Here is a 72,089-nt window from a genome sequence, read left to right on the forward strand (position 1 = left end):
CAGATTCGTCTGTTTCACCAGATACGCTCTCTGCCTCCACCTCCACTCGGTCAACGCCCACTCCACTGCCGCTCCACGCGCAGCAGCAGGCAACGCGCAACCGCACAAGCTCCTGGCCGCTCCATTCCCTTGCTTCATTCGCGCACAACCACAGCAAAATCGCTCAGCCAAAATCGTTTCAGCGCCGAAATTATCCCAGACCGGAACTTCCGGCAGTTGAGACCGGTACTTCCGGCCGAGCGGAAGTTCCGCTCTTGTTCCGGCCTTGTTTCGGAATTGCACGTTTTGGCTCGCAGTAACCCTGGTTGTATGCTGTGTATTTCCGGAAGTTGACCGGAACTTGACCGGAAGTTTCGCCCGGCGCAGTTTTTGACCCAAATTTTCACCAACTTTTGACCCCACCTTTGACCCAACTTTTGACAACTTTTCGGAGCCCGTTTGACCTCAAATTTTGACCATAGTACCACCATCTTGACTCCAAATTTTGACAATTTTCCCGAGCCCATTTGACTCCAAAATTTTGACCAATTTGATCGCTCGTTTTGACCCAACTTTTCAGGCATTGACTTAATTTGCTCGGTTACGATTTGGAGTGCATTGGTTGTCTATTTCGCTTCCGCGTCTACACCAACACCGCGACGGCACCTTTGGCACCCCGGATTCCGGCGCAACTTTGACACCATCATCGACACCACCTCGATCATCGCAAGTTTGTGTGCTTGACACCGCCTAACATCAATAGGTATAACTTGCCCCACCCCTTGTAGCCCCGTTTCTTTCTTTGTGTACCTATCCCATTGAGAGTGACTTTCCGAGTGTTGCGAAGCATTGCACAAGTGTCACGACCGTGAGAGGGTGTGTGTGTGCATTGTGAAAAAGAGTGTGTGTCCACCGATACAAAGGAGTGCAAAGCTTGTAAGCACAAGAGAGATAAGAGAAGAGTGGCATTTGTGCAAATCTAGTTGCTTCTCTCATATGCAACCAAGCTACGGTCTCTCTTGTGTTGGCGCGACACCGAGCTAATAGTCTTCGTTAGGACCATCCTTGTTACTTGCTCACTTCCTTGGTCGCGCTAACCACATTGTTCTCCCTTGTCTGTGTTTCCGTGTTTCCTTGACATAGATCATCACTTTTGACATTTGACTTTGGATCTTACCCACATTTGACAATAGACATTTTCTTTGGTTCTTTTCGTTTGCTATCCACTTCCGCACCTACCACCATATAGAGTTCTTAGCCTTTTGCGTGTGCTTTGAGTGTGTGTGTGAGTACATATCGGTTATTCTCTATCTTGAACCATTTTCTCGATTTTGTTGCTAGCTTTGACGTTTTGGTAGTTTTTCTTCCACCACATACATACACACCATTCCTAGTGAGAGCTATCCAATATAACCCCACAAGAAAAGGCCGAGATGAGAGCCTACTTTGCCGACCTAGATGCTCGTGAAGCCAACATGACCCTCCAAGATAAAGCCGAGTGCAAATCCTACTTCAAACACCTTGAGAGCAAGAGTGACACACCACATGAGTTGAGTGAGGACGCTTTGATTTCTAACACATTAACCTCTACTCCTCTTGTGTTGTCTTCCTCTTTGCTAGGTTGCTCGAACATCGACGACGTCATTGCCATGGAGATGAGGGACTCCACTATATGTGAGATGAGCGACTCCACCATATGTGAGATGAGTGACTCCACTATATGTGAGATGAGCGACTCCACTATATGTGAGATGAGTGCATCCACTATATGTGAGCTTGAGTGCATACACTTCGAGAGCATGAGTGATACACCATGTGAGATGAGAGTGGTAGTTGATAGGTCATGTGAGGCCATTTCAAATTCTAACAACTTACCCTCTACCTCTAGTGTGTTTCCTTGTGTCTCATTAGGTCCCATGGATGACGAGTTCCCGATCATGGAGAAGATATACATGGTGCATGAAGATGATGCTATCACACCATGCTTGATTGAAGATGAACATGGAGGCCACATGGAGCCTACCTCTTCCACAACACCCACTTCAAATGAGTCGGACTACAAAGGTACCTATATGGGTGTTGATGATGCCATGATCCCACTAGTGGACATGATGACTTATGAGTGCATGCATGATCTTGATGATACAATTGCTATGTCATATGCTTCGTTCATTCCTCCATGTGATGCTTTGCTTGATAACATTGTTGATCATGTGGAATTACTGGCTTGTGACAATATGATCATGCCATGCTATGAGTGTTTCAATATATCTCCCATTGCATGCAACTTGTCAAACAATTTCTCTTTCCCATGTGTTGCTTGCAATGACGAGAATGAGGATGCTAATGCTTGTGTTGTGACAACCTTGAGGAACAATTGCTATTGCCCTATGTTTATCGACAACCATGATACAATGTTGAACATGTTTTGTGCTAGATACTTGCAATACTCTCCCATTAATGCAACCAAAATGTTGAACAATTGTTCTTTCCAATGCTTGGTTTGCCATAATGTTAATATGCTTGTAAATGAGATTGCCCCCATAGCTCTCTCCAATTTTGGAGACTTTGCATATATCCATGTTGAGCATGTACCCATTGATACGTCTCCGACGTATCGATAATTTCTTATGTTCCATGCCACATTATTGATGATATCTACATGTTTTATGCATACTTTATGTCGTTTTTATGCGTTTTCCGGAACTAACCTATTGACGAGATGCCGAAGTGCCAGTTCCTGTTTTCTGCTGTTTTTGGTTTCAGAAATCCTAGTAAGGAAATATTCTCGGAATTGGACGAAATCAACGCCCAGCATCTTAGAATCCCCGGAAGCTTCCAGAACACCCGAGAGTCGCCAGAGGGGGGCCACAGGCCCACCAGATGATAGGCCGGCGCGGCCCACCCCCTGGCCGCGCGGCCCTAGCGTGTCGTCGCCTCGTTGACCTTCTGACGCCGCCTCTTCGCCTATAAGAAGCCCCTCGACCTAAAACCTCGAGAAAAAAAGCCACGGTACGAGAAACCTTCCAGAGCCGTCGCCATCGCGAAGCCAAGATCTGGGGGACAGGAGTCTCTGTTCCGGCACGCCGCCGGGACGGGGAAGTGCCCCCGGAAGGCTTCTCCATCGACACCACCGCCATCTTCATCGACGCTGCTGTCTCCCATGAGGAGGGAGTAGTTCTCCATCGAGGCTCAGGGCTATACCGGTAGCTATGTGGTTAATCTCTCTCCTATGTACTTCAATACAATGATCTCATGAGCTGCCTTACATGATTTAGATTCATATGAGTTTTGTATCACAATTCATCTATGTGCTACTCTAGTGATGTTATTAAAGTACTCTATTCCTCCTGCATGATGTAATGTGGACAGTGTGTGCATCATGTAGTACTTGGCGTAGTTTATGATTGTGATCTCTTGCAGATTATGAAGTTAACTATTACTATGATGGTATTGATGTGATCTATTTGGTTATGTTGATCTGTCATGCACTCTAAGGTTATTTAAATATGAATATCGAATATTGTGGAGCTTGTTAACTCCGACATTGAGGGTTCGTGTAATCCTACACAATTAGTGGTGTTCATCATCCAACAAGAGGGTGTAGAGTCTAGCATTTATCTATTCTGTTATGTGATCAATGTTGAGAGTGTCCACTAGTGAAAGTATAATCCCTAGGCCTTGTTTCCAATACTGCTATCGCTGCTTGTTTACTGTTCTACTGCATCTGTACTGTCCGCAATATTACCACCATCAACCACACGCCAGTCCTGGGCAGCCAAGCACTTTTCTGGTGTCGTTGCTACTGCTCATATATATTCATACCACCTGTATTTCACTATCTCTTCGCCGAACTAGTGCACCTATTAGGTGTGTTGGGGACACAAGAGACTTCTTGCTTTGTGGTTGCAGGGTTGCATGAGAGGGATATCTTTGACCTCTTCCTCCCTGAGATCGATAAACCTTGGGTGATCCACTTAAGGGAAACTTGCTGCTGTTCTACAACCCTCTGCTCTTGGAGGCCCAACACTGTCTACAAGAATAGAAGCTCCCGTAGACATCAAGCACTTTTCTGGCGCCGTTGCCGGGGAGGAAAGGTAAAAGGCATCATACTCCGGTTCCAGGTAACAGTACTTTTCTGGCGCCATTGTGTGTGTGCTCGGAGCTATTTCCTTTAGATCCTGCAATTGCATCTTTTTGTTTCTTGTTTACAGTAGTAAGGCATAATGGACAACAATGAGCTTCTTATTCTATTTCCCGATTTAAGACATGGATGGTTTGATCCGAAAATTAAAAAACCCATGGAACATATTAGTATGAACACTTCGAACACTATTGTTGCTAATGATATGGAAAATTCTAAGCTTGGGGAAGCTGGTTTTGATGAGCATGATCTTTTTAGTCCCCCAAGCATTGAGGAGAAAATTTACTTTGATGATACTTTGCCTCCTATTTATGATGATTATAATGATAGTAGTCTTTTGGTGCCACCTGTTATGGAGGATAAATTTGATTATGATTACAATATGCCTCCTCTATTGATGATGAGAATAATAATGATAGCTACTTTGTTGAATTTGCTCCCACTATTACTAATAAAATTGATTATGCTTATGTGGAGAGTAATTATTTTATGCATGAGACTTATGATAATAATGCTTTATGTGATAGTTATATTGTTGAGTTTGCTCATGATGCTACTGAAAGTTATTATGAGAGAGGAAAATATGGTGGTAGAAATTTTCATGTTACTAAAACACCTCTCTATATGCTTAAAATCTTGAAGTTGAGCTTGTCTAGTTTTCCTATGCTTATTGCATTATGCCTACATAACTTGTTTATTTACAAGATTCCTATGCATAGGAAGCATGTTAGACTTAAATGTGTTTTGAATTTGCCTCTTGATGCTCTCTTTTGCTTCAAATACTATTTCTTGGGAGTGCATCATTGAAATTATTGAGCTCATCTTAATGGCTATAAATAAAGAACTTCTTGGGAGATAACCCATGTGTTTTTTTTACTACAGTACTTTTGTTTTATATTTGAGAGCTGTTACTACTGTAGCAACCTCTCCTTATCTTAGTTTTGTTATATTGTTGTGCCAAGTAAAGTCTTTGATAGTAAGGTTCATACTAGATTTGGATTACTGCGCAGAAATAGATTTCTTGCTGTCACGAATCTGGGCCAAAATTCTCTGTAGGTAACTCAGAAAATTGTGCCAATTTACGTGAGTGATCCTCAGATATGTACGCAACTTTCATTAAATTTGAGCATTTTCATTTGAGCAAGTCTGGTGCCTCTTTAAAATTCGTCTTTACGGACTGTTCTGTTTTGACAGATTCTGCCTTTTATTTCGCATTGCCTCTTTTGCTATGTTGGATGGATTTCTTTGTTCCATTAACTTCCAGTAGCTTTAAGCAATGTCCAGAAGTGTTAAGAATGATTGTGTCACCTCTGAACATGTGAATTTTGATTATGCACTAACCCACTAATGAGTTTGTTTTGAGTTTGGTGTGGAGGAAGTTTTCAAGGGTCAAGAGAGGAGGATGATATACTACGATCAAGAAGAGTGAAAGCTCTAAGCTTGGGGATGCCCCGGTGGTTCACCCCTGCATATATCAAGAAGACTCAAGCGTCTAAGCTTGGGGATGCCCAAGGCATCCCCTTCTTCATCGACAACATTATCAGGTTCCTCCCCTGAAAATATATTTTTATTCCATCACATCTTATGTGCTTTGCTTGGAGCGTCGGTTTGTTTTTGTTTTTGTTTTGTTTGAATAAAATGGATCCTAGCATTCATTGTGTGGGAGAGAGACACGCTCCGCTGTTGCATATGGACAAATATGTCCTTAGGCTTTACTCATAATATTCATGGCGAAGTTTCTTCTTCGTTAAATTGTTATATGGTTGGAATCGGAAAATGATGCATGTAGTAATTGCTATAATGTCTTGGATAATGTGATACTTGGCAATTGTTGTGCTCATGTTTAAGCTCTTGCATCATATACTTTGCACCTATTAATGAAGAAATACATAGAGCTTGCTAAAATTTGGTTTGCATAATTGGTCTCTCTAAGGTCTAGATAATTTCTAGTATTGAGTTTGAACAACAAGAAAGATGGTGTAGAGTCTTATAATGTTTACAATATGTCTTTTATAATTTTTGCTGCACCGCTTCATCCTTGTGTTTGTTTCAAATAAACCTTGCTAGCCTAAGCCTTGTATCGAGAGGGAATACTTCTCATGCATCCAAAATACTTGAGCCAACCACTATGCCATTTGTGTCCACCATACCTACCTACTACATGGTATTTCTCCGCCATTCCAAAGTAAATTGCTTGAGTGCTACCTTTAAATTTCTATCCTTCACCTTTGCAATATATAGCTCATGGGACAAATAGCCTAAAAACTATTGTGGTATTGAATATGTACTTATGCATTTTATTTCTTATTAAGTTGCTTGTTGTGCGATAACCATGTTCCTGGGGACGCCATCAACTACTCTTTGTTGAATATCATGTGAGTTGCTATGCATGTTCGTCTTGTCTGAAGTAAGGGAGATCTACCACTAAAATGGTTAGAGCATTGCATAATGTTAGAGAAGCATATGAGAAAATTAATTGTTGCTACATGCTTATGCATATAAGAGGAGTCCATTATCTGTTGTCTATGTTGTCCTGGTATGGATGTCTAAGTTGAGAATAATCAATAGCGAGAAATCCGATGCAAGCTTTCTCCTTAGACCTTTGTACAGGTGGCATAGAGGTACCCCTTTGTGACACTTGGTTAAAACATGTGCATTGCGATGATAATCCAGGTAATCCGAGCTAATTAGGACAAGGTGCGGGCACTATTAGTATACTATGCATGAGGCTTGCAACTTGTAGGATATAATTTACATGATGCATATGCTTTATTACTACCGTTGACAAATATGTTTCTTGTTTTCAAAACCAAAGCTCTAGCACAAATATAGCAATCGATGCTTCCCTCGTTGAAGGGCCTTTCTTCTACTTTTATGTTGAGTCAGTTCACCTATTTCTCTCCATCTCAAGAAGCAAACACTTGTGTGAACTGTGCATTGATTCCTACATACTTGCATATTGCACTTGTTATATTACTTTACATTGACAATTATCCATGAGATATACATGTTACAAGTTGAAAGCAACCGCTGAAACTTAATATTCCTTTGTGTTGCTTCGATACCTTTACTTTGAATTATTGCTTTATGAGTTAACTCTTATGCAAGACTTATTGATGCTTGTCTTGAAAGTACTATTCATGAAAAGTCTTTGCTATATGATTCATTTGTTTACTCATGTCATTTACCATTGTTTTGATCGCTGCATTCATTACATGTGTTTACAATAGTATGATCAAGGTTATGATGGCATGTCACTCCAGAAATTATCTTTGTTATCGTTTACCTGCTCGGGACGAGCAGAAACTAAGCTTGGGGATGCTGATACGTCTCCGACGTATCGATAATTTCTTATGTTCCATGCCACATTATTGATGATATCTACATGTTTTATGCATACTTTATGTCGTTTTTATGCGTTTTCCGGAACTAACCTATTGACGAGATGCCAAAGTGCCAGTTCCTGTTTTCTGCTGTTTTTGGTTTCAGAAATCCTAGTAAGGAAATATTCTCGGAATTGGACAAAATCAACGCCCAGCATCTTAGAATCCCCGGAAGCTTCCAGAACACCCGAGAGTCACCAGAGGGGGGCCACAGGCCCACCAGATGATAGGCCGACGCGGCCCACCCCCTGGCCGCGCGGCCCTAGCGTGTCGTCGCCTCGTTGACCTTCTGACGCCGCCTCTTCGCCTATAAGAAGCCCCTCGACCTAAAACCTCGAGAAAAAAAGCCACGGTACGAGAAACCTTCCAGAGCCGCCGCCATCGCGAAGCCAAGATCTGGGGGACAGGAGTCTCTGTTCCGGCATGCCGCCGGGACGGGGAAGTGCCCCCGGAAGGCTTCTCCATCGACACCACCGCCATCTTCATCGACGCTGCTGTCTCCCATGAGGAGGGAGTAGTTCTCCATCGAGGCTCAGGGCTGTACCGGTAGCTATGTGGTTAATCTCTCTCCTATGTACTTCAATACAATGATCTCATGAGCTGCCTTACATGATTGAGATTCATATGAGTTTTGTATCACAATTCATCTATGTGCTACTCTAGTGATGTTATTAAAGTACTCTATTCCTCCTGCATGATGTAATGTGGACAGTGTGTGCATCATGTAGTACTTGGCGTAGTTTATGATTGTGATCTCTTGCAGATTATGAAGTTAACTATTACTATGATGGTATTGATGTGATCTATTTGGTTATGTTGATCTGTCATGCACTCTAAGGTTATTTAAATATGAATATCGAATATTGTGGAGCTTGTTAACTCCGGCATTGAGGGTTCGTGTAATCCTACACAATTAGTGGTGTTCATCATCCAACAAGAGGGTGTAGAGTCTAGCATTTATCTATTCTGTTATGTGATCAATGTTGAGAGTGTCCACTAGTGAAAGTATAATCCCTAGGCCTTGTTTCCAATACTGCTATCGCTGCTTGTTTGCTGTTCTACTGCATCTGTACTGTCCGCAATATTACCACCATCAACCACACGCCAGTCCTGGGCAGCCAAACACTTTTCTGGTGCCGTTGCTACTGCTCATATATATTCATACCACTTGTATTTCACTATCTCTTCGCCGAACTAGTGCACCTATTAGGTGTGTTGGGGACACAAGAGACTTCTTGCTTTGTGGTTGCAGGGTTGCATGAGAGGGATATCTTTGACCTCTTCCTCCCTGAGATCGATAAACCTTGGGTGATCCACTTAAGGGAAACTTGCTGCTGTTCTACAACCCTCTGCTCTTGGAGGCCCAACACTGTCTACAAGAATAGAAGCTCCCGTAGACATCACTCATATTTACTATGCATATTCACCATATCTATTATGATGCTTTGCTTAACGCTAATGGTGATGTGCAAAAGAAATGGACCATCATGATGGATGATGTGTTCATATACCATGCGCACACGTTCTTTGCTTTGCCTATTGTGTGTGTAGGTACAAGAATACCAATGTCAACCTCGATTGAGCACGAGTTGACAAAGAGAGCTCTAGAGAGCATAATACAAGTGAGTTCAAGATCGAACCCGGCTCTAATACCTTTCCCATGCTTTGCATTGAACATGTCGAACAATTTCTCTTTCTCTTGGTTCTTTTGCAAGCATGATGATGTGATTTGTACCGTTGGTGTTGCCTCAAACAAGTTGAGCAATTTCTCTTTCCTTTGGTTTGTTGGCACGCACGGTTGTGCAAATGTTTCCTTGATGAACTTTTTGGATGATATGTTGTGTGTTGCACCAAATATGAGGACCAATTTCTCTTTCCAATGGTTTGTGTGCACACATGTTGATGATATTTCAGACACTTTTCCGTATGTGTTTTTGCCAAATTCTCCCCTTATTGCTTCAAGGATGTTGAACAATTTCTCTTTCCGATGCCTTGAGTGCAATAATGCACATGAGTTTATACATGAGATGGACACCATGGTCGTCTCACAATTTGGAGTTTTTGTGTTCCCACATTTAGAAGATGTTCATATGGAGTTCGTACACATTGACCTTGCACATGCATTATTCTTAATAAATTTGTGTTGTGCTAACGGTGTTGTGAACATGAATGGACATGTCATTGATGATATGCTCCTCTATCACGCACACATATACATTGCTTGGTCTTTGTTGTGTGAAGGTGATGTCTACTCACGCTTCTTTTCCTTTAGACAGTGTTGGGCCTCCAAGAGCAGAGGTTTGTAGAACAGCAGCAAGTTTTCCCTTAAGTGGATCACCCAAGGTTTATCGAACTCAGGGAGGAAGAGGTCAAAGATATCCCTCTCAAGCAACCCTGCAATCACGATACAAGAAGTCTCTTGTGTCCCTGATACGTCTCCGACGTATCGATAATTTCTTATGTTCCATGCCACATTATTGATGATATCTACATGTTTTATGCATACTTTATGTCATATTTATGCATTTTCCGGCACTAACCTATTAACGAGATGCCGAAGAGCCGATTCTTTGTTTTCTGCTGTTTTTGGTTTCAGAAATCCTAGTAAGGAAATATTCTCGGAATTGGACGAAATCAACGCCCAGGGGCCTATTTTGCCACGAAGCTTCCAGAAGACCGAAGGGAAGACGAAGTGGGGCCACGGGGCGCCGCCACACTAGGGCGGCGCGGCCCAGGGGGGGCCGCGCTGCCCTAGCGTGTGGGGCCCCCGTGTGGCCCCCTGACCTGCCCTTCCGCCTACATATAGTCTTCGTCGCGAAACCCGCAGTACCGAGAGCCACGATACGGAAAACCTTCCAGAGATGCCGCCGCCGCCAATCCCATCTCGGGGGATTCAGGAGATCGCCTCCGGCACCCTGCCGGAGAGGGGAATCATCTCCTGGAGGACTCTTCACCGCCATGGTCGCCTCCGGAGTGATGAGTGAGTAGTTCACCCCTGGACTATGGGTCCATAGTAGTAGCTAGATGGTCGTCTTCTCCTAATTGTGCTTCATTGTCGGGTCTTGTGAGCTGCCTAACATGATCAAGATCATTTATCTGTAATGCTATATGTTGTGTTTGTTGGGATCTGATGGATAGAGAATACTATGTTATGTTGATTATCAATCTATTACCTATGTGTTGTTTATGATCTTGCATGCTCTCCGTTATTAGTAGAGGCTCTGGCCAAGTTTTTACTCTTAACTCCAAGAGGGAGTATTTATGCTCGATAGTGGGTTCATGCCTCCATTAAATCTGGGACAGTGACAGAAAGTTCTAAGGTTGTGGATGTGCTGTTGCCACTAGGGATAAAACATTGATGCTATGTCTGAGGATGTAGTTATTGATTACATTACGCACCATACTTAATGCAATTGTCTGTTGTTTTCAACTTAATACTGGAAGGGGTTCGGATGATAACCTGAAGGTGGACTTTTTAGGCATAGATGCATGCTGGATAGCGGTCTATGTACTTTGTCGTAATGCCCAATTAAATCTCACAATACTCATCATATCATGTATGTGCATTGTCATGCCCTCTCTATTTGTCAATTGCCCAACTGTAATTTGTTCACCCAACATGCTATTTATCTTATGGGAGAGACACCACTAGTGAACTGTGGACCCCGGTCCTATTCTTTTACATCGAATACAATCTACTGCAATACTTGTTCTACTGTTCTCTGCAAACAATCATCATCCACACTATACATCTAATCCTTTGTTACAGCAAGCCGGTGAGATTGACAACCTCGCTGTTTCGTTGGGGCAAAGTACTTTGGTTGTGTTGTGCAGGTTCCACGTTGGCGCCGGAATCCCTGGTGTTGCGCCGCACTACATCTCGCCGCCTTCAACCTTCAACGTGCTTCTTGGCTCCTACTGGTTCGATAAACCTTGGTTTCTTACTGAGGGAAAACTTACTGCTGTACGCATCACGCCTTCCTCTTGGGGTTCCCAACAGACGCGTGTTGAACGGAAAAGACATACGTCAACCACGCGCAGCAAGAAGATTTTCTGGCGCCGTTGCCGGGGAGATCAAGACACGCTGCAAGGGGAGTCTCCACTTCCAATCTCTTTACTTTGTTTTTGTCTTGCTTTACTTTATTTTATTTACTGCTTTGTTTGCTTTATTTATATCAAAAACAAAAAAATTAGTTACTTGTTTTACTTTACTCAATTCCATGCATGTTTTTATTTCACTAGTTAGGCTTAATGGAAAACAACAAAAATATTAGAGATCTTTATAGTATTTATCTTGAGTTAGGACATGAGGTGTTTGAAGAGAAAATTAAAAAACCTATGGAACTTTATACGTGTGCTAATGGCAATGTTATTAGTATGAATGCTTTGAACACTATTATTGCTAATGCTATGGAAGAATTTAAGCTTGGGGAAGCTGGTTTTGATGAGCATGATATTTTTAGTCCCCCAAGCATGGAGGAGAAAATTTACTTTGATGACACTTTGCCTCCCATTTATGATGATAGTGGTATTTTGGTGCCACCTACTATGGAGGATAAAGTTAATTATGATTATACAATGCCTCCTATATTTGATGATTATGGTGATAATGATAGCTACCCTGTTGAATTTGCTCCCACTACAATTAATAAGAATGACTATGCTTATGTTGGGAGTAGAAATTATTTTATGCATGAAACTCATGATAAGAATGCTTTATGTGATAGTTATATCGTTGACTTTGTTCATGATGTTACTGAAAGTTATTATGAGAGAGGGAAACATGGTTATATGCATCTTAATAATATTAAGTTTCCCCTCTTTATGTTGAGAATCTTGAAGTTGAGCTTGTGTTGCCTTCCTATGCTTGTCACTTTGTTCTTCATGAATTTGTTTATTTACAAGATTCCTTTTCATTGGAAATGGGTTAGGCTTAAACTTGTTTTGAATTTGCTTTTTGATGCTCTCTTTTGCTTCAACTCTTATTTCTTGTGAGTGCATCATTGAAATTACTGAGCCCATCTTAATGGCTATAAAGAAAGCACTTCTTGGGAGATAACCCATGTGTTTATTTTACTACAGCACCTTTATTTTATATTTGAGTCTTGGAAGTTGTTACTACTGTAGCAACCTCTCCTTATCTTAGTTTTTTGCATTGTTGTGCCAAGTAAAGTCGTTGATAGTAAGGTTCATACTAGATTTGGATTACTGCACAGAAACAGATTTCTTTGCTGTCACGAATCTGGGCCTAATTCTCTGTAGGTAACTCAGAAAATTATGCCAATTTACGTGAGTGATCCTCAGATATGTACGCAACTTTCATTCAATTTGAGCATTTTCATTTGAGCAAGTCTGGTGCCTCTTAGAAATTCGTCTTTACGAGCTGTTCTGTTTTGACAGATTCTGCCTTTTTATTTCGCATTGCCTGTTTTGCTATGCTTGATGGATTTTTCGATTCCATTGACTTTTAGTAGCTTTGTGCAATGTCCAGAAGTGTTAAGAATGATTGTGTAACCTCTGAACATGTAAATTTTGATTGTGCACTAACCCTCTAATGAGTTGTTTTGAGTTTGGTGTGGAGGAAGTTTTCAAGGATCAAGAGAGGGAGATGATACAACATGATCAAGGAGAGTGAAAGCTCTAAGCTTGGGGATGCCCCGGTGGTTCACCCCTGCATATATCAAGAAGACTCAAGCGTCTAAGCTTGGGGATGCCCAAGGCATCCCCTTCTTCATCGACAACATTATCAGGTTCCTCTAGTGAAATTATATTTTTATTCCATCACATCTTATGTACTTTGCTTGGAGCGTTGGTTTGTTTTTTGTTTTTGTTTTGTTTGAATAAAATGGATCCTAGCATTCTTTGTGTGAGAGAGAGACACGCTCCGCTGTTGCATATGGACAAATATGTCCTTAGGCTTTACTCATAGTATTCATGGCGAAGGTTGAATCTTCTTCGTTAAATTGTTATATGGTTGGAATCGGGAAATGCTACATGTAGTAATTGCTAAAATGTCTTGGATAATGTGATACTTGGCAATTGTTGTGCTCATGTTTAAGCTCTTGCATCATATACTTTGCACTTATTAATGAAGAAATACATAGAGCTTGCTAAAATTTGGTTTGCATAATTGGTCTCTCTAAGGTCTAGATAATTTCTAGTATTGAGTTTAAACAACAAGGAAGACGGTGTAGAGTCTTATAATGTTTACAATATGTCTTTTATGTGAGTTTTGCTGCACCGGTTCATCCTTGTGTTTGTTTCAAATAAACCTTGCTAGCCTAAACCTTGTATCGAGAGGGAATACTTCTCATGCATCCAAATCCTTGAGCCAACCACTATGCCATTTGTGTCCACCATACCTACCTACTATATGGTATTTCTCCGCCATTCCAAAGTAAATTGCTTGAGTGCTACCTTTAAATTTCTATCCTCTACCTTTGCAATATATAGCTCATGGGACAAATAGCCTAAAAACTATTGTGGTATTGAATATGTACTTATGCACTTTATCTCTTATTAAGTTGCTTGTTGAGCGATAACCATGTTCCTGGGGACGCCATCAACTACTCTTTGTTGAATATCATGTGGGTTGTTATGCATGTCCGTCTTGTCTGAAGTAAGGGAGATTTACCACTCATTTAATGGTTAGAGCATGCATAATGTTAGAGAAGAACATTGGGCCGCTAACTAAAGCCATGATCCATGGTGGAAGTTTCAGTTTTGGACAAATATCCTCAATCTCATATGAGAAAATTAATTGTTGCTACATGCTTATGCATAAAAGAGGAGTCCATTATCTGTTGTCTATGTTGTCCCGGTATGGATGTCTAAGTTGAGAATAATCAATAGCGAGAAATCCAATGCGAGCTTTCTCCTTAGACCTTTGTACAGGCGGCATAGAGGTACCCCTTTGTGACACTTGGTTAAAACATATGCATTGCAATGATAATCCCGGTAATCCGAGCTAATTAGGACAAGGTGCGGGCACTATTAGTATACTATGCATGAGGCTTGCAACTTGTAGGATATAATTTACATAACACATATGCTTTATTACTACCGTTGACAAAATTGTTTCTTGTTTTCAAAAACAAAGCTCTAGCACAAATATAGCAATCAATGCTTCCCTCTGCGAAGGGCCTTTCTTTTACTTTTATTGTTGAGTCAGTTCACCTATTTCTCTCCACCTCAAGAAGCAAACACTTGTGTGAACTGTGCATTGATTCCTACATACTTGCATATTGCACTTGTTATATTACTTTACATTGACAATATCCATGAGATATACATGTTACAAGTTGAAAGCAACCGCTGAAACTTCATCTTCCTTTGTGTTGCTTCAATACCTTTACTTTGAATTGTTGCTTTATGAGTTAACTCTTATGCAAGACTTATTTATGCTTGTCTTGAAGTACTATTCATGAAAAGTCTTTGCTATATGATTCATTTGTTTACTCATGTCATTTACCATTGTTTTGATCGCTGCATTCATTACATATGCTTACAATAGTATGATCAAGGTTATGATGGCATGTCACTCCAGAAATTATCTTTGTTATCGTTTACACCTCGGGACGAGCAGAAACTAAGCTTGGGGATGCTGATACGTCTCCGACGTATCGATAATTTCTTATGTTCCATGCCACATTATTGATGATATCTACATGTTTTATGCATACTTTATGTCATATTTATGCATTTTCTGGCACTAACCTATTAACGAGATGCCGAAGAGCCAGTTGCTGTTTTCTGCTGTTTTTGGTTTCAGAAATCCTAGTAAGGAAATATTCTCGGAATTGGACGAAATCAACGCCCAGGGGCCTATTTTGCCATGAAGCTTCCTGAAGACTGAAGGGAAGACGAAGTGGGGCCACGGGGCGCCGCCACACTAGGGCGGCACGCCCCAGGGGGGGCCGCGCGGCCCTAGCGTGTGGGGCCCTCGTGTGGCCCCCTGACCTGCCCTTCCGCCTACATATAGTCTTCGTCGCGAAACCTCCAGTACCGAGAGCCACGATACGGAAAACCTTCCAGAGACGCCGCCGCCGCCAATCCCATCTCGGGGGATTCAGGAGATCGCCTCCGGCACCCTGCCGGAGAGGGGAATCATCTCCCGGAGGACTCTTCACCGCCATGGTCGCCTCCGGAGTGATGAGTGAGTAGTTCACCCCTGGACTATGGGTCCATAGCAGTAGCTAGATGGTCGACTTCTCCTAATTGTGCTTCATTGTCGGGTCTTGTGAGCTGCCTAACATGATCAAGATCATCTATCTGTAATGCTATATGTTGTGTTTGTTGGGATCCGATGGATAGAGAATACTATGTTATGTTGATTATCAATCTATTACCTATGTGTTGTTTATGATCTTGCATGCTCTCCGTTATTAGTAGAGGTTCTGGCCAAGTTTTTACTCTTAACTCCAAGAGCGAGTATTTATGCTCGATAGTGGGTTCATGCCTCCATTAAATCTGGGACAGTGACAGAAAGTTCTAAGGTTGTGGATGTGCTGTTGCCACTAGGGATAAAACATTGATGCTATGTCCGAGGATGTAGTTATTGATTACATTACACACCATACTTAATGCAATTGTCTGTTGTTTTCAACTTAATACTGGAAGGGGTTCGGATGATAACCTGAAGGTGGACTTTTTAGGCATAGATGCATGCTGGATAGCGGTCTATGTACTTTGTCGTAATGCCCAATTAAATCTCACAATACTCATCATATCATGTATGTGCATTGTCATGCCCTCTCTATTTGTCAATTGCCCAACTGTAATTTGTTCACCCAACATGCTATTTATCTTATGGGAGAGACACCACTAGTGAACTGTGGACCCCTGTCCTATTCTTTTACATCGAATACAATCTACTGCAATACTTGTTCCACTGTTCTCTGCAAACAATCATCATCCACACTATACATCTAATCCTTTGTTACAGCAAGCCGGTGAGATTGACAACCTCACTGTTTCGTTGGGGCAAAGTACTTTGGTTGTGTTGTGCAGGTTCCACGTTGGTGCCGGAATCCCTGGTGTTGCGCCGCACTACATCTCGCCGCCTTCAACCTTCAACGTGCTTCTTGGCTCCTACTGGTTCGATAAACCTTGGTTTCTTACTGAGGGAAAACTTACTGCTGTACGCATCACGCCTTCCTCTTGGGGTTCCCAACAGACGCGTGTTGAACGGAAAAGACATACGTCAACCACGCGCAGCAGTCCCCAACACACCCAATACACTTGTCAGATGTATGGGTGCACTAGTTCGGCGAAGAGATAGTAAAATGCAAGTAATATGGATGTATATGAGTGGTAATAGAAATCTGAATAAAATATGGCAGCGAGTAAACATGCAGTGGAACAGTAAACAAACAGTGACAACGGCGCCAGAAAATGCTTGCTGGCGTGCAGTTGACGTGGGAGATAGGAATCTTTGTGGTGTAGCTTTTCTATTCGGGAACAAGGCCTAGGGATCATACTTTCACTAGTGGACACTCTCAACATTGATCACATAATAAAACCACTCTACACTCTCTTGTTGGATGATGAACACCATTAATTGTGTAGGGCTACTAGAGCACCTCAATGCCGGAGTTAACAAGCTCCACAACATTCGATATTCATATTTAAGTAACCTTTAGGGTGCATAATAGACCATTGCAATTTAGACCGAGTAATAACATAGCATGCACACCGTCACCGACAGACTATGAAAGGGGGAATAGATCACATCAATACTATCATAGTAATAGTTAACTTCATAATCTACAAGAGATCACAATCATAGCTTATACCAAGTACTACATGATGCACACACTGTCAACATTACATCATGGAGGAGAAATAGACTACTTTAATAACATCACTAGAGTAGCACATAGATGATATTCAACTAGATCGCAAAGAGAGAGAGATGAACCACATAGCTACAGCGGAGCCCTCAGCCCCGGGGGTGAATTACTCCCTCCTCATCATGGAGGCAGCGATGACGGTGAAGATGGCGGTGAAGATGGCGGTGGGGATGGCTTCCGGGGGCAATTCCCCGTCCCGGCAGGGTGCCGAAACAGAGACTTCTGTCCCCCGAATTGGAGTTTCGCGATGGCGGCGGCTCTGGAAGGTTTTCTCGGGTTTCGTCAATCGGTTAGTTCCGGAAAATGCATAATAATGACATAAAGTGTTTATAAAAGATGTGTGTATCATCATAAAAGTAGCATGGAACATAAGAAATTATAGATACGTTGGAGACGTATCAGCATCCCCAAGCTTAGTTCCTACTCGTCCTCGAGTAGGTAAATGATAAAAGAATAATTTCTGAAGTGACATGCTACCAACATAATCTCGATCATACTATTGTAAAGCATATGAGATGAATGCAGCGATTCAAAGCAATGGTAAAGACAATGATTAAACAACTGAATGATATAGCAAAGACTTTTCATGAATAGTACTTTCAAGACAAGCATCAATAAGTCTTGCATAAGAGTTAACTCATAAAGCAATAGATTCTAAATAAAGGCATTGAAGCAACACAAAGGAAGATTAAGTTTCAGCGGTTGGTTTCAACTTGTAACATACATATCTCATGGATAATTGTCAATACAGAGTAATATGATGAATGAAAATATGCAAGTATGTAAGAATCAATGCACAGTTAACACAAGTGTTTGCTTCTAAGGTGGAAGGAAATAGGTAAACTGACTCAACATAAAAAGTAGAAGAATGGCCCTTCGCAGAGGGAAGCATTGATTGCTATATTTGTGCTAGAGCTTTTATTCTGAAAACATAGAGAGAGCATAAAAGTAAAGTTTTGAGAGGTGTTTGTTGTTGTCAACGAATGGTAATGGGCACTCTAACCCCCTTGCCAGACAAACCTTCAAAGAGCGGCTCCCATGAAACATTTTTATTTTTGGGTGGCACTCCTTCCAACCTTTTCTTTCACAAACCATGGCTAACCGAATCCTCGGGTGCCTGCCAACAATCTCATACCATGAAGGAGTGCCTTTTTATTTTAGTTTTATTTAGATGACACTCCTCCCCACCTTTGCTTTCTCAAGCCATGGCTAACCGAATCCTCGGGTGCCGTCCAACAATCACATACCATGGAGGAGTGTCTATTTTTTTGTAAAATTATGAAGGTTAATTAATTTGGGACTGGGAATCCCATTGCCAGCTCTTTTTGCAAAATTATTGGATAAGCAGATGAAGCCACTAGTCCATTGGTGAAAGTTGCCCAACAAGATTGAAAGATAAACACCACATACTTCATCATGAGCTATAAAACATTGACACAAATAAGAGGTAATAACTTTTGAATTGTTTAAAGGTAGCACTCAAGCACTTTACTTTGGAATGGCAGAAAATACCATGTAGTAGGTAGGTATGGTGTACACAAATGGCATAGTTTTTGGCTCAAGGATTTGGATGCACGAGAAGTAATCCCTCTCAATACAAGGCTTAGGCTAGCAAGGTTGTTTGAAGAAAACACAAGTATGAACCGGTACAGAAAAACTCACATAAGAACATATTGCAAGCATTATAAGACTCTACACTGTCTTCCTTGTTGTTCAAACACCTTTACCAGAAAATATCTTGACCTTAGAGAGACCAATCATGCAAACCAAATTTTAACAAGCTCTATGTATTTCTTCACTAATAGGTGCAAAGTATATGATGCAAGAGCTTAAACATAGTCTATATGAGCACAACAATTGCCAAGTATCAAGTTATTCAAGACATCATACCAATTACCACATGTAGCATTTTCTGTTTCCAACCATATAACAATGAACGAAGCAGTTTCAACCTTCGCCATGAACATTAAAAGCTAAGAACACATGTGTTCATATGAACCAGCGGAGCGTGTCTCTCTCCCACACAAGCATTTATTCAGAGAATGAAAATAACAAAAACGAAAATAAAAGCACACAGACGCTCCAAGTAAAGCACATAAGATGTGATAGAATAAAAATATAGTTTCACTAGAGGAACCTGATAATTTGTCGATGAAGAAGGGGATGCCTTGGGCATCCCCAAGCTTAGATGCTTGAGTCTTCTTGAAATATGCAAGGATGAACCACCGGGGGCATCCCCAAGCTTAGAGCTTTCACTCTCCTTGATCATATTGTATCATCCTCCTCTCTTGATCCTTGAAAACTTCCTCCACACCAAACTCAAAACAAACTCATTAGAGGGTTAGTGCATAATCAAAAATTCACATGTTCAGAGGTGACACAATCATTCTTAACACTTCTGGACATTACCCAAAGCTTCTGAAGGTTAATGGAACAAAGAAATCCATCCAACACAGCAAAAGAGGCAATGCGAAATAAAAGGCAGAATCTGTCAAAACAGAACAGTCCGTAAAGACGAATTTTTTAGAGGCACCAGACTTGCTCAGATGAAAATGCTCAAATTGAATGAAAGTTGCGTACATATCTGCGGATCACGCACGTAAACTAGCAGATTTTTCTGAGTTGCCTACAGAGAACACTGCCCAAATTCGTGACAGCAAGAAATCTGTTTCTGCGCAGTAATCCAAATCTAGTAGCAACCTTACTATCAAAGACTTTACTTGGCACAACAATGCAATAAAATAAAGATAAGGAGAGGTTGCTACAGTAGTAACAACTTCCAAGACTCAAATATAAAACAAAATTGCTGTAGTAAAATAAAAACATGGGTTATCTCCCAAGAAGTGCTTTCTTTATAGCCATTAAGATGGGCTCAGCAATTTCAATGATGCACTCGCAAGAAATAGTAGTTGAAGCAAAAGAGAGCATCAAGAAGCAAATTGAAAACAAATTTAAGCCTAACCCACTTCCTATGAAAAGGAATCTTGTAAATAAACAAATTCATGAAGCATAATGCAACAAGCATAGAAAGATAAAACAAGTGTAACTTCAAAAATTTCAGCATATAGAGAGGTGTTTAAGTAACATGAAAATTTCTACAACCATATTTTACTCTCTCATAAATATTGTCAGTAGCATCATGAACAAACTCAATAATATAACTATCACATGAAGCATTCTTATCATGAGCTACATGCATAAAAGTATCATTACTCTCCACATAAGTATAATCAATTTTATTAGTAATAGTGGGAGAAAATTCAACAAAGTAGCTATCATTATTATTCTCATCATCAAATATAGGAGGCATATTGTAATCATAATTAAACTTATCCTCCATAGTAGGCGGCACCAAAAGACCACTATCATTATAATCATCATAAATAGGAGGCAAAATATCATCAAAGAAAATTTTCTCCTCCATGCTTGGGGGACTAAAAATATCATGCTCATCAAAACTAGCTTCCCAAAGCTTAGAATTTTCCATATCATTAGCAACAATGGTGTTCAAAGCGTTCATACTAATATTATTGCTACTAGCATGCAAATAAGGTTCCATAGGTTTTTTAATTTTCGCATCAAACAATCCATGTCTTAGCTCAGGAAATAGATTAAAAATCTCACTATTGTTTTCCATTATGCCTAACTAGTGAAAAATAAAAACAAGAAACAAAAAGATGCAATTGCAGGATCTAAATGAAATTGCTTCGAGCACTTACAACGGCGCCAGAAAATAGCTTAGTTACCTGGGATCGGAGTGTGAGTGCCTTTTACCTTTCCTCCCCAGCAACGGCGCCAGAAAATAGCTTGATGTCTACTCACGCTTCTTTTCCTGTAGACAGTGTTGGGCCTCCAAGAGCAGATGTTTGTAGAACAGCAGCAAGTTTTCCCTTAAGTGGATCACCCAAGGTTTATCGAACTCAGGGAGGAAGAGGTCAAAGATATCCCTCTCAAGCAACCCTGCAATCACGATACAAGAAGTCTCTTGTGTCCCCAACACACCCAATACACTTGTCAGATGTATGGGTGCACTAGTTCGGCGAATAGATAGTAAAATGCAAGTAATATGGATGTATATGAGTGGTAATAGCAATCTGAATAAAATATGGCAGCGAGTAAACATGCAGTGGAACAGTAAACAAACAGTGACAACGGTGCCAGAAAATGCTTGCTGGCGTGCAGTTGACGTGGGAGATAGGAATCTTTGTGGTGTAGCTTTTCTATTCGAGAACAAGGACTAGGGATCATACTTTCACTTGTGGACACTCTCAACATTGATCACATAATAAAACCACTCTACACTCTCTTGTTGGATGATGAACACCATTAATTGTGTAGGGCTACTAGAGCACCTCAATGCCGGAGTTAACAAGCTCCACAACATTCGATATTCATATTTAAGTAACCTTTAGGGTGCATAATAGACCATTGCAATTTAGACCGAGTAATAACATAGCATGCACACCGTCACCGACAGACTATGAAAGGGGGAATAGATCACATCAATACTATCATAGTAATAGTTAACTTCATAATCTACAAGATATCACAATCATAGCTTATACCAAGTACAACATGATGCACACACTGTAAACATTACATCATGGAGGAGGAATAGACTACTTTAATAACATCACTAGAGTAGCACATAGATGATATTCAACTAGATCACAAAGAGAGAGATGAACCACATAGCTACAGCGGAGCCCTCAGCCCCGGGGTTGAATTACTCTCTCCTCATCATGGAGGCAGCGATGACGGTGAAGATGGCGGTGAAGATGGCGGTGGAGATGGCTTCCGGGGGCAATTCCTCGTCCCGGCAGGGTGCCGGAACAGAGACTTCTGTCCCCCGAATTGGAGTTTCGCGATGGCGGCTCTGGAAGGTTTTCTCGGGTTTCGTCAATCGGTTAGTTCCGGAAAATGCATAATAACGACATAAAGTGTTTATAAAGCATGTGTGTATCATCATAAAAGTAGCATGGAACATAAGAAATTATAGATACGTTGGAGACGTATCAGAAGGTACAAGTGACTTGTGGATGAGCATCAACGAATGGGTTCAACCCCATATATCTACTACACAAGATCTCTCAATGAGAGCACACCGACATTATGCTAAGGTGACCTCCTTCTACTTGCGCGCTCTTACTAAACCCGTGGAACATTGGCTATGCTTTGAGTGTTGTTTGGCTTTTCTTGTGCTATTCATAGGGTTCTTGACGAGTGAAGCGACATTCAAGCGTTGGTGTCATCTACCTCCTCTACACGTTCATGAAGATTTATCGTCGAGGACGACTCTTTTTCAAGTAGGGGGAGATGATACGGGGCGACCTTCGGTCTTCATCGCATCATGTGCTTCATCGCCAAGACGGCACGCTAAGATGAATCTTCTCCTTTACGCGTGCCTCGAATCGCCTATTTGGGATGATATACTACTTCATACCCTGTCATATCTTGATGATAGGAACTCGACGACAAGCACGGGGAGAAGAGAGGATGCCATGGAGACCCGAGGACGCAAGGCCGATGTCATGGAAGCATGGAAGAGAAGGAGAAAGAGGAGCTGGACGCTCCAGGCCGGAACTTCCACCCGAAATAGCCGGAACTTCCGCCCAGATTCCATCCAAGACTGAAGATGCTCATGCTGAAGAGCTGCGGCTGGAACTTCCGCCCCTGATGGCCGGAACTTCCGCCCAGGACCGGAACTTCCGCCCAGGACGGCCGGAACTTCCGCCCCATGGAACCTCAGCCAGATCTCAGCCCCCTTTGGCTTGTAACTTACCCCTTCATCCCCTTGCCTATAAATAGACACCTACCCCCACCTTCATGAGGGAGAGATGATGTTTAGATGAATTGGCTTATGCCTCTATTATCCCTTTGTGGATTTGGGAAACCCCCACCTTAGATTAATTTCTATTGTACCACCAGAGCTCCTTATCGAATCCTATTGTATCTCTTTGGTGACTTCTACCAATCTTGATCTTTTGCTTGCACTTCTACCTTTGGGTCTTTTGCTTGCACTTCTATTGATTTTGGTCTTTTCACCCTTCTAGATTCATAGGATCTTCGATTCGTCGATCTTTTTGCGGGACTTCTACCGAAAGGTCTTTTCCTTGCAACTTCTATCGAGTTGGTGGTTCGGGCCAACGAGAACAAACCGATTGTGTTGTGTGCGTGTGTTTGTATCGTGTTCTTCGCGTTCATCCACTTCCCCGCGAATCCCCCTCCGCAATCACACTCACCGGGGTCAAACCGTGAAGATTGGACACACCCTCGGGCTTAGCCCGCATCATAATATCTGTGGGCAACCACAACGCTACGTGGCTAAGAATCAGCGCGATGGCACGTGTGCCCTACCCAACAACGCCAACGCGGCGACGATCGCCATCTCGGAGGCGATCGAGGTGGAGGAAACCGTTGCATATGTCGCTGCCAAGGCCCCCGAGGAACGGTTCTGGCTGTACGTCGAGGGGACAGGAGAGGAGGTGGAGGCCATGGCTCTCGAGGCCTTGGACAAGGAACAGGTGCACGCGAAGGCAGAGCACCGGCGAGCGCTGAGGGGGGGGGGGGTCGAGGTACAGTAGCAAATGGACAAAAACCTTTTGCCTCGACTTCAAGGAGTTCACTAAAGGGACAAAGTCTGCGGCGGCAACTCAGATGATGGTCGTGGCATCCGGTCCCACACGGTGCCCTAGGAGAATCTGACCACAGAAGCGGCAAAGTTGATGGTCGCAGCTTTCATGCTGCTTTCACTTAAGCATTATGATTTTCAAAACAGTTTTACTTGAAGTTTAACCGAACTAAAACACTAGCAATACTAGGGAAAGCCTTATTGTCGGCGCACCAAAAATGGCTACTGTCGGTGGGAACATGTCGGTGGTAATGGCATACCACCGGCGCACCAGCTGGTGCGCCGACGGTAACACGAGTTATCCCTGTCGCACCTGCTTAGTGCGCCGGCAGTAAGTTATTCTAGGAAATAAAAAAAAAGCCTTGCGGGGATGCTTTTACAAGAAGCCTCCTACATTCAAAATAGGAAAGCAATTTTGCACAAATCTGGATCTTGAGGCCGAGGAGTAGCTCGAGTCGGTGTGTCGGCAGCGTGGTCGTCGGAGCTCAATGCCAAGGAGGAGGCCGAGGTGGCGTGGTCGTCGTAGCTCGAGGCCAAGGAGGAGAGGCGGCGTGGTCATCAGAGCTCGAGGCCGAGGGGGTGGAGGAGGCGGTGGCGGTGGCTCTTGGTCAGTGGAGTTCGAGGCCAAGGACGAGGTGTTGTGGTCGGCAGAGCTCGAGGCGCAACATCATGGCAGGAAGAGGAGAAGAGGAAGAGGAGAGTAGGAAGAGGAAGAGTAGGAACAGGAAGAGGAAGAGAGGAAGAGGATGAGAGGAGAAGAGGGAAAAATGAGGAAGGGGAAGAGGAGGATGTGCTTGTTTCAACTTATATACCTAAGGTTACCGTCGGTGCACCATAATGCCCGTGCGTCGGGGGTAAATTTTTTATTTTTTTAATCAAAATTTAAAACTTGAAAAAGTCTTGTTTTGATTTTAAATTTGACGAATCCAAAAATTGTCTAAACGATCATAGGTGGTTGAAATAGGATAGAAAATTTCGCGCATATACATTTTGATATAAAAAAGTTTTTCGTCGGATGTCGTATGCAACCAGAAATCTAGTTTTACCGAAACATGACATCATTCTGCATAATATATCGAAATTCATGTTTTTCAATTTTCATTAAAACTAAATGACATAACACACGGGAATCTTGAAAGATTTTATTTTTAGAATGTTCTATCATTTTTTTTTAAAACTGAAAAGGCGATCCACGGGTAGAGGGGGTGTGGAGCAAAAATGACAGCAAAACTTAGCGCCGGCACACCACCATATTGGTGCGCCAGTGGTAACCAAATTACCCCAGCGCACCGATATAATATGGTGGTGCGTTGGCGGTTAGATTTGCTTCCATTTTCATCTAGCCCGAACCTAGTCGATCATTATCCCTGACACACGTTGTGTGTTGGCGATAAATAGTACCGGCATACCACTATGCCCATGCACCAGCGGTAACTGTGTGTGCCTATAGGCATTTTCCTAGTAGTACGTGTAGATCTACTAGTGTCGAAGGCTCTCCACTTAAGGCCATCCACGCCGCTGTTCGGCCCATCGCCACCATCAAGGATGCTGTATCATGGAGGGAAGACGAGAAGCCGCTGGACGTGCTCGACGTTGTCAACCTCGATGACGGCACCGCTGTCGTTCGCCAATCGGCACTTCATGAACTCCTTGTTCCCCGCCGGCACGCCATTAGTGAAGCGATCAAGCCCGCGATCAACACCGGCGCAGGGAGGCGAGCCGTCACAGGTCGAGAACCAGCGGCGGAGCGTGACGCCTAGAAACACCCCCTGCTGGTCATTAACTAGGATGCCCGCGACACCGATCCGACGTGGTGTTGGTTGCCGGCATCTCCAGGCCGCGCGCGCATCAGGATTGGCACGGGTGTCGGACGAAATCGGTATGTTCTGAGGACGGTATAACTGACCAGGACATCGACGACGTAATCGGATGGATCGGAAACATAGTTTTGTATTCAGCTCGCCACCGCTCCTGTCTACTCTAATTTTTGGAAGCATGGTGGAAAGATGCTAGCTAGGTTCGGCGCGTAGCAAGGGAGGCGTTAGCTGTGAATCCCCGATGGAGGCTTATCTGTGACTGTGACACTACATGTGCACGGATGAAGCAGCAACAGACCACCATAGGAAACGTGCGTGACCTAACCTGAGGGACACGATGCATGTAAAATCTCTTGCTAGTGACTCTACTGTTGCGTGCACTGCAGCGACTCCATGGACCACCCATCCACGTCCATGGAGCTGGCAGCTAGCAAGCAAATGTGTGGCAAGTGCGATTATAGGTGTGTGTGGCCAGTTGGTACTATGTACTGTAGATTTGTGGAAAGGTCAGTGGTTTGGAAACATTCCGAGTGATTGTGCACTTCAGCGATTTCGCTCGTTCAGATTTTGCACTGGATAATGCATCATCTCTTTCCCTCTCCTTACTATATATAATCATGAAAAAGGAGCCCCGGTGTTATTAGTGTTCCTATGGTACATCAAATTGCTCATTGTTGTTACTGTTGTTCTCGTGGGTGGTTGTCTTTGGACTAGCCTCACTATGGAGTTCATGCTACCCGCAATTTCACCTTCTATAAAGACATGGTACGCCATTGACATACTCTCAGAAAAAAACCCACCTCTTTCTAGTACCCACATCTACGTTAAGTGATCGATTTGACTTGAGAAGGGATTCTTACTCCTCTCCACTGCTCTCATTCTAACCGTCTCTCTCTCTCTCTCTCTCTCTCTCTCTATCTCTCTCTCTCTCTCTCTCTATCTCAATCTCTCTATCCCCTCTCTCTCTGCTCTTAAAGATCTGAATCGACATGCTCGTCTCTCTCTTGTTCGGTGGTTCCCATCTTCAAGATAGGGTGAGGAATCCTCTCCCACATGTACGATAATAGCGATAGGGCTAGGTTTAGGGCTGGCCTAGGTCTAGGTTTGCACATGTGGCGTTCTGGCATGACGCAATCAGGGAGTTCACCGCCAGAGCTAGCGAGCGACTTCTACTGATGGGTGATGTTGTGGTTGCAGTTTGTGGGCTCCAGTGGATGGAGCCGAATGTGATCAGCGTTAACACCTCTACCTCCCCTCTAATAAAGCTTGGTTGCATCCCAGATATGTATAATTTTGTCACCTAGCTTTCGATGTGTGGCCACCGTGGAGATGGTGGCACCGGAGATGCTAGGTTTTGGCCCAATTTGAGACCTGTGTTGCACGTAATTAGTGATGTAGGAGTTACTAGGAGATCCTCGCTAGGAGAATTGCGACATTTGGAGCTGTCTTGGCGCCCCTACTCTTAATGGCCGAAGGACGGCCCTCCTCAAGACCTGAACCGCATGTTTTTGGATCATGTACAACCTCTAGGCGTGATGCTGATGCGAAGACCATCTAGCTGCTTTAACTTGCAGTTCCTCGGAGTTACCATCCCAAGTGGTGTGTCCCTCGTGACGGCGATTCTGGCTAGGGTGTTGAGCGGAGCTCATCTTAGCGGTGGAGAAGGACTCGATCACATTTCTTCTTTATGTTTCCAGGCTGCCTTATGTAAATTTAGGTCTTGAAAGCAATTTCTATTTTCTATTGGACCTCTTTGTATTGTCTTGCCCAAACATGAATGAATACAATTACTAGGTCCTTCGAGAATCCGGACCTTTCCCGATTAAAACAAAACTCGTAAGTTCTGTTTGAGCCCGCTTGTTTCTCATTCTTGGAGTTACCCAGTGTGTCTTCAGACACATCCATCCTTGGAGTTGAATGATTAATTTACAAGTTCAAGTATGGTAATTACATTCTACAAGTTCAGGACCTTACCTTTATTCATTCTCACATTATGCAGTGTGTCTTCAGACATATCCCTCCTTGGAGTTGAATGATTAATTTACAAGTTCAAGTATGGTAATTTCCCGTGCGACTATATATGTACCACGGACAGTCTAGGCTCTGGAGTCTGGAGACACAGGGTCCAGAAATTCACCCACCAAAACGTCGATCATGATTTTCATTAATTTACATACAACCTCAATTACAGGTAGTAATTCTATCATGCATGCATGGCGCAAGTCTATATTGCAATTCCAATCATGCGCGCATCATCAAATATAAGAAGACTAATCTAAATATGTACTACGTACCTCGCCAGTCCCAAAAGGCCAAAACATGAAAAGAAATCAACGCAAGAAAACAGGAACGACGAAGCCAGCCGTACCTCGCCGACTTTCGCGCGAGGACAGCGACACCGATGGAAAGAATCTTGTGCCCGTCTGCCGTTACGTGCTCCTCATCGCCGCTGCATTGGCGTGGATCTCATCTTCCCAGCTCAGAGCTCACACCGGGCACTCCGCGCCGCCGTCGTCCTTGGGGTCGTCGTTCTTGGGCTCGGCGGCGGTGGGTGGCGGGGCGAGGACGCTGGCCCGGCAGAGCGGGCACGTGGAGTGGAGCTGCAGCCACGCGCCGACGCACGCAGCGTGGAACCGGTGCCCGCAGCGAGGCAAGAGGCGCACCTGGTCGCCGTCCCGGAACTCCACGATGCACACCGCGCACTCCGGCGCTGCCTTCCCACCGACGGCGTCGCTGCTGGAGTCGAAGACGGTCACGGGCAGGGAGGACGCGATGTCCGGATGGTCGGGGTCGCAAAGACGCCTGGACCCTCCCGGCGAGGCTGCCGGTGACGTGTCGGCCGAGGGCGCCTCCTCGTCCGCGCCGCCGGGGGCCAAGGGACCACGCTTCCCGGAGAAGAACCGCCAGAAGTAGAAGAAGATGAGGAGGATCATGAGCAGGTTGATGCTGACGAGGCAGGCCGTCAACGCCGGGCCGTGCGGAGCCCAGTGCTTGCTCTTCTCCACAGCCACCGCCGCCGCCACCGCGGTCGCTGGGCTCTGGGCCGTTGTCATGGCGCCGCCTGAACCTGATGCGAGAAGATGGCTTTGGACGAGAGAAACAGCAGACGACAGTTGCCAATGGTGTGCATAAACCACCGAAGCTAAATCTTTTTACAGAATACTAAGACGTCCAGTTCGTTCTTCGATCTCAGGAAAGAAGAACAAGAACGAGGAAGGCTTGTTAAAAGGGAACATAAATGCACGCCAAGAACACGAAAGGCAGCAAACAAGAATAGAGAAAGAAGTAGTATGAAAGTGGTGAAGGGACATGGAGCACATGGGGGGTTATAGAAGGTTGGAGGGGGCATATAACCTCGGCCCTTGGTGTTTTGGTGGTACAAACAATATGGTGAGATCATGAGTTTTATCAGTATCCAATTGTTTGACTATGGTGGTCTGATATGGTTACAGTTGTAAGCTAATTCAGGTTTTACAGCTCCTGAGTATTTTTATAGGTTGGAGAAGTCACAGTGGATGGGTGCTAGGAAGACTTGGTACTATTCTCAGCTCTCTCAATAAAATTGATATGTAGTTTTTTGTGCTCCGAAAGGAAGAACACTAACGAGGCCGGACCTATTTCTTCCTGGTTCGATGTGGCGGTAAGTTGATCTAAAATGTTGTCCTCTGGTCGTGTTTTTCATATAAAAATGGCATTTACTCAAGGCGATCGGTGGTCCGTAAGGCAGCTTTGTCTATTTTCGCCAACCCTATGACAAAAATAATGTTCAACATTACAACATACCATGATAGTCCTGTTATGAAAACCAATTCTGGTGGTTATTTCTTGGTAAACTAGGAGTTGACGTTATCTATCAAGTAAGTGTTCAAATTCCTGAAGATAACATGTGATTATTGTCTGAAGAAACTAAATGACATAATTCATCTTCTTACTTAAAAAGTAAGTGCCGCGACATGGTGACAAAATATTAAAAAGATTTAGAAAACATGCTACAAAATTGTAGCTGAAAACTAAACCAAAATATTGAAACTACAAAGCTTTAGAATTAAGAACACAAAACCTTATTCAAAATGAAGTATATATTAGAGAAAATCTTAAGAGACCTTTACATCATTCAGGTATAGCCGTATAGGCCGTGTAGGATTATTGTCCCTTGATCAAGGACGGCTTGTATAGGTATGCAAACTATATCACAAAGCTCGAGTAGTATTTTTCTTTCAAAATAAGTTTGGATATCATCTGTAAGTAACACTCAAATTATGCACGATGTGAAATAATTAACTACAAACATGAAACATATCATTCGAGATAGCTTCATTTTGAAAATATATTCTTTATCAACAGAAATATATCAGTTAAAATATGATTGAGATGGCTTCGCTTGTTTAATCTTGTGTATTGAGAAAATCATGCACACGTAAAACAAAATTACAGAAATTTTCAACAAAAATAAACCAAAATTGGCATGTAGTTTTTCAACTCCAAAAGGATGGCCACTGACGAGGTCGATCCCGTTCGCTCTCGGTTTGATGTGAAGTTAAGATGATATATAGGATTATCCTCTTGTTGATTTTTTATATAAAAATACCATTTTATTACGGTACTCGGTGGTCCATAAGAAGATACGGTCTATTTCCACCAACCGCATAACAACAACAATGTTCAACTTTCCAACAGAACTTGATAATCGTGTTAGGAAAACCAATTCTGGTGTTTGTCTTACTCAAAGCGTTATACACGCTAGCACAGTCCAATCCAAACAATCATCATCATCATCACTGATAAGTTGATATATGGAGCTTGTCTGCAGCAATATCCGTGTGGGATTATGGAATACGGCTACCGATCACTTCAAGCACTAGTAGAAAACCTCTCATCCATCTAAGCCATTGGTACCGGTTCCCTTACGAACCGGTACCAATGGGGTCATCTGCACCGGTTCAAGGGCTCTGGCGGGCGAGGAGATTTGGTACCGGTTCGTGAGGAGCTTTCGTACCGGTTCGTGTTAGGAACCGGTACGAAAGGTCTTCGGCCAAAATTCAGACGCGTGGTGGGGCCCGGGCTGGACCTTTGGTACCGGTTCGTACCAGCTATATCAAATCGCCCAGATCCCTTCCCGAGCCCCCTGGCTCTCATTTTTCTCTTCTTCCTCACACTCTAAATTTTTCTCCACCTCTCACACTCCAATAATCTTTATTTTTCTCCACCATTTTAACAAGATTAACGGCATACATCTATCCAAGGGTTAGCAATATCATCCTTCCTTCCGGTGTTCCTACTTTAGCTCAGTTCTTTGGTAGTTTTAACTCGTACTATTTTTGTAGTGCAAGCAAGGTGTTCGATGAAATGCCTAAGTTAGTGATTTTATTTTTTTATATGCAATTTGAGCTGAAATTATGGTATGTTTTGTAGGTTTTAATTAGTATCATCCCCGTCCTTACCGCTGTCGATCGCCAGCGTCGTCCCCTAGCCGGCACGGTACCACCTCGGTGAGCCCCTCTTCTTTTATAAAAAACAATTAGTTTTATGTGATGAACTTGAATATTAATTAAGTTGGTCACTCATATATCCATGATGTTGTGATTTTAATGATTTTTGATATACATATAAAATGCAGATGAGTCGACAATGGATGTACGGTGACCGGTGCCATCCCGAGTTCATTACTGGCATGCATTATTTTCTCAACGTGGCTGAGGCAAACAGGCGGTCGAATGGTTTCATGTATTGTCCATGTAGTTCCTGTAAGAATATGAAGGATTACTCTACCTCGAAGACCCTTCACGTCCACCTGCTGGAGAATGGTTTCATGCCCAGCTATAATTGTTGGACCAAGCACGGAGAAAGAGGGGTTATATTGGAAGACAACGAAGAAGAAGAGGATAGTGACAACTATCCCTTATTCACTGAAGACGGTGGTAGTAGAATGGGGGAAGACGAAGCTGAAGAAGAGCCCATTTTCGATGAGCCGATTTTTGATGACCCGGATGACGATTTGGGTCGGGCCATTCTTGATGCGAAGATGAACTGCGGAAATGAAAAGGAGAGGTTGAAGTTGGAGAAAATGTTAGAGGATCACAACAAACTGTTGTACCCAAATTGCGAAAATGGTCAGAAAAAGCTGGGTACCACGCTGGAATTGCTGCAATGGAAGGCACGAATGGTACTTCGACAAGGGATTTGAAAAGTTGCTGAAAATAATAAAGAAGATGCTTCGGGGGAGAACGTGTTGCCCTCTAGCACGTACGAAGCAAAGAAGGTTGTCTGCCCTCTAGGATTAGAGGTGCAGAAGATACATGCATGCATCAATGACCGCATCCTCTACCGCGGGAGTACGAGAATTTGAATGCATGCCCGGTATGTAGTGCATTGAGGTATAAGATCAAAGGCGAGATGACCTCGGCGATGTTGAGGGTGAGTCCACCCCGGAAGAGGGTTCTGTGAAGGTGATGTGGTATGCTCCTATAATACCACGGTTGAAACGTTTGTTCCGTAACAAAGAGCATGCCAAGTTGTTGCGATGGCACAAAGAGGACCGTAAGAAAGATGTGATGCCGAGACACCCCGCCGACGCGAATTCGCAAAGTGGAGAAAAATCGACAGAGAGTTCAAGTCATTTTCAGATGATGCAAGGAACTTAAGATTTGGTCTAAGTACGATGGCTTTAATCCTTTCGGGAGCGAGCTCCATAGCACCTGGCCAGTGACTCTATGTATCTATAACCTTCCTCCTTGGTTGTGCATGAAGCGGAAGTTCATTATGATGCCAGTGCTCATCCAGGGCCCGAAGCAACCCGGCAACGACATTGATGTGTACCTGAGGCCATTGGTTGAAGAACTTTTAGAGTTGTGACGTGACGAAGGTGTACCTGTGTGGGATGAGCACGAACAAAAGGAATTTAACCTACGAGCGTTGTTATTTGTAACCATCAATGATTGGCCTGCTCTTGGTAACATTTCAGGGCAGTCAAACAAGGGATACAATGCATGCACACACTGTTTAGGTGAGACCGATAATTATTTGGGAAACAAGAATGTGTACACAGGGCATCGTCGATTTCTTCCAAAACAACATCACGTAAGAAAGAGAGGAAAGCATTTCGGAGGTGAGGCAGATAACCGAACGAAGCCTACCCGCCCTAATGGGGAAGTTATATATGATATGGTCAAGGATTTAAAAGTGATCTTTGGAAAGGGTCCCGGCGGACAATCTGTTCCGCATGATGTTGACGGACACTTACCCATGTGGAAGAAGAAGTCGATATTTTGGGAGCTACCCTACTGGAAATTCTTAGAGGTTCACTCTGCAATCGACGTGATGCACGTGATGAAAAATCTTTGCGTGAACCTGCTAAACTTCTTGGGCGTGTATGGGAAGACAAAAGATACACCGGATGCACGGCAGGACCAGCAAAGTATCCACGAAGGAAACAACCTGAATCCAGAGAAGTATCAAGGTCCTGCCAGCCTATGCTCTTACCAAAGAGGAGAAGGAGATCTTTTTTGAAGTCCTGAGTAGCATCAAGGTCCCGTCTGGCTTCTCGTCGAATATAAAGGGAATAATAAACATGTCGGAGAAAAAGTTTCAAAACCTAAAGTCTCATGACTGCCACGTGATTATGACACAATTAGTTCCGATTGCATTGAGGGGGCTTCTGCCGGAAAATGTTCGAGTACCCATTGTGAAGCTATGTGCGTTCCTCAATGCAATTTCTCAGAAGGTGATCAATCCACTTACTCTACAAAATTTACAAAAGGATGTGGTCCAATGTCTAGTCAGCTTCGAGTTGGTGTTCCCACCATCCTTCTTCAATATTATGACACATCTCCTAGTTCACCTGGTCGAAGAGATTGGCGTTCTCGGTCCTGTATTTCTACACAACATGTTCCCCTTTGAGAGATTCATGGGAGTCTTAAAGAAGTACGTTCATAACCATGCTAGGCCAGAAGGAAGCATCTCCAAGGGCTATGGAACAGAGGAGGTCATTGAGTTTTGTGTTGACTTTATTCCTGACCTTAAGCCGATCGGTGTTCCTGAATCGCGCTATGAGGGGAGACTGCGTGGAAAAGGCACGCTAGGAAAGAAATCAGCAACGTGTATGGACGGACATTCTTTCACTCAAGCACACTACACAGTTCTACATAATTCCATCTTGGTGGCTCCGTACAAAGAGGAACACAAGGAGATCTTACGCTCTAAATACCCGGAGCAACGTGAAGATTGGATTGATGGAGAACACATGAAGACTTTCGGCGGTTGGTTGCAAACACGTCTCATGAATGTCACCGATGACGAGCAGTTGTACTTGTTGGCCAAGCAACCATCTTCTACTATATCGACTTTTCAAGGGTACGAGATTAATGGGAACACATTTTACACTTTCGCCCAAGACAAAAAGAGCACCAACCAAAACAGTGGTGTCCGCTTTGATGCAGAAGATGGCAATGGGAACAAGGTCACATATTATGGGTACATAGAGGAGATATGGGAACTTGACTATGGACCTAATTTCAAGGTCCCTTTGTTCCGGTGTAAATGGTTCAACCTGAAAGACGGGTGCAGGTAGACCCGCAAAGACGGAATGACTACGGTGGATTTCAAGAATCTAGGGTACGACACCGAACCATTCGTCCTAGCCGGTGAAGTGGCTCAGGTTTTTTATGTGAAGGATATGTCTAGCAAACCGAAAAAAGAAAAGAAAGGCAAGAGGACACATCATACGATGAGCCAAAGCGGCACATAGTTCTTTCAGGAAAAAGAAACATCGTGGGAGTAGAGGACAAGACAGACATGTCAGAAGATTATAATAAGTTTGACGATATTCCACCCTTCAAGGTAAAAATTGACCCAAGCATCATCTTAAACAATGAAGATTGTCCATGGTTGCGTCGCAGTAAGAAGAAAGGGAAACGGGCGAAGAAAACTCAGAAGACTAGCTAGCTACATATAGGGATCATAACTTGTGTATCTCAATATGGAAATCACTTTTGTGTAATGATGTTACTGTATGTAAGATATTAACAATGGAGATGGTTGGCTTGTGTTACTAGTTAAGTCACGGGCTTGCAGGGAAATTTTTCCGAGGCGGAACTTCCGAATATGCCATATATAGGGCATGTGCACCAAGGGCATATTCGAGAAGTTCCGCCACGGGAGATTTCCCAACCCTTTCCCCAACATTGTTAGAGGAGATGGAGTCTTCCACGGGCTTGCAGGAAAAAATTTCCGAGGCGGAACTTCCGAAGATGCCATAGGGCGTGTGCACCAAGGGCATCTTCGACAAGTTCCGCCACGGGAGATTTCCCAACCCTTTCCCCAACATTGTTAGAGGAGATCGATGGAGTCTTCCACGGGCTTGCAAGGAAAAATTTCCGAGGCGGAACTTCCGAAGATGCCATAGGGCGTGTGCACCAAGGGCATCTTCGACAAGTTCGAGCTCACACCAGAGCAGCGGAGGAATCCCTAGTGACATCCCGACTACAGCCCGACTTGGGAAAGCTTCTTCATCAATCGGCGTGAGAGGGCGCTTGCCAGGCACGAGGAGGGCGGCCCGCCTCCTCCGAACTTCAACGAGGCCGGCTGTCGGCTGTGGTGGCGCGGCCGGACTCTCCAGGGCGTCATGGCCTACCGTGGCCCCCGCCTGCCCTCAGTCCCAGCCCACGCGTGCTCACCCGCCGACGTTCGAGTACCGCGACCCCGATGCCAGCGACGATGATGACGGCGACTACGACGACTACAGTGGCGACTACTACAGGGCTAGGCACGAGTATGACTGAATGACTCCAACAGTAGAATTTGTCCATGTATCTTTAATTTTCAGTTAAGCTATGTACTTTTAATTCGAGTTCACTCGTAATAAAATTTTATTCCCGCCCTTTCTTTCCCGCCTTTTTTCTCCCACGCGCGTCGTCGTGGCGGGAAAGTTTCCCGCGCGACGTCGTACGTGGTGGGAAACTTTCCCCGCGAGGCAGCGTCGTGGCAGCAGTAAAAGAAAACAAATAGAAAAAAAATATAAAAGAAAAGGAAAGAAAAGAAATAGAAAAGAAAAAGAAAAGCAATAGAAAATAATAAAAAGAAAAGAAATAGAAAATAAAAGAAAAAGAAACAGAAAAGTAAAAAGAAACAGAAAAGAAAAAAAGAAATAGAAAAGAAAAGGAAAGAAAAAAAATAGAAAAGAAAAGGAAAGAAAAGAAAAGAAAAAGTAAAAGAAAAGTAAAAAAGAAACAGAAAAGTAAAAAAGAAACAGAAAAGAAAAGAAAAGAAAAAAAATAGAAAAGAAAAAGAAAAGAAATAGAAAATAATAAAAAGAAAAGAAATAGAAAATAAAAGAAAAAGAAACAGAAAAGTAAAAAGAAACAGAAAAGTAAAAAAGAAATAGAAAAGAAAAGGAAAGAAAAAAATAGAAAAGAAAAGGAAAGAAAAGAAAAAGAAACAGAAAAGTAAAAAGAAACAGAAAAGTAAAAAAGAAACAGAAAAGAAAACAGCAAAAGAAAAAAGAAAACAGCAAAAGAAAAAGAAAACAAAAAAAAAAACGGTTTCCCCTGCGTTTTGACTTAGCCGCGCGCCCAAACCCCACACTTCACACAGTTCAGACGCAAAACCGCCGCGCGCCCACGCCGTCGCCGTCGCCCACGCACGCCGTCGCCGTCGCCCACGCCGTGTCGCCATCTTCGGCGCCGCCCGCCGACACGCCGTCGCCGTCGCCCATGCCGCCGCCCGCCGCTCTCCCCTCCTCCGCGCGCCGGAAGCCGAAGGTGAGCGCGCCGGCCGCCCCTCTCCCCCTCCTCCTCCGGCAAGCTGCGCCGCCGCTCTCCCCTCCTCCGCGCGCGCGCGACCGCGAGACCACCTCGCCGACGCCGCCGTCAGCCTCGCCGACGCCGCAGACGTCCGCTCCCCGGCCACCCCGCCGGCCGCATCGCGTTCGCGCTCAGCGTGTTCGACGAAATGCGTCGCCGGCGCCGCCCGCCATCTTTTGCTGCCGCGCCGCCCGCCATCGTTTGCTGCCGCCCGCCATGCATGGTTGCCGTCGCCCACGCACGCGCGCTGTCCGCCATGGTCGCCGTCGCCGCTTTGCCATGGTTCTGTAGAGGTCCAGGAAGGAGGACACCACGGTGGCTCGTCGTCCCCGGTGCCGTTCGGCTGCTGCCGCCACGGGCGCGGGCGCGGACTCTGCGCGAGCAGGGCTCGAGCGCCTCCACGACGTCGCGCATGCGCGGGCGCGCCTTGGGCAGGCTCTGCAGGCAGGAGTGCGCGACGGCGGCGGCGCCCCGCGCGGCGCGCGTGGAGTACTGCGACTCCATGCCGGGGTCCATGATGCGGTGCAGCCTGTCGTCGGCGCGGTGGAGGTAGGGGCGCGCCCAGTCCACGAGGTTCTGCTCCCGGCCGCGGCGGTTCTTGTCGACGGAGCGCCGCCCCGTGAGCAGCTCCAGGAGCACGACGCCGAAGCTGTACACGTCGCTCTTCGCCGTGAGGTGGCCCGTCATGATGTACTCCGGCGCGGCGTAGCCGTGCGTGCCCATCACCCGCGTCGTCACGTGCGTGTCGTCCCCCTTGGGACCCTCCTTGGCCAGCCCGAAGTCCGACAGCTTCGCCGTGTAATCCTGAAAATCCACGTTCACAGAACAGTCAGCAAATTGCTCTGAACAACTTTCAGCTGAAATGGTCAAAGTATATGTAGGATCAGATTAAGATGTTTGTTGAAATGGTCAAAGTATATGCCTATATGTGGAAAAATACTTGTCGCTCGCGTGTTTGTTGCCGGCGTGTTCATTATGATGCAGGCGCTACGAGTGTACGAGTGTCGCGGTAGGAGCGCCGAGTGTTAGGGTTAGGGTCCGTAGCGGTGCCGAGTCCGTGGCGGTGCCGCCGCGACATAGAGAGAAGAGCGAGAGGAGGAGCGCCGAGTGTTAGGGTTAGGGTCTGTAGCGGTGCCGAGTCCGTGGCGGTGCCGCCGCGACATAGAGAGAAGAGCGAGAGGAGGAGGGGGAACACCGTGTCCGTGGCCGTGGCGGTCCGTTAGGGTTTTTTTGCTTTCTTCATTTCAATTGTTATCCATCTAGCAATCTGTTATATGATCATGACATGATGAATGAAATACAATTGCTTTCTTAATTTTTTAGTGTCATTGAGGTATGGAGGACGGCACCTTCGTCCGAGATGAGGAGGGGGAAGAAGCGGTGCAGAAATTGATCTATGAGAGTGCCCGTGGTCCGGAACCCGACGATGGAGATGACAACGAGTACCAAGACTTTCTGAATGATTTTGGCGAGGGACTTGAGTCTGAACAAGTTAGAAAAGACAATGAAGTGTCCATCACAAACTCCGGCGAGGTGTATATCTATGTATCAATTAGTCTGTGTTCATCCCTAGATGCATTCATTTATTTGTATTGCACTTATTAACGAATAATTTTTTCTTTTAGCCTTCTGGATCATCGAGCAAGTCTGTTAGAACAAAACGAGGCCCGACGCAGGTGCTAAAGGGCGAGGGCAGGTTAGCCCTCACGGCATTCAAGGATAATGGTGAACCAGTTCATCCCAAGGAGTTTTGCCGCAAATTTACAAGTCAATCCGGAGTTATTGTTAGGGACCATGTACCGATCAGCATTCAAGAGTGGCATAAGCCGAAGAACCCGGAGAGTGGTGCTAGTTATGTCAACGACACGATGAAAAAATTTCTTTGGGACACGCTACTGACAAAGTTCAGCCTACCGGAAGACATGACGGAAGGCCAGAAGAATAAAGTCAAGGAATGGACATTGAAGAAGATGGCCATACAATTCCAGAGCTTCAAGAAAAATTTATGGGACAAATATAAGAATGAAGATCCAGTATTCGATGATAATCTAGTGAAGATAAAAGATCACTGGGCCGCATTTAAGGATTATAAGAAATCGTCTACTTTTGTGTCCCGATCGAAGAAAAATACCGAAAATGCTGCAAAGAAGAAACTTCCGCATCATTTGGGGTCAGGTGGCTACAAGAGTGCCATTCCGAAGTGGACAGCATTTGAGAATAAACTGATTGATCATGGAATCACTCCACAGACATGGGACTGGCCCGAACGGTCCAAGTTCTGGTTGTTCGCTCATGGGGCAGGGTTGGACCCAAAGACAGGGCTGATCGTTGCGAAGGGAAAATGGAAGGAAAAAATTGAGGCAATTGTACCGAAGCTTGTAGATGCAATTGAAAAGGTCAGAAAGGGAGAGTACATTCCCGATCGAGAGAATGACGAGCTGACACTCACTACTAGGGAAAGGCCCATTGCCGGCGCACCTAAAACCCCCATTGCCGGCGCACCACGAGCCCGCCGGTGCGAACGCGCCGGTGATAAACGGACACTGCCGGCGCACCAGATAGTGCGCCGGCGATATATCAGCTACTGCCGGCGCACCACCCTGCTTCGCCGGCAAAGATCTATTCCACCGGCGCACTATCAGGTGCGCCGGCAGTAGTGCTTCCAGCACTGGCGCATGCTACGTGCGCCGGCAATGTTTCATTTAGGTGCGCCGGCAATTAATTCGAAAATTATTTTTTCCACTTTTTTCCAGCATATTACAATACAATTTTGACAGCAGTATATATTTACAACGCAGTTCATATTTATACAGTATTACATGCAATATGAGAAGCACATAGAGAGCCAAGTTTCATTTCGGTATCAGTACACAAATACGCAAGTCTCGTTTCGGAATGTGTTGATTCATACAACACATGTGCATATGCAACACCGAACGGCGAAGTTTCACAAAGTTAGAAGTCTTGGTACATAGTCGTCACAAGTATCGTCATACACCTCACAATGTAGGTCCTAACCTAAACTAGAATCACATAGAACATGACCAACATGGTCATGACCATCATCACGAAGGCCATGGTCTTCATCCGGTTCCTCCTCATGTCCCTCATCTCTCCCGCTAGATAACGGGCGTATCTTCCTTCCGCCTCCACCCTAGTGGGGTATCCCTTGTAGCTGTTGCCACTGAAACGGTGCACTGTCTCCGACAGTCCTCCCGATCGTCGTAGACTCCAGGAACCCTCCCCTTGTACACGACATATGTCGTCGGCATCTCCATTCACAAGACAAGTAAAACGTTAGTACCAATGCAATGAACAAGTGCCAACTCAAATAAGAGACAAGTAGTATGAACTAAATAGCATGTGCCTCATACTTTGTTGGTCGAAATAAATAATAACATACAGGGATGGGGTCAGTGAGGCTAGGTAGGATGCACAATAGATTGATATTTGTGGCCTTCACACCAAGCCTCACTGGCCCCACCCCGGAGTGTACAAGTGACCCAACATTTTAATCATCGGCCAATGCAATTAAGAAGTGCGAACTCAAATAGAAGACAAGTAGTACGAATTAAAAAGCGTGCCTCATACTTTGTCGGTCGAAACAAATATTAACATCCAGGGATGGAGTCAGTGAGGCTAGGTAGGATGCACAATAGATTGATACTTGTGGCCGTCGCACCAAGGCTCACTGGCTCCACCCCCGAGTGTACGATTGACCGAACATTCTAATCATCGGCAAACTCCAAATACGAGGCAAGTAGTGGTCGAGTAAATGCAAATAATTATTAAGCTATGTACGCCATAATCTTGAAATATATAGCAAAGTAAATGAAACTACAGACACATGTTCACATGCACATTCATACAACTAAATAAAAGCAACTAGTCGATTCTATGGGAATATATAACAATTATTACAGTACGGAAGTTCAAGGACATATCGTTCAAGCTTTAGCAAGTGTTCCCGTCGTAGGATCAGGTTGTACGCCTAGGGGGGAATGGACGGCAGCCCTCAAGCGAGTTGAACGGCCTCTCATCACGCGACATCTCCAAGCGGAGGTCTATCTCGTCATTAGGTGGTAGACCATAGCCGTAGAAGAACTCGCAGGACCTATTGTTGACATCCTGCAGGATTATCGTGCAAATGAACTGCTGGATGCGACCCCCGTTCTTTCTAATCTCTCTATCAGGGACATCCGCCATGTTTGCAAACCTGTTTCTGAGATTATCTGGCAGCAACATGTCATCTGCGTACTTTATGTACTCCTGCATCTGAAGGATGGCGTACCACGCGTCCATCCCATTGTCGGGCGTCGACTGCCTGAGGCAGGGGAAGTTGGTTGTGTGGGTTAGGACGAAGCCTCCTCGGGATTTCCTCTCTACTTTGAGGGGGCCTGCCTTGTTGGCGAAGCCGGTGAGAGCATCATTGAGAAGGGCCACGATGTGGGAGTAGTCTTTCTTGCGGTCCCTACCCGAGTCGAGATAGACTGCATGCGAGTGTTGCGGGTGCACGACGATGAGGGTGCAGAACTTGTCTCTGCGGAAAACACACGGATTAACCTTTGGAAATGCAAATGGAGATATAGGATAGAATGGTGATGGGGGACTAGCGAGTGATTACTTACTCGGGAAGTAAGGGATGAGAATGGCGCCCTTCTTAATGTTCGCCAAAGCATGAAATCCTCGACCTGTTGGGTGGCAATCGCGCGATCCCAGGGGTTGCGAGATGATGCTCTCCCGCATATAGAAGGGGTCCATGATCGCGATGGTCGGCGTCCCCTCCTTAACAATCTGGGAAGACATGCTAAGAGCAACTAGGCGAACCACACTAAAGTGGAGCGCTTGCATGCGATAGATGCTGAAGATGTCGTTGAACCGGATGAAGCACAAGTCCGCGGGTACTTCTCGACGAAGTTCATGCCGGTTGGCACCTTCGCCACGAAGAGAGGGTAACCAGGATCTTTTGATTTGAGAAGAAGGTTCTCCACATGCAAGACAGTCTCATGCAAGCTCCTCATATCCGGGGTGAGTTTCTTCACGACATGCTCCGGCAGCATCGGTTGACCCAAGTGATGCAGAGGTCGCCAATTGTTTGGCAACTTGTCAAGGAGTGGGACCTTGTCCTTGGATTTGGCCGCCGCCGCCTTGTCTTGGGCGTCCTTCTTATTTGCCCTCTTCCTCTTCTTGGGTTGTAGTGCTGGACCATCCATCGCCGTAGTGGCCGTAGCACGGAGTGTGTTTGGGCTCAACATATTTTTGACGGCGGCGGTGGCGACCTCCTCGGGATTTTCCTCCTCATCAGCCGTTTCTTGAGAATCGAACAGCTTCTTGGAGCACACATATTTGAAGCCCGGCGCATCCTCATGGACAACTTGTGAAGACGTAGGAATATCCCATTGGAAGTTGTCACGTTCATATTCCTCGGCCTCCGGCGCAGCCGGCTGTTGTGGTGGGGCGCCGACCTCCGGCGCAGCCGGGCCGTTCTGGGTGGGGCGATGACCACGGGCGCCGCTGGTTGTCGTGGAGGGACGCTGACATGTGGCGCCGCAAGGTGCTTGTCTTTGCTTGCCGTCGACCCCGAGTAGGTGTTGATCCGAATTAGGGTCTTCGGCCATAGCAGTACCCAACCCTTCAGTGAGGCCAGATTCAACGGGCTATCGTCATCGGCACCATGCGGTTGATTAGGAGGAAACAAATCCTCATAGCCCGGTAACGCCCGATCCACTTCAACCCGGTAAACGTCATCCGCCATATCTCGTGTGTGCCACTTCTTATCCAGGGGCCGAATGATGGACCCCCTCGCGACGTCTTTGATTTCGTCGTTTACTCTCATCAAAAAGGTGCATGGCGTCGAGAGCGCCTGCGAGAACATGTGTATGGCGTTAGAGAGAGGGCAAGGATGACAAAACTAATATATTAACTTGATGTACACATTAGTTAATTACCGTGAGGGCGTTGAGCTCGGCTAATGTCGACGGGCCAGCACATGCGGCGGCGGGCGTGCAAGTGACGGAGGGGCTGCTACCCGGCATGGACGGTGAATCCCTAGCACCAGCGACATTGCCGGCGGCGGAGGAGTCTCCATTATAACATTGTCATTGCCGGCGGACGGCGGCACCATCGAGTTGCTGCCGTTGAAGCTAACCACTTGCATTTTCGGGGGGGGGGCCTTGTTTGCCACCCTCATACCACGCTTGCATAGCGTTGAAATCTGCTTGGACTCCAGCGGCGACTTCAGCTTTGACTTCAGGTACGAGTGTAGCTTTGAGTTGCGGTACCAGTTGCGGTACCAAACCAGCTTGGACTTGGGCTAGGATTGACTCCCTCATTTCCTCCGCCTCCCGCTGCTTCCTCTCATTACGCGCATTTTTATCGGCCGCAGACGACAAGCCATAGTGACCATGCTTGTAGCCTGTACCGGCGCCAGCCACACGGCCTCTATGCGGCCTTCTCGTCGGTGAATGCTCATTAACGATGTTTAGCGCCCGTACGAGAGGCTTGTCCCAGGCTACCCTGCCCGTCGAGGCCTGGGACGAGGAGCCTTCGTCACCTTGGGAGGCTTGAGAAAGTCTTTGTCTTTCTTCTTCTGCGGAAGAAACGCGAACCATTTAGAAATGTTGCTACTATTATATGAACGATACTTGATCTAATAAAACCGGTAAATTGCTTACCAGTTTTTTCTCCAACGCCAGACCTTCTCGGTCGTTCGTGAACCAAATTATGTCGGTTACGACCTTCGGGTCCGTGACAAGTTCCCCGGTTAGTTTCTTCTTATGGTACCGGGACCTGATGAATCTTCTTTCAAGCGGGTCCTTGTACTTGAGCCAGGGGTTCTCAATGCCGGCATTTACATACGCCTCGTCCTCCTTCGCCCAATAGGGCTCCTTTCCCTCGTACCCACGGCTCCCAAGGTTGTGGTTGCCGATGTTAAGCTCCCGCATTTCCTTCCCCCACAACTTGCGATTCTTGGTTGCTTGTAGCTCTTCATTGGCCACAAAAGCATCAAAGTCCGCACGGGTGACATGCGGAAAGGCGGAGTGGACCTCTTCGAAACCTTTGCCCTCGGCAATCAGCCTCCGCACCATGTACTTATAGCTGCTGAGGTGTTTGGTGAACTTCGGGAGGGCTTGTGAGTTCACAATGTTGTTGGTGTGATGACTGGAGGCGTAGTCGCCTAGGAACTTGTATCGTGCGTGCAACCTCGCAATGAGCTGGGCTCGCAAAGGCGCTTTGCTCTCAGCTCGGAGGTCCGTCTCGTTGAGATTGACGACCTCTCGGAGGATACATGCCAGTTGGTTGCCGTACCCATTGGCAACATCCTTCGGCAACACCGGCAAACCACCGGCGGGGTCCACCTCTCGTGATTGTGTCTGCCGGTGCCGACCGTGTTTTGGCGCCTTGCCTTCCGCGGCCTCTTGGCTCCACTTGTCCCGGTGCCACTACTCCCGGCGGCGGCGCTAGGATCGTCGCCGCTTGTCTCGCCGCCACCCCCGGCGGCGCCGGTTGCCTCATCGCCGCTAGGCTCGTAGGTACTACCCCCGGCGGCGGCGCTTGCCTCGTTGCCGCTCGGCTCGTCGGCACTACCCCCAGCGGCATCCTCCATCTCATGGTCCTCGTCGCCGCCAACACCAGCGGCCTCGGCATCCTCCTCCGTCCTAAAGAAGTGCCTATTGTAGTGCTCCTCTAACTCTTCTTGAGACGACATGGTGGCTTGCACTAATAGAAGACGAAAAAGAGTTAGAATTCACGGAAAAATTCGGCATGACCTTTGCTAAAAATTGGTCATGCCGAGTGCTAGAATTGCCGGAACGGAAATGAATCGACATTCCGGCACTCAATAGCAACTCAATCCCTGTAATAAATGTAGCGGCAACAATAGTAGCAGAAACATCTTAACTCAAAATGTAGCAGCAACAATAGTAGCAGAAACATCTTAACTCTCAAGTTACATAACTCAAAATGTAGCAGCAACAATAGTAGCAAATAGTAGCAGCAGCATTGCATGTACTACAACCAGTATAGTGAGCATTTTACATCCCTGGCATCCCTGGCAGCATTACTTAATTACAACAGAAATTCACATATATGATACATGTGTCTTCTCCAACAAACCGTGCCAAACAGAGCTTGTACATCAACACCATGCTACTCTCTGGCTACATAATTAAAACAGTGCCAAACAGAGCTTGTACCCACTTATACAAAATACACTAGGTACCTTATCATTTTCATTTTGTTTTAAATGAACCAGATAAGGAACATAGCACCAATTTTCATTTTCTTTTAAATGAACCAGAGAAGCTCACATGTGTCATTTTAGCAAACCAGAGAGCAAAACCGAGAGAGCATTCTTTTTTGGCGGTGAGCATGAGCATGAGCGGTAGCATTTCATTTACACTATAATAAAAAAAAACAATTATATTTCTTTTTTCAACAGCAATTAGTATATAAAGAATTTTATTAAAGCATTTTATTTTTATTGCTAACATAATTTGACAGTAGCATGCATTTTTATTAAAGAATTTTCTTGCTACTGCTAGCATTCTTAATTCAGTAGCATGCATTTTATTTTCTTTTTTCAACAGCACTTGTTCTTTTTATGAACTAAACCTACTTCATAAAGTAGCATAAAGTAGCTAGCTACTTCATTTGCATTTCATCTAAACCAACTAAACCAACATATATAAAGTTCATTTTCAACTTTATTGCTCTATCATTTCAAGCTCCTGCATCATTTTATTTCTAGTTGAAAACTTACAGAGCATTTAATATATATAGAATGAACCATTATTAAACCATAGAATAAATGCTGTATCATTCTTTTCTCCTATGAACTTTATATGAATTGGCAGTACCATAACCAAAATGCTAGCATTTTTAAACCAGAGAACACCAGTCAAGATGCTAGCATTTTCACTTTCTTTTTATAAATGGTTTGGTGAGCTAAACCTGCTGCTTCTTTACCTAGCAAACCAGAGAATGCATTTAATCAAGAACTAACATACTGCTAGCATTCATTTTCCTTTTTCAAACCAGAGAACAAATTAACCTATGAATTTCATTCATATTATTAGCATGAGCATGCAACACCATTTAGCAAAAGCATGAGCATTTTATTTTCATTTAACCATTTAGCAAAACCAACATATATAAAGTTCATTTTCAACTTGATTGCGGTAGCATAAGCATGAGCATTTTATTTTCATTTAACCATTTAGCAAAACCATTTCCATTTTCATTTTGATTAACCAACTAAATCAACCAGTAGCATGTAGCAATTAGATGAGCTACACAGGCCATCACAAAACACCAACTAAACCTTATCTAACCAATGCAATGCAAGTCGACAGTTCTAACAGGACAAATCAAATAACAATACATGGCATGTCTAAACTTAGCACTGTGTCATTTTCAAGCAAATGACATAGATGGTAGTTACCCCAATCGGTGACAAGGAACTGACAAAATAAATATGCTCCTGTCTTTAAGTAAAAAAAAACTAAAATTCATCAAGTAAATCGGTGAAATTGAGTTAATTTGTACATGTTGTCAGTAAAATTCGACTACTGCATGCAAGAACTAAAATTAGGGCATGGTTTTTGAATGTGACAGTAACAGGAGCATCCAATTCCAATGTGACAGAGGGGAAATCGGGGGAGGGACAGAGGAAGTAAGAGGGGGAGGGGAAGGTGGAGGAGGTCCTGGCGGATTCTTACCGACGGTGGCGACACGATGGCCGGCGCGTGTGCGACGCCCTCCTCCTCCTCCGCCGCGACGGTGGCCGGCGCCTGCTCGATCCTCCTCTCCGCCGCGACGGTGGCCGGCGCCTGCTCGATCCTCCTCTCCGAGGCGACGGTGTGGCGACGCACGGGTGAGGACGGCGGTGCTCGAGGTCGACGGTGGCGGCAGCGAGAGAAGAACAGCGCGGTTAGCTAGGGTTCGTCGATTGGGGAATTCGAATGGGGAGGGAGAGAAGTGTCGCGCGGTGCGGCTAAGTCCCACGTATAGCCGGGCCCATGTTATTGCCGGCGCACCACCTGTTTGGTTCGCCGGGGACAACGCTACCCCGGCGAACCAAACAGGTGGTGCGCCGGCAATAACATGGGCCCGGCTATACGTGGGACTTAGCCCCCACCAGCCCCTGGCCATTTCCTTTTCTATTTTACTTTTACTTTTTCTTCATTTCTTTATTTGTTTTCACTTTATTTTATGTTTATTTTCTTTCCTCCCAAATCATATACAAAAAATGAGTTATGCATTATATTTATGTTCTTATCTTTTAAGATAATAACAAAGCAATGTAAGAACATGAAGATATGAGTTATATATACATGCATGCATAAAATATTGACCAACACAAATCCTATACTATTTTTTTCCTTTTCTAAAACATTTCCTTTTTCTATTTTATTTTATTTTCTTCTTTTCTTTATTTCTTTTCACTTTCTTTTATGTTTATTTTCTTTTCCCACAAATCCTATACATACAAAAAATATGAGTTAATTAGGCATTACAAAGCAATAACAAAGCAATATGAGTTAATTAGGCATTACAAAAAAATATGAGTTATATATACATACACAAAATATTGACCAACACAATATTAATTAGTCATACATAAAATATGAGTTATACATTGCAAATAAAGTTTTACATCATCGATTGAGAAGAGTGTTTCGCTTTCTTCTTGCTTTTCTTGCTCGTCGTTGAATAATTTAGCCCCGTGTCGTGACTTCTTCTTTTGAAGGGTCGACCTGACCTCGGTAGCGTGGTCCTGCTTCTTCTTGTGGTGTATGTTGTGTCTTCGTCCTCGGATTCTTCCATCATTGGGTCTCCGACTTGTCCTTCGAAGTCTTCCTCGTTGGCGACTCCATCCATTCCGACGATGGTCCTCTTGCCTCTCCTCACGATAACACGGCTAGGCCTGGATGGGTCGGTTATGAAGAAGCATTGGTGCACGTGTTCTGCCAGTACCCATGGCTCATTCTGCGCGGTGGCGTTCGTGGACTTTGATTTGTTGGCTTCGGGTAGAAACATGGTGGTGAAATACCGGTCTTCTTTTACGACGCTCTTAGCCCATCTCGATACGGAACATCGGCACTTTCTCCCCAGCGTAGCTAAGCTCCCAGATTTCCTCGATTCTTCCGTAGTATCTAGTCTTTACGTCACCCGTCCAGGAATCCATCGTTACCCACGAGTTCTGTAAACACTTGTTCTTGTCTTTTTCTTCCGTGTAGAATGTGTACCCGTTGATATCGTACGCTTGGTAAGTCATGATGTTGGGCGCGGGGCCATGTGACAAGGCCAATACTAGTTTATCCTTGTCAGAATCCATTGGTGGGGGATTAGCAACAATGTGGTCTTTGAACCAGCGCGCGAAAGAGGAGTTGTGCTCTCTGTATATTTCTGCTTCCGTCATCATCGGCTTGCCACTGTTCTCTATCATGGTTTTGTGCTCTTTCAACCCAGGATCGATCAAGTCAATGTGTTGTAGCGCTACTAAGTTGGCCCTGTCAAAGTCGGAACTCCGACCAGACATGTGCACGTGCAGTTCCTTCCTTCCATTTTTGTGGCCTACTCCCTCGAACCTACGGAGGTACTTGTTTTGAGGCAAACCAACAGGGTCCTCGATGTCTAGATAATTCGTGCAGAAAGAGATGCACTCTTCGGTGAGCCAGCCCTGTACGATGCTTCCATCTGGATGTGACCTGTTACGAACGTATCCTTTAATGACCCCATTCATTCTTTCAAACGGCATCATGTTGTGTAAGAATGCCGGCCCTAGACTGACGATATCATCCATTATATGGACCAACAGATGGACCATCACGTCAAAGAATGCAGGCGGGAAGTACATCTCCATCTCACATAGGATCACCACGATCTCTTCCTGGAGCCTTGCGAGTTTCTTCACGCTTATCGACTTCCGAGTTATGACGTCGAAGAAGTTACAGAGCCCAGTCAGCGTTGCACGGACATGGTCATCCATTATACCTCGGATTGCAACCGGAAGAATCTGCGTCATCATCACGTGACAGTCATGAGACTTCATGCCGCTGAAGTTTCGTTTCTTGGGGTCCATGTATCTGCTTATTACCCCGGACACGTGTTCCCGGCAGGAAGGAGATCTTTCACGTATTCCAGGATGTCATCGACGCTTGTGTCCGTCCATCCATGTTTCGCCTTCATCTGCAGCACATCGAGAGCTACTCTCAAGCGAGACTCCCCCAACCCGCGACCTGAGTCGTACAACGGAGTATTCGAGTCTATCTCGAGTTGCTCAAGCTTTGATTTCCGCTTGGCGCCTTTCGTCTTTTCGAGAAGCAGATCTTGAAGATGAGGGTCCCGCACGACTGAAGCTAGCGGCACCTCTTCGTCGTCGTCAAGGTTATTGTCGTCGTCAAGGTTATTGTCGTCGTCAAGGTTATCGTCATGTGCGACAAACTCTTCATCGTCATCAGTATCATGATGCCCTCCTTCTTGCCGGCCATTTTTACCACCTGCCGCCGTCGCCCCATTGACCTCCGCGCCATCATCACTCATCCATTGAGTGTGTCCATGCATGAAACCATTAGTGAGCAGGTGCCCCTGCAACTTGCCTGAATACGGGTCAAACCATTTCCCTCGTTTGCATCTCCGGCACGGACACAATACCTCCGTGCGGTTATTTTCATACATGTCGATGATCGCGTGTTTCAGATATCTCATCACGATGCTTTCACTCATCTCGATAACCATTATCGCCTGCATGGTAAGATTACATAATTCATTAGAACCATGCATCCGTCGGTAGTTTTCACGGAAAATTTCGGCATGACCTTCCTACACGGTAGGACATAGGAGCGCCAGAAATGTGCCGAAACGGAAACTTGAAGAATCAACATTTCGGCGCAACGTTGGCAACTCATTTTCAACGCCAACACACACACAAGCACAAGCACAACATATATATATGCCACACACGAGAGCTTTTCTTCAAATGTCCAACATACATCGATTTCATTCCTTAATTTGTTCATTAATCACCTATTTGTTTGATATATTCGTCGATAAGATCGAGACGACGCGCCGCGACAATGGCGTATGGAAGCCGACTTTCTAGATCTAGATCTAGATTGAGCGGTCAATGCGGGATAGTAGATCTAGATCTACATAGGGGGATGTGGGAGATGCATGTAGGAAGGGAAGATTTGCTCAAAAATTTTGATTTGGTTTGGTCAAATTGGTGAAATTGGGGATAGAAATGGGCAAAAATGAGCTGGGTTGGGAGAAGGCTCGGGTTTGTGTGGAGAAGTGGAGTGTAGTGAGTGTGTGAGTGAGTGGGCTAGCTGGTTGGTGGTTGAAATAACTGCCAGGTTATTGCCGGCGCACCTGGACCATGGTGCGCCGGCAACATATACCCCTTTCGGCTATATCACAACCGGGCCAGGCCCAAGAATCATTTACGGCGCACCGGCCCAGGGGTGCGCCGGCAATAGCAAACTTTCCACCGGCGCACCACTGGGCCGGTGCGCCGGCAATGATTCTTGGGCCTGGCCCGAATCGGCCCGGGCCATGCCAGGAAATAGCGCCGGCGAGCCTTTCCCCGAGGTGCGCCGGCAGTATCTCTTCATCGCCGGCGCGGCTGAAATGTGGTGCGCCGGCAATCCTTTCCACCGGCGCATGCACAAGGTGGTGCGCCGGCACAACTTGCCTCCACCTATAGGCTTTTCCCTAGTAGTGACTCGCTCTGGGGAACCCTGAACATGTTGGACGGGTACGAGCTCGCCCAGGTCTCACCATGAAGGAAGCGTGGCCGGACAGCGCTGACACTTATAGAAGCCGTTCGCGAAAGAAGAAGGACGCCGACATTGTAACGGAATTGTTAACTAGGGTGGAGGCTCTTGAGAGAAATCAGAGGGCACCTGATCAGCCGCTGTTTCTACAGGATCCACAAGCCGATGCTGCCCCATCTCAGCGAAGAAGCAGTGTCGGTTCCTCGCATCTTGACGGATGTGGAGGAAGCTACCCCGTGGATTATGTCACGGAGAAGACAGATTGCGAGCTACATATGTTAATCAGGACCGCGTCTGTTAAGGTGGCGGTCGGCTATGTGTACCCAAGTGAAGATGGAGCAATGCACCATCATATGCCGATTCCACCTGGTTGTGTTCGTGTCGGGGTGGATGAAGTTGTTTCGGGTTTTGAAAAAGTGGACCTTGATATTCCTAGAGGTGAAGATGAGAGGACACTGGCCGATGTCAAGCACGGTTTCGCCCTATGGCCGAAGAAGTACGTCGTCCTTTTGCAAAGGCCACCGACTCCTACACAAGAGCAGCAAATGCCATCGACTCCTCCTGGTGGCAGTCCTGGTGAGCAGCCAAGTCCACACCTACCTGAGAGGGACCCCAGCGTGAGTCCACCATCTCGAGATCCTCCACGACGTAAGACAGCGTCCGTTAAGCGGAACGGTACGCCGCCTAGGAAGAAAGCTAGAAAGGAGAAACAACTGCCGCCTACTGAGAAGTTACCTTGGGAAAAAACTCCAGAGGAAAACGCGGAGGCCGTTCAGGCCGAGTTGAAGAAATGGTTTGCACCGAAAGTGCCAGAGATACCTTTCGAGAAGACACTAGATCCGGTGAAAGTTGTGCGTACCGTTGACAATCTATATGACCCTGTACCATCGCCGCCATCTGACTATGCGCGTTCTATTGAAAGGTCGTATGACAAGATGATCGAGGCGACAAAACCCGTTCAATCGGGTATCAGGGAGATAAAAGGGATACACAGTGTCTACCAGCTCGGACAACAACCCGTTCAATCGGTCGCCCCTCTCAAGGTGTTTGACGGGAAGACCGTTCAAAGTTCTCGACAAGACGCAACTGATTACGCCTTCGCTGAACGAGCATATCAGTTTGTTTAAGGGAAAGATTTGGTCGAGAATCTCAGGAAGGTACCAACATGTATGCGTAACTTGCATTCGTGGTACCTTAAGGCCTCAAAGGAAGGGATCGAGACTATCATGGTGCGAGTTAGGGAAGAGCACTACTTCCAGGAGTACTGTGTGAACGTTGACTTCGCCGAACTCTTTCAGTTATACAATCTCCGGGCCCTCGACAAATCAATCATTAGTTGCTATTGTCTGTAAGTGATTTATTTATTTAATTTGAGAAGTCGTTCATTGTCTGCAGATTATAATCTTTTGTGTGCTATATTATGCAGATCGAAGATGCTCGAATGCAAAAGGGATGATATCACAGACATTGGGTTCATTGACCCGCACACAATGCATGTTAAAACCATAGAGAATCCCCTCTATAACAAGGATACACCGCAGACTTTGCTAAGGTTTTTGAAGCGACAACGTGACAAAAAGCTAATAATTTGGCCTTACAACTTCGAGTGAGTCTTACTGTCTTATAACACATTATATTTTGCTCACCATATGTCAAAATTTTAACTAATGACTTATATATATGACACTACATATTGAAACATGCGTAGGTTTCACTTTATTCTTCTCGTCATCAATTTGGAAATTGGAGAAGTTGAAGTCTTGGACTCACTAAGCAAAAAATCGGAACTATACGTGTCTTGTTTTTTAATGCTCAGAAGGTAATTTTAATTCTTATCGGTTTGTTTCGTTAATTTCCTGCTTTGAACTAATTGATGACTCTTTTATGCATTTTCTTTTGTCGAGCAGCGTATGGCAAACTTTCATCAAGGAAGATACGTCCCGTGAATGGACACCGAAGCTGCGATGGCGTGCGAAAGTAAGTAGTACTACCTAGGTCCACACACCTTTTAATTATCATACTTGACTATTGTTTGATTGAATTATATTCTTGTAAAGAAATGCCCGCAACAACCTCCGGGGACCGATCTCTGTGGATTCTTCGTTTGCGAGTACATCCGCAGAATTGTCAGCGAGAGAACGAATAATGAAAGAAATAAAGAGGTACAAAAACAATCTTCACAAATTTGTTTTGTTATCATAAGTTGTGCTGAGTTTCAGTAATAGTTGTTTCATGTATTCATTTGTATCTTATTCTTTTATAGTTGGCAAGAAAGCGGAACAAGCTCTCAATCGATGACCGCTTCATAGCAATAGGCGAGGAATTGGCGGGATTTTTCCTTCGGGACGTCATACCACCACTCGCAGAGTACCACTATGAATGAAGATGTACATGTTACATATATAGTTGACTCGAAGAGTACCACTATGCTACATGTAATAGACATATATAGAGTACGCCTCGGAGAGTACCACTATGCATGAAGATCGATCTTCATGCATAGTGCTACTTAATTTGCGATCTTATGCAATAACATGTGTGTTATATTATATGCACCAACTTGCTATGCATCATCTTGATCTTCATGTACTACCTAAACCCAAACGCGTTTCTGGTGTATCGACGCGATATGAAACAAACCGATATCCCTAAACCCCTCCAAAAACCCTAAAAAAACAATTCTCTGCCGCGGCAGAGATTTGGGCAAATTCCCTGCCGCGGGTGGGAACCTTTGGTACCGGTTCGTATTACCAACCGGTACCAAAGCTCCTTGGCCCTGAGCTCTCCTGGTGGCCCACGTGGAGGGCCTTTTATACCGGTTCGTAAGCAACCGGTACGAAAGGGGGGGGCCTTTAGTGCCGGATAATTAATACCGGTTGCTCAACCGGTACTAAAGCCCCTCTGGAACCGGTACTGATGAGAGATTTTCTACTAGTGAAGGGACATCTAAATCTTTGCCCTGTCCTCCGTACGTCTCTCCAAGCATACACACCAATAATTCATATGGGATCAATCACACGAAAAATCAACGTAGGATCCTTGCGAATGAGAAATCAAGGCACTAAAAATGTTTCTGATTCTCGCTAAAGCATACTTGTTGTCGCACGTACTCACTGTTCAACACACTTTTTTTTTAAAATGGGTATCACCCCGGCATCTGCATCTAATAGATGCATACAACCATTTATTAATAAATCTCAGTTTTAAGGTCTTACAAACTTGGTCTTCAACGCTCACATAAGGTGCTCACAAAGATCAGCCAACAGAAAACAGTAATGCCAGGAGAATATCTAATATACCCATGCATATTGTATTCTAAATATATTGTATCCTATCACCACGTTGCCAACAACCCTGGCTGAAGATAGCCCGAACGACCGCCATGAGTCGAGTGCATCTAGAGTCCATATGTGTACGATGCTCCTCCGCCTGAAGGAACGACCACATGTGGATCCAATAGGTAGCCTTGTGAATAACCTACAAAAAGAACATACCTTCCGCTCTGTTAAACACAATATCATTACGACAATTCCAAATTGCCCATAATAAAGCACAAACTCCTACACGAATTCGAGCTTTCGTTTTTTATCAATTCTATTAAGCCAGTTCCCAAATAAGTTCTTAATGGGGAAATTCTGAAAGTAAAATGTACAACTCTCCAAATTAATGTAGCAAAGGGGCATTTAATAAAGAGATGCTCAATAGATTCATCGGAACTACAGAAAGCACATTTCATTGATCCTGTCCATTTTCTCTTAGCTAAATTATCCTTTGTTAGTAAGACTTTCTGTCAACATCCGGATTTTTAAATCCAGATGCCTATTATGCCATTCATCGCAATCCCAAGAATATTGTTTTTGCGAGACATAATAGATTGATATCACAACACATCATTCATTACATACCATAATCGTCTTACAAATAGAGGATCACATGATCCAGTCTTACATCGTAGTGGATCTAGAGATTCAATTACAAAACAAATAGCGGAAGCGAAGTAGCGGTTGTGGTCCATCTGTTCCACAGGCAACTTTTGACGTCAGGAGTAGTCCTAGTTATCGTAGACGTCTTGCTGTCCATCATCCTGGCACTGGTTCTCCTCTTCATAGTCTGGCCATTTGAATAGCCAGGGACAAAGCCATGAGTACTTTAAAGTACTCGCAAACTAATACTAATGTAAGTACTATCAACTATGGTAAGGGGGTGCTAAGCTCTAGGTTCATTCGCATAAAGCCAGTATTATTTCATAAGCACTTTAGTAATAAAAGACTCTTCATCTGCCTAACTTACTCAAGTGGGAATATTAGTGTCATTCCCACAACTCTTGTTGTGATCAATTCAAATTCACCTTTCAAGTTCAAGTCACAAGTCACCCTTCACATGTCACATTTTTGAAAATGGTCTGATGACGGAACAGTATGGCCATTCCAACCATCAATAACCGTGGACACGACTATTCGAATAGTTTTACACTCTGCAGAGGTTGTACACTTGTGCCACAACATTTGATTACATCCATTAAGGGATAGCCCTGAATAATCATACTCATTTGTGTCAAAAAAAATAATCATACTCACTATGCGGATCATCAACCATAACCTTTCACTTACATATCCTAGTATAGGCACCTCTCCCCATGAGCTTGGCCCCCCAGTGAAGACAAACCGTCAACCTGGGAACTGCACAGGGCTTGGGCCGGACATTCACCTCATTTCACGTTATTTCACATCATTTCACTTTCAACGGAGGCAGCCTCGGCATAACCCCTATGATGCTTGTTTAGAGGGAACCCATACTAAGATACATAAACTTCCAGTTAAGCCCTACCCATAATCAGGTATTGTGGGGGTACTAAAAATTTTGAATGGTATCGCATCCGAACCCAACCATCAGTTTTTGTAAAGTTCACCATGTCATTCATAAGTCACATTCACCTTCAAAATCTTTCAATAGAATGACTCATCATTCCAAGGTTTTCAAAGTTATTTCATTTCACATGTTCCCATCTAGAGTAGTCAATTTTAGTTTTAGCACTAGCAACTAGTCATGAGGGGTGATAACTAGCTTATAGCTTTCTAGGACAAGTGTGATTCTCTTGTACTACTCCATAGCTAGACCAAGTGAATCGGGAATCAAAAAGTAAACTTTGATAAACCAAAATCAAAAACTTGTAAGGTAAAAACTTGGGATAAGATCATTAAGCATAAAGTAATAAGTAATGGGGCCTTGCTCTTGTAGAGCTTTGCATTAGGGTAGCTTGCAAGAATATTAGCTTGCCTTGGTTGGTACAGTGGTCAAAGTTCTCTTCCTCTTCCTAGTAGTAGACCTCCTCCTCCTGGTACTCCTCGGTACTAGCGTCTATAAACGAATACGAGGTATATAATCACCAAACAAATCTTAAGAGCTAGGCTAAGCACAAAAATGGTTCACACAAGCTATTATAGCATCACAACATTATTATCATGTTGGTTGACTTTGTTTTCTTCTTAAGAAAAATAATTTCCTCTCATTACAAATATTGATTTGGGTTTCTATTTAGTTCTTTGAGAAATAATTTCCTCTAATTGAATCTTGTTAAGATTTAATCTCCTCCATTAATAAGTATGAACACATGTTGACCAAGGTCAACACTTCATAATTTTCTTTTGGGAAAATGATTTAAATGAGGTATCACACCTCATACAATTTAACACTACTATACTTATAATTTAATATCACCAAATAATTCAACATGAGATAATATAGACCAAGGTCACTACCTCATGTTGGATTACTTGAGACCATGATTTAAATGAGATAAATACCTCTCATATGATTTAATAAATAGTTTTGAACAATTTAAATGGACTAGAAATGGCCACATAGCCATTATTTTTTCTAGCGCATGAGCATATGAAGCAACCATGTCATATTTTTTATATATTCAGATAGACAATATGAAATGTGATTTTTGAGAGCTGGAATCAACTCAAAATCATTTATGGTTTATTTTTAATAAATGTTTGAAGTTTGAAAACCTACTGCCTTGTTATTTTTATTACATTATTTCTAAAATGAATCTAGGGTTGAGACCAGTGTAGTTGTTTAGAGAATTTCATAAGCTTTCCACATATATAAAATTCACTACATTTTACTCAGTAGATTTCATTCTATTAAATTTAGAATAGAGCAGAAGTATTGAATTTGAATTTAAAAGAAATAAACGAATTCAAATTTTGGGCTCAGGCGGGAAAACGAAATGGGCCACAGAGAAGAAAAAGAACTGGTCCGGCCCAGCAGTGTATCTCGTACACGCGGGCCGTCTGACGCTGGGCTCCACCAGTCAGCGTCACTTAAACGCCGAACCGGTATGGACTAACGAGGGACGCACGATTAGATCGTGATCCAACGGCTCGCATCCTTCATCATCGACGGCAAGAGGAGGCTTACTAGCGACACGGGCAGGGGGTCGGGGAGCTCACCGGCGCTCCGGCGGTCATCGGCGAGGTGCGCGGCGACGTTGTGGTCGGCGGCGAGTCTCCAGGTACAAGCGGCGTCGCTGGAGGTGGCGCCAATCGTCTCCTCCTTCTGCGGCGGCGTCACGGGCTCTGGCGGTGCAATTGGGTGGCTACGGTGGCGAATGTCGAGCGGAAAGTGGTCGAGGAGAGCAAGTGAGAGGAGGGGAGGTCGATGGTGTGATGGATTGAGAGAGGGGAGTGCCCCTTTTATAGCGGCGAGGCGAGGCCGTGGTGCTGCGGTGAGGTTGTAGGGATTCGTTGCATAGAAAACAAAAAATTTCCTACCGCGAACACGCAATCCAAGCCAAGATGCAATCTAGAAGACGGTAGCAACGAGGGGATTATCGAGTCTCACCCTTGAAGAGATTCCAAAGCCTACAAGATGAGGCTCTTGTTGCTGCGGTAGACGTTCACTTGCCGCTTGCAAAAATGCGTAGAAGATCTTGATCACGGCGCCACGAACGGGCAGCACCTCCGTACTCGGTTGTAATAACCCAGAACATAGGAACAACGAAGGGTAGATTTAGAAATGGGATGTGCATTTCATCGCAAAACGGGGGAAATTTTCGCGCCTTATTGCAACTAAACCTAAGAGGGATCGAGGTTCTCTCTCATTTTGCACTTAGGGTTAGGCAATGTGAGTTAGGGCAATTTCGACATGATCTCTTTTGTATCTTGTTGATTTGGGGAATTGATTTCATTTGACAAGTGCTAATACATTTAACAATAAGCATTGAACAATATAAAAGGAATGCATAATTTAAACACAACTCATGAATTCAAACAACTTTGAATTTCAAAGTGAATCTTAAATACAATGTATATTCCAGAATATAAACATTATATACATCAAAAGCTCATAAACAAAAACTTGGGCTTTATTGATATCACAACACAAATTACATTGTCTTTACAAAATTCTTGATACAAGAATTGATGAATAATAAACAGAAATAAAAATGAAGATTACAATATGATTCCTAAACTAAAACCTAGACTATATGACTTGAAGTATTTCTTCATGGTCATGTCCATCTTCAAACCTGCAAAACAAAGAATCAACACTAGCCAGAATGTTAGTGTTAGCCAAAGAGTCAGTTTGGACAGTTAGCAATTAACACAAGATTCAGTTTGGACGGTGCAAATCGTCACAAGACACTTGTGCTTGTCCAAAACCAAGGACATGACAAGATAAGGGCAAGAAGAGACCAAACCCGAGCACACCAGGGCGCTCAAGTTTGAGAATATGAGAGCACACAGCTCAAGTGTGCTAGGCAGCAACAAAGAAGGCCATGCAACAAAGCATAGTCACCAAGCAAGCCAGGCTTGTGTGTCAATGCAAGGATAGAAGCAGTGGTTCATATAAAAGGGGCACAAGCCCTAGAAATCATAACCAGTCGACCGAGATAAGATTCACCAGGTAAGGGTGAAGCAAGAACAAGCTCGATTCATCCGGTTACGGAGCAAGAACAGAATCAAACCACACAACCACTTAAGCCACCAGAAATCATGGTGACCTAGAAGATCAACTAGACCTGGAGGTGAAGGGCTGTGAGCAAACCACAAGTCTGCATCAACACAAAATCTCATACTAGGAGCTGGAACAAGGTATACCAAGTTCCTGGAGTAGATCCAATGGATCTAATCCATAAAATATGCATGACATAGTCATGGGGTTGAGCAGATGCTCAACAGGGTGAATCATCACTTGGTTTTCACCAAGGATCACTGCTAGTCTAAAAAGCCACCAAAATAGAAACCATCCAGATACAGATCTTGTGCACAGAAGCAAGATCGATGCCTGATAGCACCAGTAGATGTATTGCAATAAATAGCAGCTAGTATAGACTACACAGAAAATCCTAGGCACATAACCATCAGTAAAACCCTAGATTTCATCACAGGCAAGCATATTGGCATTCATAGATAGTATGATCCCCAAATATGCAAGCAAAATTGAGTAGCCCACAAGATCCAACCAAATAAGTGAGCAACCAATCAGTAGCAAGGCTACTGAGGTCACATCACACTTAGCATCAAATAAGAGAAAGCCAAATATATCACATCACTATCCAGAAATGGATTCAGATTCTATTTTGCTTGCTAGATAATCATGAACAGTCAAATCATTTGCAAGCAAGTAACTTAATCATCACTGCATAAGCAGTTCATCATCATTTAAGTAATACAAGCATGAATTTATCACAGATCCATGCTAAGCATGACAAGGTAACACCTTTGTTAAGCAACACAGTTAATCTATAGCCACTAGAACAAGTCTAGGTAGCTAAGATAAGCAACAGCACGGTGATGCTTGAGCATCAGCATCACCAGATAATTAACTCATATAGTCATAGTATTAGCCAGTAAGCAATCACTGACAATTAATTGATCAAATGGATCAATCATAGCAAGCCAAGTTACACAGAGAGGTTAACCAACAAGCAAGGAATGATCCAATGGATCATTGGCTTGCAGAGATAGCACTGAAGCATATCACGAGCACCTCTGGCACACACACAAGTGTCACAGATGCAACACAAGTACACCTAGACAAGCAAGCATGATAGACCAGTAAGCATAGCAAGCTCATAAGCATGAACAGCATGGTATATCAAGCCCATAAGCAAGCACAGCATAGCATAGCAAGGTCAGAGCATGCTAGAAGCAATAGATAATTACCACCTGGCATGTACAGCAAGCAAGGCAGCACTGGCCAGTACCAGAAATTGGTAGATTGGCCATAGCTTGCAGAAAAATGGAAGCACGGGCAACTTAGGCAGTCATGGCAAGGCTCTGTGTGATCACAGGATCACCAGAGAGCAGTAAAACAGGAGGAAGAAGAGGCATAGTAGCTTGGGAGGAGCACGGACATGGAGAAGAGAAGGAGGAGGAGCGAACACTTACATGCGCACGGTGGCAGAGGCTATGGCATGGCGAGGCAGTGCTCGCGCGGCCATAGCAGCTGCAAGACCCAGGGTAGGCGCCGGCGTTACACCGACGAGCACGAACACCACCACAGCAGCACGGCACGGAGACGACGGCACTGGTACTGCAAGTAGCACAGCACCAGGTCGGTCTCAGGGGGCGCGTACGTCAACGGCGAGGACGAGAGTTCACCGGAGACCACCAAATCGTCCGAGGCGATTCTCTAGTGGATCCAGATCGGAGGCGATTCGCCAGGAGAGGACGAGAAGGGAGAAACTGCACGGACAGATCGATAGATCTGCTCGTGGCGGTTCAGGTTCGGTAGGTGGCTACGGCGGGGGAGCCCGGCGATGGCCGGAGCAGGGCGGCGGCCATGGCGGCGACGCCATCGCCACGGGAGTCGCCAGACGGTTAGGGTTAGACGAGCGAGTGAGAGGGCCGAGTGAGGAGAGTGAGGTGGGCCGCTTCGGCGCCACCGAACCCAAAAGGGGGCCAGCCTTATTGGGCCGTCCCTGGGTTAAGTTATTGGGCTGGGCCCAATAGGGGTCCAGAGGGGTATTTTGGTCTTTTTACATTTAATAAAAGATCAAAACTTTACCAAATTTTAATAAATCATAAACAACTCTAAAAATCCAATAAAAATTGGATTTATGAATGAAAAATAAATCTTAACAAGAATAAAATATGAAATGGAATTTATGAAACAAATTCAAAATTATGAATTTTCAGAATTTAAATAATAACTTGGAATTTAGAATTATTATTTCCTTGTAATTAAAATTCAAGGAAAAATCTCAAATAAGTTCAAATACTTATTTTCAAACATTTCAAAATGAAATTCTACTAATCCAAGTCATTTCTTTTGAAAGAGGGTATTTTTCCCAGAAAAAATACTATACTCCTTTTTATTCCAAAAACTATAGAGTTCACTCTATAATTTCAAATTATTTTGGAATGACTAAGGTAATCATCAAGTAAAATCATTTTACTTTGAAATTGTTGTACTTTGTGTGAATCACAATAATTAATACTTTTAAATCAATTGTAAATTACCGTCAAAGACATAAATCTTAAATACAACCCTAAATTGTAATAACTCATTGGGGTAAAGGGACTCAACATAAAATAATCCATCCATGATTGCATTATTTGGATTTTTATAACATTGTCCTTACCGGACAATGATGCTTCTTCTGAGAACCCGAGGTCCAGGTTCCATCATTGCATTGAACTGCACTATCTCGCAGTCCACAGGCAAGTTCACCCTTGCTCATGTCAACTTGATTATTTTCTACTACTTTAATGCAAAGCTATATACTTATCATTCCTGCATCGCAAATGAAATGTTATTTTCCAACTATGAATATGACTATGTGGCTGGCAATGGAACCATGGTATGTGTTGATATGGTGGAGGTTCCATTGCAATGGGTTATATCACCCTAGGATTAAATTACCAATGCCGTCCAGTGATTCTAGCGCCGTACAAACCGCGTTGACCATGAGATCTATAATGGCTCTGGAAAAGCCAGCTGTATCTTTTCCCTTCTGCACGCCAACGGATTGGTAGAGCCGGCGGGGTGCTGGAGGCACTGCCGTAGGTTGGGATAGCCTTTTAAATCCCCATCCATTAGTGATGATGGCTCTACGATCTATGAAGGATTGTCCAAAGTACACCATGAGTAAAGCCGTATTATCGGGGAAGTCTTTGGAGGTGTGCGGGTGGACAAAAGGGTGGGTTTGCGGTCGCGGAGAAGGCGGTGTGGGCTTGGATCTTTATACCTGGCCTCACACCAAAGGAAGTGTGAACGGGGGCAAGTCCTCGCGGATGGCAAAAAGGGTGAGATCTCTTGTGGGAAAAGTAACGCACCTCTGCAGAGTGTATCAAATTATGGCTGTCACTCCTTGTTCGGGAAGGAACTGCGAATGCGGCAGAAAGGAACTCCACGAAGTTCTGGTCAACCCGTGAAGACCGACGGGCATAGTTTTCATAATAAAAGCAACCTTTTGAAGAAATGTTTTCAAAACATGCATTGACCTGCGATTTCCTGATCAATGGTCGTAGCTAGTGCATCAAACACCTTTTATTCTTTTAGAACTTGCTGAGTACCTCTGTACTCACTTTCTTTCGACACCCTTGCTAGACTGTGATCCGGAAATGGAGGCTATCAACGATGGAGCACCAGAAGGAAGCTACGAGCTGGTCTACGAAGAACCTGATCTTACCGGCGGAGTGGAAGGCGTAGACTATGGAATAGTCTACGGACCAGATGACACGGAGGTGGAGGAGTAGTGACATACCCTAGCATCATAGAGCCGAGCAGCGTAGAACTTACCTAAATAAGTTGTTGAGCTCTTTATATTTGTTATGAGTTGTAATCGTACTTAAGTAGTATCTTAGGGTGTTCTCATAGGACCTGTGAGAATACCAACTTGTTAAGACAATGTTTGTAATAAAGTATGGAGTGTTATGACCTGCAATGTTTCTGTTGTACCACTCTGAGGGATATGGCAATTTGTGAGGAAGCCCCTTCACAAGGATCATATCAACGACTTGTATACTACAACATGCGGTGGTATCTTTGGGTCACCGCAATGGTATCAGAGCAAATGTTGCGACCTTAGGTTGGAAAAACCTAGTATAGGGAAGAAACCTGTAGGAGTCTAGTAGAAATAGTAAAGGATTCTCTAGAAATATGGTGATTATTCACTTGAGAATAGCAAAACCATATATTTTAGTGCGATGATTCTTTATTATAGCTATTATGCTGCATTATCACCACTAATATTCTGCTTTTGTATACAGCCATAATGGCGAATACTTTTCCTAAGAGGACTTTGAGGAAGGTTGAGGGTTGGCTCGGTGATTATGATGGACCAATAACAGCTCTCCTGTGTGGGATGCTGAAGGAACTTCATTGTGATCCACGGATACCTGTTATCAAGTATACCTATTATGATGGGGAAATCCTAGCCAAGTGCAGAGTATCGGTTCAACTACCAGAAAAACTGCTGATGAGTCGTATAATGCCATATGGAGAAGCCAAAACTATCACCACAGCCTACCATATGGGCCTATTCAAGGCAATCCTTGAGATAAGGCAGCACAAGTCAGTAGAACTGCTATGTTCAGAGTTTTCTCATATACCTCATGCCGAGGAAGATGAGGATCCCACTCTTAATCATTTAGTGTTAGCACACAGAAGTCCTGAAGCTGCAAAGACAAAGACATGGATAGCTGTAAGTCTTTATTGACCACGATGTATCTTTTACACATGAAGATGAGAGGTGAGATTGACCACATGCTAGCTGAGTTCACGGACCCTGATAAAGTCCAAACTCGGATGCGTGATTTGAGGGCACAACCACAACATACTACACCTTTCTTTAACCCAGACAGCGATGTAGATTTGAGTGACCAGTGGTCCAAGAGAAATCCACTTACAAGAGATCCACTTACACCTAACTTTGTTCCGCACTATCCACACGTGTCAGCATCGTATGATACTGGATATGGGGGAGACCATTCATGGAACATAAACTGCTCGGAGTCACCGATCGAGAACTCGATGGGTTGGCGTTTCGGGGAACCTTTCGGTGATGAGGAGGAGCCAATTCCATGTGATACAGGAGATGAGAGTGATGCGGTTAACCAGAATGTTAACCAAAGCTATGGGCAGAAAGCGAAAGACACCAACTCCATTTCTTTAGATTTGGAGATGGGATTACCCAAAACATCCCAGTACGTCGTAGGTGAGAGCTCTGGAACAAAGAAAAAGAAGAAGAAGAAGATGAGGGGTCAAGTGAATAGGAATCCTCCATGGATGACTGGAGAAGAGGAGCTGTATTCCACTGGGGATATGTATGAGTCTTTATCTAGTTACTTTGGCATGACAGATCTCTGTCTCGGCACTTCGTCCGATTCAGACTACATACCTACGGGAAGAACTTTCATTCCGGACGGTCTTCGGAGGACAGACCGTTGTACCGGATGGACCCTGTGGATGTACGCGGAGGCGAGCTATGATGAGGAGGAGTAGAGCTCCAGGGAAGAATAAAGTAATCTAGGTGGTATTGTAATAGAACGTATTTTAAATTCCCGTTGGCTTGGGCTTTGAGCCAAATAAGTGGTTTATATATACCACATGTAATATAAGTTTGTGAGTGTGTTATGTATTATACAAAGTATATACATAATAAATGTTTGCTTTGGATTTGCTTCTTGATTTTATTGTGTGACTAGTTAGGGGAAATGAGTTCAGCTAATAAAACATTCGCATGGTGTAATTATGAGTAATCGCTCTTTGTTGCAGGACTAGGGGGAAATGGCGTTAGTAGAAACCGAAGAGGCTCGCAGAGAGCGGGAAGCCAGAGAGAAAGAGGAGGCAGATGCAGCAGCTAGAGCAGAGAACGCACCACCACCACCACACCCAATGTTGCACCCAGACTTCCAACAGTATATGAGGTCAATGGAGGAGGATAGGAGGCGTTACCAAGAAAGCCAGAGCAAGAACATGCAAGATTTCTTTACCCACGTCATCAATGATAGGGGTAATGAAGGCAAGGGGGTAACACTATCGGACTTTCAAAATGCAAGACCACTACCATTTACATCAGCTCCAGAACCAATGGACGCTGAAGATTGGCTCATGGATACGGAACGGAAGTTGAAGACCGTTGGTTGCAACGATGAGGAGAAGATTAGATACACCACTTATACGTTGTCGGGACCAGCAGCATCATGGTGGGAGAACCTTGTAGCAAAGACACCCTCCAGATAAGGTATTCACCTGGGAGGAGTTCAAGAAGAAGTTTCGGGATGCTCATGTTCCGGACAGTGTGGTGGAGCTGAAGAAGAGGGAATTTGAAGAACTAAGACAGAATACTGCACCAATCATGCAGTATGTTCGGGATTTCAATAGGTTATCCAGGTATGCACCGGAGGATGTAGATACAGAGGAGAAGAGGAAGAAGCGGTTCATGAAAGGCATGAATCCATACATGAAGATGCAACTGAGGTTGGCACGGATCGCCGAATTCCAGGAACTGATTGACTCGGCAATCACTTTCGAGGATGATTACCGGCAAGTTCAGGAGGACAGGAGGAAGAGGGCTCGTATAGAGCCAAGGAAGTACCCAATCAGTAAACCAATACCTGATCGGAGTTTCAAACCCCGATACCGACCTACTACTGGTAACCAATACAACCGGGGAGGTCGAGTCGAACCCAATCAACCAGATCATCTGCAACAATTGTGGTCTAAAGGGTCATTTGCAGAAGGATTGTCAGAAACCCAGAATCATTTGTTATGGTTGTGGGAAGGAAGGACACATCAAACCGGAGTGTCCAAACAAGTCATCCTGGAGCGGACAGAGCTCTGGAGGACGAGGTGGAAACAACAACAACAACCGCAACAACAACAACAACAACAACAATCGCAACTACAACAACAACAACAATAAGAGGGGAAAGCCTTATGGAAAGCTGAATTGCACATCTTTGGAACAAGCGGAAGAGTCGGATCAAACAGTCTTAGGTACGCTAAGCATTCTTACTCATCCTGGCAAAGTATTATTTGATACTGGAGCAACCACATCATTTCTTGCATTGGAATTTGTGGAAAAATTCGGGCTTAGATGTTCTAAGTTAGAAACCCCTATAACTGTTCTATCTCATGGGGAACGATCTTAGTAACCCACGTGAAAGAAGCACAAGTCCTAACCATATGTGACTGTGTGTATTTCTGGACCTATTCATTATACCCATGAAGGACATATCAGTCATCTTAGGGATGGATTGGTTGACAGAAAATGGAGCGGTGATTAACTGTGGAGACAAAACAGTATCACTTCGCAACTCCATCGGAGGTCGAATAGTGTTCCAAGGAGATAAGTACAGTGAGTTGGAGATCGGATTGGAACTAAATAGCCTGAAGGAAGTGAGAATTGAAAATATTCCTGTAGTGAATGAGTTTAAGGATGTATTTCCTAAGGAACTACCGGGAATGCCACCCGATAGAGAGATAGAATTCACAATCGATCTCGATTCCGTGCACAAGACCAATAGCACAACCACCATATAAAATGGGGCCAAAGGAGTTAGTGGAACTGAAAGCTCGGATAGATGAACTGGAGCAGAAGGGATTTATTCAAGAAAGTGTGTCACCATGGGGTACACCAGTTATTTTTGTGGATAAAAGAGATGGAGGAAAGAGGATGTGTGGAGATTATAGAAATTTGAACAATGTAACTATCAAGAACAAGTATCCTTTACCTAGAATTCAAGACCTTTTTGATCAAGTTCAAGGAGCGGGAGTCTTCTCAAAGATAGATTTAAGGTCAGGATACCATCAAATCAAGATCAAGAAGGAAGATGTACCAAAAACAGCATTTGTATCAAGGTATGGACACCATGAATACTTGGTTGTACCATTTGGACTAACAAATGCACCAGCAATTTTCATGAATTTGATGAACAAGATATTCATGAAGTACTTGGACAAGTTTTTGATAGTGTTCATAGATGATATTCTAATCTATTCCAAAGATAAAGAAGAACATGCCAAGCATTTGAAGATAGTTCTGCAAACTTTGAGGGAACATCAGCTATATGCGAAGTTCAGCAAGTGCAAATTTTGGTTAGATAGTGTTGAATTTCTTGGACATGTCATAACCAAAGAAGGCATAGCGGTGAATCCAAGCAAGGTTCTGTCCGTATTGGAATGGAAATCACCTAAAAATGCTAAGGAGATACGAGGATTTCTGGGTATGGCAGGCTACTATCGGAGATTCATAGAGGGATTTTCGAAGATTGCAGGACCAATGACCAAGTTACTCAAGAAAAATACTCCATTTGTATGGACTGATGAGTGTGAAGCCAGCTTCCAAACACTCAAAGATAAGTTAACCACAGCACCGGTATTAGCAGTTCCTGAACCTGGAAAGGATTATACGGTGTATTGTGATGCTTCCAAGAATGGACTTGGATGTGTTCTTATGCAAGATCGGAAGGTAATAGCTTATGGATCAAGACAGTTGAAACCACATGAACACAACTACCCAGTACATGATCTCGAGTTAGCGGCAGTTGTGTATGCTTTGAAGAGTTGGAGACAATTTCTATATGGATCCAAGTGTGAGTTATACACCGATCACAAAAGTTTGAAATATTTCTTCACCCAGAAAGAATTAAACATGAGACAGAAGAGATGGTTGGAGTTGATTAAGGATTACGACCTTAAGATCAACTATACACCGTGCAAAGCTAATGTAGTAGCAGATGCCCTAAGTAGGAAGAGTACGGAGAATCAACCTACGGAATGGGAGATTCCAAAAGAACTTCGGAAAGAATTAGAAGATGCTCAAATTTTGTTTATTCAAGGTAACGTCAAAGGAAGTATAGCAACCATGAGGATTATGGATGAGATGTACTCCGACTTGAAATATGAGATTATCCGAAAGCAAACGGATGATTTGTTCATCCAAGAGGAAATCAAGAGGATTGGCGAAGGAAGACCATCGGAATTCCATCTAGGGGATTTTGATTCATTATACTTCCAGAAAAGGATACGTGTACCAGATGATCCGTAAGTAAAGTCAATCATATTAAAGGAAGCACATGAAACCCCGTATTCAATACATCCGGGAAGTACTAGGATGTATATGGATTTGAAGGAGATGTTCTGGTGGAACAACATGAAAAGAGAAATAGCACAATATGTCTCGGAATGTCATACATGTCAACGAGTAAAGGCAGAGCATCAGAGTCCTGCGGGATTACTCAAACCACTAGAGATACCGGAATGGAAATGGGATGAAATAGGAATGGATTTTGTTACTGGTTTACCAATGACTAGTAAGAGGAAGGATATGATATGGGTAATAGTGGACAGACTTACCAAGAGTGCTCATTTCATAGCCGTAAACACAAAAGATACTGCAGAAAAGCTTGTGGATATTTATGTGAAGGAAATTGTGAGTAAGCATGGAGTACCAAAGAAGATAGTCTCAGATAGAGGTTCGATTTTCACATCAGCATTCTGGAAACAACTACAAGAATCTTTGGGATCCAAGTTGGATTTCAGTACAGCATACCATCCACAAACCGGAGGACAAACCGAAAGAACCAATCAGATACTTGAGGACATGCTTAGAGCTTGTGCTCTGAACTTTGGAGGCTCATGGGAGGATCATTTACCTTTAGCAGAGTTCTCATATAATAATAGTTATCAGAGTAGCATCCAGATGGCACCGTACGAAGCATTGTACGGAAGGAAGTGTAGATCGCCAATTTGTTGGTATGAAACCGGAGAGAACAAGGAATTTACACCAGACTACATCAAGGAGAGACAAGACGTCATCGAGGTGATCCGGGATAGACTTAAAATAGCTCAGAGTCGTCAGAAGAGTTACGCTGACTTAAAGAGAAGAGATTGGGAACCGAAAGTGGGAGACATGGTTTATCTGAAGGTTAGCCCAATGAAAGAACTTAAGAGGTTCGGAGTAAAAGGAAAATTAAGCCCTCGATATATTGGACCATTTAAGATAATCAGTCAGAATCGAGGAACAGCTTTTGAGTTGGAGTTACCGGCACAACTAAGTCAAGTTCATAATGTATTTCATGTTTCACAACTCAGAAAGTGTTTGAAGGCACCGGATGATCCTATCACATATGAGGAAATAGAATTGCAATCTGATTTAACTTATGTGGAAAGGCCTGAAAAGATCTTAGAAGTACAATGGAAGAAGTTAAGAAACAGGGCAATCAAATACTGTAAAGTGCAATGGCAACATCATCCGGAGCGAGAAGCAACTTGGGAGACGGAAGAAGAATTAAGGAAGTCTTACCCCGAGATGTTCAGGTACCAATCTTAACTTCGGGACGAAGTTTCTGTTAAGGGGGAGAGGCTGTAATAACCCAGAACATAGGAACAACGAAGGGTAGATTTAGAAATGGGATGTGCATTTCATCGCAAAACGGGGGAAATTTTCGCGCCTTATTGCAACTAAACCTAAGAGGGATCGAGGTTCTCTCTCATTTTGCACTTAGGGTTAGGCAATGTGAGTTAGGGCAATTTCGACATGATCTCTTTTGTATCTTGTTGATTTGGGGAATTGATTTCATTTGACAAGTGCTAATACATTTAACAATAAGCATTGAACAATATAAAAGGAATGCATAATTTAAACACAACTCATGAATTCAAACAACTTTGAATTTCAAAGTGAATCTTAAATACAATGTATATTCCAGAATATAAACATTATATACATCAAAAGCTCATAAACAAAAACTTGGGCTTTATTGATATCACAACACAAATTACATTGTCTTTACAAAATTCTTGATACAAGAATTGATGAATAATAAACAGAAATAAAAATGAAGATTACAATATGATTCCTAAACTAAAACCTAGACTATATGACTTGAAGTATTTCTTCATGGTCATGTCCATCTTCAAACCTGCAAAACAAATAATCAACACTAGCCAGAATGTTAGTGTTAGCCAAAGATTCAGTTTGGACAGTTAGCAAATAACACAAGATTCAGTTTGGACAAGTGCAAATCGTCATTAAAGACACTTGTGCTTGTCCAAAACCAAGGACAGCACAAGATAAGGGCAAGAACAGACCAAACCCGAGCACACCAGGGGGCTCAAGTTTCAGAATATGAGAGCACACAGCTCAAGTGTGCTAGGCAAAGAACAAAGAAGGCCATGCAACAAAGATAGTCACCAAGCAAGCCAGGCTTGTGTGTCAATGCAAGGATAGAAGCAGGGTTCATATAAAAGGGGCACAAACCCTAGAAATCATAACCAGTCGACCAGATAAGATTCACCAGGGAAGGGTGACGCAAGAACAAGCTCAGTTCATCCAAGCCTGGAGCAAGAACAGAATCAAACCACACAACCACTTAAGCCACCGAAATCATGGTGACCTAGAAGATCAACTAGACCTGGAGGTGAAGGGCTGTGAGCAAACCACAAGTCTGCATCAACACAAAATCTCATACTAGGAGCTGGAACAAGGTATACCAAGTTCCTGGAGTAGATCCAATGGATCTAATCCATAAAATATGCATGACATAGTCATGGGGTTGAGCAGATGCTCAACAGGGTGAATCATCACTTGGTTTTCACCAAGGATCACTGCTAGTCTAAAAAGCCACCAAAATAGAAACCATCCAGATACAGATCTTGTGCACAGAAGCAAGATCTGATGCACAGATAGCACCAGTAGATGTATTGCAATAAATAGCAGCTAGTATAGACTACACAGAAAATCCTAGGCACATAACCATCAGTAAAACCCTAGATTTCATCACAGGCAAGCATATTGGCATTCATAGTTAGTATGATCCCCAAATATGCAAGCAAAATTGAGTAGCCCACAAGATCCAACCAAATAAGTGAGCAACCAATCAGTAGCAAGGCTACTGAGGTCACATCACACTTAGCATCAAATAAGAGAAAGCCAAATATATCACATCACTATCCGTAAATGGATTCAGATTCTATTTTGCTTGCTAGATAATCATGAACAGTCAAATCATTTGCAAGCAAGTAACTTAATCATCACTGCATAAGCAGTTCATCATCATTTAAGTAATACAAGCATGAATTTATCACAGATCCATGCTAAGCATGACAGTAACACACTGTTAAGCAACACAGTTAATCTATAGCCACTAGAACAAGTCTAGGTAGCTAAGATAAGCAACAGCACGGTGATGCTTGAGCATCAGCATCACCAGATAATTAACTCATATAGTCATAGTATTAGCCAGTAAGCAATCACTGACAATTAATTGATCAAATGGATCAATCATAGCAAGCCAAGTTACACAGAGAGGTTAACCAACAAGCAAGGAATGATCCAATGGATCATTGGCTTGCAGAGATAGCACTGAAGCATATCACAGGCACCTCTGGCACACACACAAGTGTCACAGATGCAACACAAGTACACCTAGACAAGCAAGCATGATAGACCAGTAAGCATAGCAAGCTCATAAGCATGAACAGCATGGTATATCAAGCCCATAAGCAAGCACAGCATAGCATAGCAAGGTCAGAGCATGCTAGAAGCAATAGATAATTACCACCTGGCATGTACAGCAAGCAAGGCAGCACTGGCCGCACTCGTAAATTGGTAGATTGGCCATAGCTTGCAGAAAAATGGAAGCACGGGCAACTTAGGCAGTCATGGCAAGGCTCTGTGTGATCACAGGATCACCAGAGAGCAGTAAAACAGGAGGAAGAAGAGGCATAGTAGCTTGGGAGGAGCACAGACATGGAGAAGAGAAGGAGGAGGAGCAGAACACTTACATGCGCCTGGTGGCAGAGGCTATGGCATGGCGAGGCAGTGCTCGCGCGGCCATAGCAGCTGCAAGACCCAGGGTAGGCGCCGGCGTTACACCGACGAGCACGAACACCACCACAGCAGCACGGCACGGAGACGACGGCACTGGTACTGCAAGTAGCACAGCACCAGGTCAGTCTCAGGGGGCGCGTACGTCAACGGCGAGGACGAGAGTTCACCGGAGACCACCAAATCGTCCGAGGCGATTCTCTAGTGGATCCAGATCGGAGGCGATTCGCCAGGAGAGGACGAGAAGGGAGAAACTGCACGGACAGATCGATAGATCTGCTCGTGGCGGTTCAGGTTCGGTAGGTGGCTACGGCGGGGGAGCCCGGCGATGGCCGGAGCAGGGCGGCGGCCATGGCGGTGACGCCATCGCCACGGGAGTCGCCAGACGGTTAGGGTTAGACGAGCGAGTGAGAGGGCCGAGTGAGGAGAGTGAGGTGGGCCGCTTCGGCGCCACCGAACCCAAAAGGGGGCCAGCCTTATTGGGCCGTCCCTGGGTTAAGTTATTGGGCTGGGCCCAATAGGGGTCCAGAGGGGTATTTTGGTCTTTTTACATTTAATAAAAGATCAAAATTTTACCAAATTTTAATAAATCATAAACAACTCTAAAAATCCAATAAAAATTGGATTTATGAATAAAAATAAATCTTAACAAGAATAAAATATGAAATGGAATTTATGAAACAAATTCAAAATTATGAATTTTCAGAATTTAAATAATAACTTGGAATTTAGAATTATTATTTCCTTGTAATTAAAATTCAAGGAAAAATCTCAAATAAGTTCAAATACTTATTTTCAAACATTTCAAAATGAAATTCTACTAATCCAAGTCATTTCTTTTGAAAGAGGGTATTTTTCCCAGAAAAAAATACTATACTCCTTTTTATTCCAAAAACTATAGAGTTCACTCTAT

At 44.2% G+C, this 72,089-nt stretch overlaps 2 protein-coding genes and 1 long non-coding RNA gene across 3 annotated transcripts; 1 reads left to right on the forward strand and 2 right to left on the reverse strand.

The window, feature by feature from the left end:
• Positions 1–27,937: 27,937 nt before the first annotated feature.
• Positions 27,938–29,245, reverse strand: LOC127317395 (RING-H2 finger protein ATL2). Its single transcript, XM_051347959.2, has one exon. It carries the CDS (start codon positions 28,856–28,858, stop codon positions 28,292–28,294), a length of 567 nt encoding a protein of 188 aa, XP_051203919.1. The 5' UTR covers positions 28,859–29,245; the 3' UTR covers positions 27,938–28,291.
• Positions 29,246–36,667: 7,422 nt separating this feature from the next.
• Positions 36,668–37,494, reverse strand: LOC139833647 (probable serine/threonine-protein kinase PBL8). The gene has a single exon (XM_071823983.1). It carries the CDS (start codon positions 37,322–37,324, stop codon positions 36,668–36,670), a length of 657 nt encoding a protein of 218 aa, XP_071680084.1. The 5' UTR covers positions 37,325–37,494.
• Positions 37,495–52,093: 14,599 nt separating this feature from the next.
• LOC139834983 (uncharacterized) lies at positions 52,094–52,913 on the forward strand. The gene is made up of 4 exons (XR_011750660.1): positions 52,094–52,198; positions 52,287–52,356; positions 52,437–52,541; positions 52,643–52,913. It is a non-coding gene; the product is annotated as an uncharacterized lncRNA (long non-coding RNA).
• Positions 52,914–72,089: the final 19,176 nt, after the last annotated feature.

This window comes from Lolium perenne, chromosome 1, assembly GCF_019359855.2.
Source record: "Lolium perenne isolate Kyuss_39 chromosome 1, Kyuss_2.0, whole genome shotgun sequence".
In the NCBI taxonomy this organism is placed as follows: domain Eukaryota; kingdom Viridiplantae; phylum Streptophyta; class Magnoliopsida; order Poales; family Poaceae; genus Lolium; species Lolium perenne.

What these genes read in the sequence shown, in the direction of transcription:
- LOC127317395 (XM_051347959.2), bottom strand. Translation starts at nt 28,858, where the DNA reads ATGACAACGGCCCAGAGCCCAGCGACCGCGGTGGCGGCGGCGGTGGCT.
- LOC139833647 (XM_071823983.1), bottom strand. Translation starts at nt 37,324, where the DNA reads ATGGGCACGCACGGCTACGCCGCGCCGGAGTACATCATGACGGGCCAC.